A 72,089-nucleotide genomic window follows, 5' to 3' on the forward strand; every position below is an offset into this window, starting at 1 on the left:
ATATTCACAGCATATTCATCACAATGACAAAAGTTTCTCAGTTAGGATTAACTAATGAGAGTTACTAAACCACTTACCCTTAATGCATACCCTTGCATATGAATAGTTTATATAATAAATAATTACAATGATCATTAAGTAAACTCTTTTAATTTTCAAGACTGTTACAGTACTAGAGATATATTTCGTCTTTTCATGCAAGCTACGGAAATGTGACATGCTTGTAAACTCTCTTGCTCTTTTTCTTTGATGGTTTACAACAGCAATTTCCTTAGTTTGTCTTCTTCTCAACTTTTTTGAGTTTAAGTGTCTTCTTATGAGACGACATGGTGCCTGTTAAATTTTTTGATATTTTTTCCTCTTTCAATAATAAAGGACGCATTCATTTTTTCCTTTTATTTCTAGGGGTTCACGTATTGTGAATTGAATGTAGTGGGGAGTTGGGGACTAGGAAGGATCGACATCATATGAAAAAAGTTAGGGGTAGCCCAATCAAATTAATAAGTGGTTGATGTTGTGGATAATTAAGTGAGTTTTCTTTGTTTTTATATCGAGAAATTTTGCATTAATTGAAACACATAATACAAATTAGGCTAAACAACAAAAACATAAGAACACTAATTTAAGCTTTACTTGCTCTTACCAACCAAGCTAAGTTAAAACAAATAACACTATTAAGGTTCTGCTTGAAATTGAGGCTTGCATTGTTTGATACTTGAATCATAACTCTGCTGGAAGTGGTTGACAATTGATGGACCTAAACTTCGAAAACCGAGGAGTTATTATAGTTTCTTGGATAGAGGCAATCTGCAATAAAGGGGTGTATCTTACCTGCTAGAGGTGGTGGGAGGAGTGAATTTCGATCACAGTTTGGATATTAACCAACCAAGGGCGAGATTTGAATCTCGCCACATGAGCAATTCCAACGACCTTCTATCACTTGGAATTCATGGCATATGAATCTTCGAAGTGTCACATTCCTTGGTGACTCATTACTCTCTCGAGAGTATTTCAGAGTTCTCCTGTTGATATGAGAACCACATTTGAGTAGACGTGCTAAAAACCACCACGATCACCTGGGGTGTCGTCTTCAGATTTGATTTTTCAAATACAGAGGGCTTCTAGACTAAGGCCAATCTAAAAAGAGAGCTAAGTACTACTAGTTCTCCAACACACCTCCGATTTGAGAAATCGAAGAACAAACGTCCAAACCATGATTGTTAATAACATGAAGTTCATGACGAATATGCCACTACTAGGGTAAAACTGATAAAACTGATAGAACGAAAAACACATTGAACCTTTGACAAAGAGTTGATCATGTTTAGAAACTTGGGTAAGTATAATGGTTTTTCACATTATGATTTAGGTAGTGTGTTTTGGAAGAATAAGATCTACATTTTGATAGCTCAATGAAGGGTTTGATATAGATTATTGTACTCATTTAGTTACCCACATTCACAATAGAACTCTAAAACATCCAAGAAAAGGATTTGTTTAAAGTTCCTATCCTTTTTCTGGTAAGTTATCAATTTGAGAACAAAATGTAATTCATGGAAATACTGTGTTCACCATATTTGAGATATAGAATGACAAAAACAAAATAGGTTTGTTTAAGAGCAAATTTATGATTTCCCTATCCAGATCTCGACAACACTCCATACTACTTTAGCCAATTTTCTTTCAATAATTCACAGCAAATAAACAAACGAAAATAAAATTATTGTGGGTAAAAAACACTAAAATCATTCAGTGAATATTGCCTTGTCCTTACTGATACATTTTAATAGTTTAAACTGTGAAATAATCCCTATTAACATTTCACCTACTACAGCAATGACGATATTATAGCACAACTTATAAGGTATACCTTGGAGTACATAGAGCTATGCTTCCACGAGACAACCTTATATCTAATTCTCTTTTCATACAAATGCAACAGAAAACATTGAGCACGTACAACATATACGAATATATTACAATTTTTCTTTAGTTACCAAACAATTGTGATACAAATTAGTAGATGAATTCTATCATCCAGAATACTGGGACCGAAGCTTAAGCCGGGGTTATGTTTCTCCAGTTGCATGCCGAAGCATCAGCCACATACAGTTCCCAGCCTAGAGACTCCAGTACTTCATCACTCCAGACCTCAAGATTTCACAAAAGACTACCCGACTGAAATACCGCTTACACTTGAAAATACTTTTGATTGTAGTGGAGTACCTAAAACTCGCATTTAGACACTGACTTGAACACCGTTCGAATGCATTTTGTCTACAAGTGCAGCTGCATTTCCTAAAACATACAAACTTGATGAAGGACCGTATGAGCTCCCAATTGATCACCATATCAACTGAATGACTCTGGCTGCATTACCAACATTAGAGCAAAATTCCTTTCATTCTGACGACAATCCAGTAAGCTTATCATATACTGTAGGGAAGCGTAAACCTGAACCAATGTGGCCTGAGGTAGGGCATAACCAGCTAAAGATATTTGGACCAAGGACCTGATTGGAGAAAGCAAAACCAACCAAACAAGTGACAAGTGATTAGTGAAAAGGACATTATACAAAAGAAAAGTAAATCCTAGAACAAAGCTCTAATTTGGGCAGAGACGTTTCTCACCTGCTACTATAAAACATTAAACTGTTATCAACCCGTGAGATTGAGACACATCAAAGGTCAGCCACAGATTTAGAGAGCAACCAAATAGAGCGGGAAAGATTGTAACTTTGTATTTCAGTTACCTATGGCAAAAAGCTCACAGCTTTCGAGTGGCTAGATCACTCTAATAATTACAAACTAAATGACTCAATGTTCAAGATAGATACTATTGAATTTCTTTCCCTTTATTTATAGACCTAAGAAATATTCTATCTCTGACGTTCCCTGCTCTGCCAGCTGATTCCTAACAAATTCCCCACATCACCAATCCCAACGTCACTATTTTTCCATTCCCACTAGCTGCCTCCAGGTGTATTAATACCAGACTTACCCTTATTGTGCCCAACATATGTGAACTTATACGTGGCCTAGGTTGGTGTATGACATAAACATAATTACTACGAAAATATAAACCAACATGCAACAAGATACCTAAAAGCAGATGCCATTAACGAGTTGAGGATCACAGATAGTTATTAAAGGATAAAAGCGGGGGTGGCTCAGACGAATGCAGCACTGAAACAGATAAGGGAACCAAAATTGAAACAGGAATGGAGAAATAGCATTTCCAGAACAGCTTAGAAATGGAAAATTTGCAACTATAGATATTTAAAAAAAGTTCCCTCAAAATTGAAACAGGAATGGAGAAATAGCATTTCCAGAACAGCTTCGAAATGGAAAATTTACAACTATAGATATTTAAAAGAAATATCCTTTTTTTCGGGAATTCTAATTATGCAACCACACCTTAAGAATCTCCTGTTAGTTGTTATACTAATCCGAACCTGAATTAACTAGAACTAATTACAGATTTCCTGTAAAGTTCCAGATTGACAGCAATAAGGATCCTAGATTGTTGTTGTAAGTCGTAAGATAGATTTCCCGTAAAGTTCTGAATAGGCAGAACTAAAGATTCTGGATTGTTGTTATCTAATGCTTATTATTATTCTTATTATCATTATTGTTATGTTTATTTTAAATAAAATTAAACACAAAAGACAAGGAAACCTTTTGTCTGCCATGTTGAGATTTATGCTTGATTGAAATAAAAGAGTGACAGACGGGTCACGGGAGAAAGAAAAGTGTGGTTGAAGCCCGAGAGGATGATGATGGTGTGAAGGGATAATTTTTTTTCAATTTTTTATTTTAAACGTGAATTAAAGAATAATTTTTATGACAAAAGCAACAAATGATACCGAATGCTGGTGCCTTCCCATATAAATTCCACATTAAGTTTATTAAAAAATTCCAAGTTAATTCCATGTTTGCGCAGAGCCTTTCCAAACTGCTCCTGGTAGCCCACTTTTATTACACAAGTGAACCTATTCTTTTAATCCTCTTCCCTCCCCGCCCTGTTTTTAACGACCACCTCTACCCCCACCACAGCGCCTTTACCTAGCTGCTGCCACCCAGCACCCATTGCCTCACATCTGTTTCCTCCTCTGTTAACCCAAACCCATCAACGGTGCAGCCATCATCATCATTGTCACTCCATCGCCAGCAAAAATCCCCCTGTCCGCATCGCCCTTCCATGATCTCCCACTGTTTCCCATTGCCCTCTCCTCGATTCAACAAAAATTATAGAGAAAAAAAGCAACGCTGCCCTCATTACTGGTTCCCTCTTCACCACCACCAAGATCAGTGTGGCCAGACTCACCACATAACTTCCACTGTTTTCAGTACAAGAACCAATACCACAAAATAAGAAAATAAAAGGCACAGTCCACACCACCATGATCAGTGTGGGCATAACCACCACACAACTTCCCCTGTTTCCCATACAAGAACCGATAGCACAAAATAAGAAAAAAAAAAAAAAAAGGAAAGGCACAGTCCACACCACCACCAAGTCGGTAAAAGGCCACCTATTGGCTATTGACCCGCCGCCATTTCTGTGGAATCTACGAACCTCATCCCTAAATCCTTGTTCTGTGTCAGAAATGGCAATGTTTACACTACAATATTCAGCAGAAATAAATGCTCCCTTAAGTACAGTCACACAGCTGTTATCCTAAGGTTTTGATGTTAGACCATCCTACTACACTAAAGCATGCAAAATTCATTTTGTACAAGATTTATCACTGTAAAATTATCTGGAAAAAAACCCAAGCCAGTGTCAAAAGGCTAAACGTAGGCTTCGCATAAGAACATATCACATTATGTAATCTGAAAATATATATTAAAGGAGCACCAAAAAGGAGTCCTATCCTACGAGAATGTAGTCATAAAGGCTAAAGAAATATATCATGATTAAATAGATACGAAAATTTTGGGCCCCGGGTTATTTTATTTTTAAATTATGTTAACAAAAAGAGAATATGTTTTTTAGTAGTTGAAATTGGAATATAGTTCCATATATGAGATTTAGCTTAGTGGTAATATCATGACATTAAGTAAGAAGTCAAGGGTTGTATACCTCTTATATCCTTGATCATTTTTAAGGAAAATGTGATGTCAGTAAAAAGAATGAACATAAGTCATATTATTCATAATACACATTCAAAACATTACAATATAACTCTTGGTTTCCATTAAATATCCATATCATCATCATTGATCTTGATAAAAGAAGCAATAAGAGGATCTCTTTCTTCCATACTTAAGGTTGTGGGTTCAAAATCTTACATTGACAATGTTACAAATAGATGTCAAGTCACAAATGACATGGCGCCATATCACTTCTCTTTCTCTCAAAATATAGAAGAAAGGGGTCTGCGCACCAATATCCGCCATAAAAGGCCAAGTTAGTGTTTGAGGGGGGAGGGGACATGTGGCTGCGTAGGCACCTACATATATTGCCCACGCTTTAAAAATAATGGTTGATTGTATTGCTTATATATTTTTCTCTTGTAATTTTATCATTCAAAAATTCAAAAGGCATAAGGATCTAATAGTAAGAATTAGAATTTGGTTACATATAAGAGGTCATAGGATCAAGACTCCTTACACACATCTTTTTATCATTTTTAAGGTGGAATGCAATGTCAGCGATGAAGTGACGCCACATCAACGTACAAGGTGCGGTGACACGTACACAGCCTACAGTACCCTCAAGTTTTAATAATATATATAGAAACAGATATAGTTATAGAATCTTCATACACCAAAATACTACAAAGAATCTTCCAATTTGTTGCCTGTCAATCAATCAATGTCAGAGTGAGTTGGCAAGTCTCCATCCAAACTGATAAGCTAGGCAAGGTACATAGATTGACAAGCTAAGCAAATATTGATGGCTTCTCTAGTGTTGACATAGTTTTAATGAAGCTTTTACCTAAAGGGTAATCTTTTGAGTATGTGTAGGACTACGTCAAACATAAATAGTCACTAGGCACACTAAAACGTCTAACTTTCCCATCAACATCTGCAGTTAATCTTAGTGAACTTTAATGCTACTAAAACTTTAGGTATCCTCACCTTGTCTAGCAGAATTTTGTGTTGGCTGGATCCAACCGCGGACATGGGGACAGATGACACCCCACTTTAAAAAAAATAATTTCACGGTTTTTTAAAAAAAAAACCGAAAAAACAAAAAAAAAATGGAAAGAAAGAAGGAAGGACGAGAGCTGCTGGTTCGTAGTGTAGCGGTGTAGCCACATATTCACCTTGATGATGTTAGATGTTTCAAGATCTACATCTATGTCCCCATCAAAGCTTTAAGGTCCTCACTTTACCTCTTACCAACCCTCTCCCCAACCCCAACCCAGTAAAAGAAACTCCTTTCCTCATCCTAACACTTTAGAGGCCAAACTTCACCAAGCCACTGACCAGCTTCACATTTACATTCACCCTAATATGATCTTCATTTGTCATGAAGCATTGACTAAGGGTCCGAGTTGATTCTTTGGAACTTGGGCTCGAAATTAAGTGATTGTTTCTTCTTGCTGACTTAGATTATTGAATGGAAAAAGTTGAGAAATAAATTCACACACAGAATATTTTACCAAATGCGGCCCTTTATAAGTGGTCACTCTGTTAGTTACAGCCCTTTCCTTTCAATCTCTTCAATTGCAGCATCAAATAAACCAGACACTTTTAAGTTGCAGCTCAAAAGGCGTGACGATAAGTTAGATTTTGGCAGCAACTTAAAAGAGTTTGGTTTATTTGAGGTTGCAATTGAAAAGAATTAATAAAAGGGCTGCAACTAACAAAGTGGCCACTTTAAAGGGCTGCATTTGGCAAAAAATTAATTAAAGAAAATTGCAACAGTTTGTCTTATTTTTGGAAGGGGGAATAAATCAATGTGCAAGGGGGTTGCTTGACTTTAAATGAAAGAAAAGGTGGCAACAGGGTACAACAACAAAGCCTTGATACCAACAGGCTACAGCAGAAAAATATATTCAGCGAGCTAGTGAGTTACTTTCAAGATGTTATGTTGGCTTCAATTTTTTACTAAGAGTTTGTCTCAAATTTTTCTCTTGTTTGTTGTGTAATAAGGGCAAAGTCCAGCGTTTAATGTCAGTGGGTTCCTCCTTGTTTCACAAGACTTTTTTATAGCTATATTTTGATCAAGTTTAGGAGAGCAACCCTAGTGTCTTAGACTTATATTTTTTCCGACGAGTAAGAGGCTGGTATAAAATCGCTTGTAATTAGCAAATATTGCCCAGTGACTTTCACAAATAATTGGTTACAGCTTATTGTTGTTTCCTTCTTGCGTTCTTTAACCAAGATAATCATATAAAACATCAATTAGGAATCAAGTGCTTTAAGTCCCCATATTTCAGATTTGTTCTCTAGGCTATTTGTCAAAAACACTCGTTAGAGCCAATGATGCCAAAACCTGTATTCTGAATGCAGCATTTTTCATCTTCCCCTTCGCCACCTCCCCATCTTCCCACCCCTTCTTTCTCTCTTTGCTTCTTTATCTTTCCAAGGATGCAGTCCTTTTGTAGGGTTTTCTATGTGCTGAGAAAGACAGGAGTAAAATCAAAGAGCCAGGATTGTATGTGGGTTCAGCTGCTAATAATGAGACTACACTAGGACTGCTTTCAGGATCAGTGATCTGTGGGTTGAATAGGAGGTTCTTTCCTATGAAATTGTAGAACATTCATGACACAAAATAATTATAATTAGATCCTTTCAAATAATATTTTACTTCTCAAATTGCCAAAAAAAATTCTAAAAATGCAGATAAATTCAAATCAGTAAGAATTTCAGTAGAAGTTACAATACCAAGTTTGTTGAGAACTTAGGATAAATATGATTGAAGAGACAACTAATTTCTGATGTTTATGATCCAGAAAAGCTAGAGCACACATAACAAATTATATCTGCATGAGGATCTACCAAAAGCAGATCCTATGTGAAAATTGATTATATCGCAAAAACCTTACCAAAGTTAAGTTGTCATAAGCTCCTAGATCATAAGGATGTCTGTATACTTCTCCTCCTTTCTCTGCAAGCCACATAGCTCTGACTCCTTCATAATACTGTAATGTATATCCACAATAATACATAAGACCATTCAGCAACAGAATAATAGACAAAGTGTTATTCTCTATGACGGAACCAAACCTCGATAGTAGTCTTATTTCGTAGAGTGAGGTAGATATGCCAACCAAGGAGAACACCGAGTGCTATAGTCAGAGGGAATAGAAGGAGACATGATATCACCTGTGAAGAAAAACTAAGTAACCAAAGAAAATCCCAAACCGGTTCCGGAACAGACAAGTAAACATCATAAAACCTAGAAAAGAGAATTAATTTATACTTCCTACCTCCCATTTATAATCCATCATTGGGATTTTGCACACATATTAAGGGGCCCATGTGATGAGGAGAGAGAGAGAGAGAGAGAGAGAGAGAGTTAGAGAGAGAATTAAAAGGGACCCATCCATATGATAGGAAAGGGATAGAGAGAACTCATTACGAAATAAGGTAGTAATGCAATGAATATGAAACTTCTTCAAATGGGAAATGATCCGATTACACTGGAATGAGAAATTATACAACCACTACTAAAAATTTTATTACGAGAAACAAAACCACAGTAAATATCTTACATATACAGTTCTTGATGATCCTTCATTCTGCTGTTCATCCTGTGCAGTGTCGCTAACCATACTACCCAGAAGCAATACCTGAAAAGTGCAAAGGGGTAAGAGTCAAATATATGATTTTTAACATTCTCTTCCTCCTTTCTCTGCCTTCCCCCAAAAGAATGAAAACATTCATCAGCCCTTCATGTAGAATCATAACATGTGCGTACCGCAGAGTAGATGCATGCTATTACAGCATAGAGGACAAATATGAAGAAGACCTTATAGTTTGCATGGCCTACACAATTATTTATCCAGATGCAGTGGTGGTCCTGGCATTCGTAAGGCAACATATTAATGTATAACCATTGATCGTATAATCAAGAAGGCACAAAAGTACTATGCATACCATTCGCAGCACACATCTTTTGCAAACTCGGCAATGATGTGCACGGGGAGGTTTATAATGGGAGCACTTCTGACAAAATCTTAAGTCACCGCTCTGCAAAATTGTATCCACAGATGAATAAGCATCAAACTAATGCACCCCTACCCCTTCAGAATAAAAATGTAAAAATGAAATAAAATTCCAGCACGTAGGTACCATAACATATTATATTAAGACAATGTCAAATGAAATCTTAAAAAAACAAGGGCAATATAACCTTAATACATGTATCAATTCAAATTTTCTCTTCAACCTGAATAGCTCAAATAAGCAGTTTATAGCAACATGGCCACGCTGATAGAAAAAGAATATCAGTAGCTAATGACCATAACAATGAGACTTAACATAGAAAAACCCTTGTTTGAGTATTCTTTGAGCAAAGGGAGCAGTGGGGGAGGGAGAGCAACTCAGATTACGCTCTTAATGAGAACTTTGTTGGCACGCCTATGTATATTTGTGCCTATGCAGGCACGTCTGAGTGGAAGCATCTACGTGAAAGGTTTTCCAAAATGCATTAAACCTAACCTACAATTCTCATTATGATTTCACACCATAAAAAAAAGGCTCTAGGGTTCAGTTTTGGTGATATTCAGCACCGCAGTATTTCATTGACTTGAAAAAAGTGCATAAAGTTGGGATAATTCAAGGCATTTAAGACTTGGACCAACTAAGTTGCGGAAGAGGGGCTGTTTTGCAACACATCACGAATTGCTCCACAGTGAGACCACTTGGAAAAGCAATAGCATTCAAAAGCTTTCAATGAACTTGTCACACACCATTTTGCAAAAGAAACAACTGCATATGCACGGCCATGCGTGAGGGCCATTGCTGGTTCTCTATTCTTGAAGCATGGCTGCCAGCACTATGACGCATTGCTCAAGGCCCTACACCTGCAGCACGTGTCTGTTTATTCTAGAGTAAGGCTCTAATTGTCAGGTAACTAATCAAAGCCATCCACTCATTGCCACATCGGTTAAAAAGATTGCGATAGGAATCAAATGCCGGAGGTTGTAAAAACTAACGTATTTATTTCATGTGACTAATTCGCTAATTTGACTGCGGGAAGCATTAAGGATTGTCTAATGAGATATGGATAAATTAAGGGTTTTCTAGCTTGCTCATATGACTGGGCACAGTTCTACTTCATGGTCTCTAAGCAACTATAAAAACCATCAATGTAGACTTAAAACATTTAATTTACATCAATCTAATTAGATAATTAGTCATGTGAAACAAAAATGCACCATATTTGCTAAACCTCCAACCAAAAAATTGATTCATTGCAATTAATTTAACCAAAGTGGCAATAGGTTGCAGTTATTTAACCAATTAAGCGCCGGAGTTTAATTTGATCAACCAAAGTATCAATGGGTTGTATTTATTTACCCATTTGACTAGTCAACCTCCATATATGTATATACATAGTTCAAAAGGACCTTCATGGCCTTTGTTGATGACTCGTGACTAAGGTTAAGAGATTCCCCTTACAACACTTTGTGTCCAAGTAGGTCTTATGCTGTCTTTTATTTTTTGAATCCATGTTCATATTCCTAAATCCATATTCATATTCCCCATATATATTAACCCAAAACAAAATTGATAAAAAGTTTCCAAAATTATCAACAATAACTTGTGTGGACATGAGATTTAGGCATTGTGCAGTTTCATCTTGTTGGATAGGCTCCAAAAATTCACAGACTAGAAGGGGGGAGAGGGAGAAAGCCTTTATGAAGCCAAATCCATCAGATAACTCGGTATTAACTATTAACTGCTTTAAAGTTTACTTATTTTATCCCATGAATTTTATTAAAGTAACTTGTTTTGCAAAACAATAAATTCTACAGCTCTTTACACTTCAGATTCTAGACCAAACCATTTTTGTTAAATAAAGGAAAACTTCATTCAAATCACTGAATAATTAAGAGCAGAGAAAATAGAAGTCTAGAAATAATGAAAACAGATACGTGCACATTGCATTGTATAACATACAAGGAATAACCTCAGGAGGTCTCAAAGAACTACTTCACATAGACGTTGCCACAAGACTGGTGAACCTAGGGCCTATTCTGAAAGTTTCTAAATCACTAAAGTCCTCTTGAACCACAGAACTTATAGGGTGGACAAGCAAGCAGCCACCAGGGAACATTCTCCCCTTATTAAAAGCTGTAATAATTGATCAAGCTGAAATCATTGATTACAGATGCAACAATTACAGTTGCAAACTGCACATACAATCTATAACTCATGCAGCCAAATCCCAGTGCAAATAAGGTGGCTCCTCGTCGAACCATCTTATAGCACATAAGATAATGTCAGAGGTAATACAGTTACTTAGTGAACAAAGTAGTCCTTTTTATTAGTGTTACATTACACCTCACCCACACAAGTAGTCTACACAGACCATGAACCTTCTTCAGCAGAAACCAAGAAAGACGAATTACAGCATGTCTAAACAGTTCGCAGAAAAAACTTGAAAGAGAAATGACCAAGTCTCCCAGCCAACCTCTCCCACCACAGAATCTCATATACAGCAATCCTCCAAGGCTCCAACAAATACGTAACCTGAACCGCTCACCAACCGGAAGATTCCTTATCAAATGGATTTCCATGAGAACATTTTTCTCTCTAACCAAGAGGTCAAAACTCGAGATACCAAGAAGACATCGTCCAACAAAGAACATAAGCTTACTAAAAGTCTATTTGTTTAGATTTACAACTTCATAATAGGCAAATAAATTAAACGAGACGAAAAGGACAAATACCTATAAAGATATCCAAAACATCCTGGTTTTTACCACACAACACCACCAAAATTCAAGATCACAAAACCCACCTCCACCACCGTAAAGATATCCTTGTGTAAAAGCACTCCCAAGACCTAACCCGTTCCTTTGGAGTTTACAAACTAAGTCCCAAAAGCACAAGATGGTACCTCTTCTTCCAGCCAACCACAAAAACAAATTGCTTATAGCAATGACTAAGGTATGAAACAAAAGAATATGGCTGCAGGAGAGGTTGCAAATCAAACGAAAAAGAATACACATTAACCCTTGTTATACTGAACTTCTCCAGGTTGATTCAAAGTTTGATAAAAAGCGAAAGGGAAAACAGCTTTTTAGACTGAACAAGGTCGTCAGATATGAACAAAAATCATCATCAGAAAATATTAGTAAAAAACAGCATCACCCCTTTCAATCTTCCCCAATTAACTTGAAACCCTCCAAAGCTTCATCCTTAAAAGATGAGATGAATCAAAGCAGACTTCCAAATTGAAAAGGAAACAAAGAACAGTCACTTTATCCCCAAAGGTCTTTTCCAAAGAGAACCAAAAAAGAAAACCATGTCGACAAACAATAACCTGCATCCAACTAATTACCTGGCCCGAGACTTCCAAGTTAATTATTGGAGAAAACACCAATTCACTCTGCCACACTCCGAAAATATAAATCTTCTGTTAAAGTAATAACAGCGATACCAAGTCCAACATATGAGAACAATAATAAATGAAAAAGATACTACAATTATCACTACTATCTGGTACTAGTAGTAATAATGAGTCATCATGATAAAAAAAATATCCGAGGTACAACTTAAAAAAACAAGGAAAGACACAAAAGGACAACAAGATAAAGGAGTCAACTGTTGCATAGGGGGGCTACTTATCAACCTTTGCCCAGGTTTAGACCAAGCTGACCTAGATCCCGGGTTAGGCCAAAGGCTCAAGCTGAGTTCATAATGTTGACAGCATAATATAGGGTCAATGATGGTGCAACAGTGAAGAATGTTTATGGAAAGATGAGCGGAAATTCCTTGAAACCCCTCCATCCCAAAATGGCAAAATCTACTCAATATACTTTATACTTTATAGACTTTTAGTAACATAATCAAATCAAGGTTGGCTATAAAGTATAAAGTTTGTACCAATTGATTGATCATGACATAAAGCTATAAATAGCCTATTTCTCAAGCGTGAAGAAAAGTTCCCTGTTATTATTGCCATATGTAACGAATTGAAAGGCCTAGCAGCAGGACAGCTCACGTATTCAGCAAGCCATACCATGTCAAACCAGTTCTAAATTTCAAATTACATGAATTCAAATATAGAGGGTTCAAACTGGATCCTACAGCTACTGACCTTAATTCATGAAGCCCAAATTTTCTTAAATTAGTAAAAATAATCTGGCCACTACATCTTTCCATTAGCAGTGGTCTATGGAGGGCAGGAGAGTAAGATAAAAAAAAGTGGGTTTTTCCTGGGCACCAAGGTTACAGAAAGCATATCATCCATCAAGGGTCTCGTCTAAGTATGTACAGTGGAAGACTAGGGAATGGACCCCTATCACGTGACCCCCGCAATTCTTGGCAAAGAAAAACCTCATAAGGCGATTTTAAAACACAGACTAGTGCACAAAATCATAGACGAACAGATGCCTTGCTTTAATACCTGTCAAAAACTATAAAAATCTCATCCAGAAAAGTTGATTTGCTACATCAGTGATGGATTTAAACTTAAGAGAACAAGAATACTCACTAGAACACTCAAGAAAGCCATGAAACAAAGGAAAACTCAAGAAAGCCATGAAACAAAGGAAAACTCAAGAACACATTCAAAGTTTTGGGGTTTTAGGCCAGAGTCAAGACTAACCCAACCTCCCCTAAGCTTATTACTCAAGAACACACTCAAAGCAATAAGAGAACACTTGAACTTGAGACATGCTCAAAGTTAAAATGTTTAAAGACAAGGGGTTTTTTGTCTCATTCACAAAGCTGATTATCTTCATATCATATGCTCACTATATATAGAGTATAGGAGCAGCAAAAGATGAAGAGATTACAAGCCAAACAACCCTAAAAACCGTCCAACTCCAACGGTTTTTAAAAAGCTCAACGCCTCCTTAAATCACACCTACATTAACTTCATGGCTGGTTGTGGGAAGCAAATAAAGAGCTTAAAAGACTCCTTCCAAATAACTGGCCAACAAGAGTAACTTCAGGAGTAACTCTTGGGCTTTTATTACAAACAACATTTAACTACAAAAGTAAATTAAAATAGTGTGCGTAAAACAGAACTTTGGGCTTGCTCTTACACGCCACTTTCACATCTTCCTTGTTGTTGTTATGTCTTCAATGGGGCTGTAATCATTAACTCATTTGATACTCAGTGACAAATTTGGGCTTGACATCAACACTAAAACATCACTTGCAACCTTGGATTGTAAGATGATCCAAATCCAATAATATGAAAGATCATCTAATTTTAATATCTTTGGTTGACAGGTATCAATTAAACTGTATAAGGATACAAAATTGAACTGCTTAGACTTATCTATGACCGCGAAACTAAAGGAGTCCTTCACCAAGTAATATAAAACCCGTTGTTATAAGCCTCAAAGATCTTAACTAGGAGATGCCAACTACCAATACATGGTCTAATTTCTGCGACAACAAGTCAAAAGTCAAAATAATAATTCCTTATCTTTAGGGTTGCCATGTGGTTGGGCCCAAATAAATGACGTGGTAAAAGGATAAATGGAAGAACTTCTAAATAGAACCTATATAGCTTAAGAGAACATCCAAAGTGTTGCCTTGCCACCACCAGCTAGACAGCTATATCTTATGGCGGCAAAAACATCTACATGATATAGAACTAAAGCAAGAGGCCAGGGCTATTCTAATTGTAGTTTATACGAAATGACAATGTGATGATACAATAGTGATAGGAAATTATAGCCTAACAACATAAATTCTTGGTTCCTAAGATTTAAGTCCGAAAATTAACAAAATACTCTTTCCATCCAATAACAGTATGAAGCCTTTCATTTTTGTTTGTCCCAAATTAGTTTAAAAGACTTCCATATTTAGCATGGTCCCACAATTATTGCATTAATTTTCTTACACCCCTCTAGCCAACATTCTATCTCTATAAATAAAAATACCAACTTCCTCTCTCTTTCAATAAAATATACCCCACCAACTCCTATTACATTTACTTATTTAATAAAATAACATTTGATAACTACAAAATCACTTAACACCTTAGATTAAGTGTCCCAACAAGTGTCTTTTGGGACAAAGGAAGTAACAAGGATAGCAGTTAACAGGGCTCAAACAAGTCATGGTTGCTCGAATTTGGTTTAACTCTCGAAACCAATGATGGTGTCAAAACAGCTTATAGATCGGGATCCGTAAGTTCTATCACATTTGAATAGTCGAATTGTCGGGCGTCGAACACGTCTGGGTCGTCCCACTTAGAAGTCAAATCAATTTCAAGCTATGTTGCCGGACTCTTCAATTCACCTCAAGTACACGTGTCGCAACCTCGACACTCGGACATGGGTGGGACACTTGGACACTTTGTTTTGGGCTAAAAAATAGAAATAATTCCAAAAAATAGCCGAGTCGGACACTTGGACACGTACCCGTGTCGGACATGGGTACCCGAGTCTGAGCAACATAGATTTCAAGATTCGATTGCCAATGGACAATTTTTAGTCGGATTTAAGTAGGACCTATTTGGTAAAGTCAAGTTTGCTCCGGTTGAATCGCTTATGACATTAGTCTGATTATTGTGAAACATCGGGCCCATTCGCTATTGAACGTCAATTCAACTTCGGTTAAACTCCGGATAGGGTCATTTTATATCATGTTGTTAACTTCTTTATCAACTAATTATCACTTATCAAATAGTTTCAAGATCAAGCTATTATACATTGACTATTATAGAGGTATGATCAATTTTGATTTTGTAATGAATTTGTAAGCGAATCATGTTATTAAAAGTATTCATATCGACATATATATACATACGTGTGTGTGCATAAATATATAGATGATAACGAAAAACTAATAAAATACTACTTCCACCATCCCATAATATAGTGTTTACTTCTTTTTCACGAGAATTAAGGAGAATGAAGGGAATAGAAGAATTTTAGAAAAAAAATAATGAAGTACGAACTATTTCTCTATTTTCTTTTTCCTTCAAAAAAGAATCAAAAGGCAATGAATTTCCCTCGGAATGGTGCAAATCAATAAATAGGAGCAAACATTTTGAAAGAAAGGTATGAATAATATAGAAAATTTCTATGGAAATTGAGGATAACTAAATCCAAAAAAATTGATAACAAATTAAGTAGGCACAATATTTTGGGACACTCAAAATGGAATGTAAGCACTATATTATTGGACGGATGAAGTATATTGTTTACCGTGATGTTTAATGTGTTCTCTTAGTCAACTCGTGTTTGGACTAGTCAATTGTGTAAAACTACTCTGCTATATGAGTACAACAACTCTTGACATATTATAATATTATAACCAATGACAATAATAACAAGTACACGACCAAATCACAGGTTAATATAAATAACTCTATTATTATAAGCAATATAATTGATATATAAGTTTGTAAATAGCTATGAAAACAATGATAACAAATAATAATAAACATAAAACAATAATAATAATAATAATAATAATAATAATAAAAACAAATAAAAACAGTATTAGTAACAATACTAACAATAACAACAAGAATACTAACAATAACAATAATAATACAACTACTAATAGTAATAGTAGCAACAATGCTAATAATAGCAACAATTATAACAAACATCACGATGATAATGATAAATTAATAACAAGAATCATGATCTTAATCAACTATATATATGTCGTGACTATATATGATAAAGTATAAACAAACTATTTTATCAATATAGTTAGACATTTTAATACTACATTGGTATCAAAATAATTGTAAAACCACTTTATACTCTAATGATGTCACATGAATGATATTTTATACCTCCGAGGCTTAAGGGCAAGCCCGGCCCTGGGGGCTGGCAAGAGGGGCAACCGCCCAGGGCCTAGACTTTGAAAGGGCGCAAAATAAAAAATGTTACTTTCAAGTCCAATGTATTTTATAAGTGAAAAGTGATTTATTGGGTAAGACCCAAATTTCCACTGTCATGTACAACTGTACAGGTAAGAGATATTTTACTGTCTTTTCTCTCTCCTAGTATTAATATGCAAGTGTTCAACTTCCTAGGCAACTTTACTTATTATACCCAAGCTTTCAAATTATTTCAGTCAACTTTATTTGTTTTGGGAAAAACGTTATTACTGGTAATAGGCTCTATCTTTTTTTTTTAAGGTCTAGCTCTTTATTTATTTTCTAGGTAAAAGTATATTCTTTTAGACTTCTAAGAAAAACATGTTCGCATAATCATATGAAAGTTATCGGTGTAAAAAAAAAAAGATGGTACTACTAATGTGAAAAAAAGAAGAAGATGGTACCAAAAGTATAAAGAAAAACATGTTCGCATAATTATATGGAAGTTACTGTACTGTTGTATGTGTATTGAGAAGTAAATTTTTTTGGGTAAAAAGAAACCTATAATTGTACTGTAGGCAGAGGGATTTATGTGATATATTTCTCCATTTTTTTTTACTTCTATTATTTTTCACGTAGCACGTTTATTACACATAAATTTGACCATTAAGATGTTTATCAGAGGATTCGTATAAATTCTAGACTTGAATCACTTAATGCATTTATATCCTCTTTATAAAATTCCTATATTTCCATAGTTTTTTTTGTAACTTCGTTGTTTCATCAAAAGTCACCAAAAAATAAAAATAGATCTTATATTGTATTTTATTCGTAATACTATGTACTACTCGAAAATCAAAACTTACTAATTATATTATTAAAACTAAAGGGCCCCTATGTCTCATCTCGCCCTGGGCCCATAAATTGCCAGGACCGGGCCTACTTAAGGGATTACAACAAATGTTCATATGTTGTATAGTAATAATAATAATAATAATAATAATAATAATAATAATAATAATAATAATAATAATAATAATAATAATGATAGTTTATATAAATGACTATTATTACAAGAATGATATTCGATATAATAAATTTGCGGGTAATGATGATGGAAAATTAATGATGACGATGATAACAGATTAACAACAACAATGATAACAATAATAATAATAAAAATAACAAAATAGTTTGTTATAATATATAGGAAAGTTTGTTAAATTACTATATCTTTTTGCATTAACAAGATCTTAATTGACTACATCTTATTGCCTATTAACAAGATCTTGATACAAAGCCTATAAGTATTGATCGAAAAACTCTATGGCTTAAACCTCATTGATACAATAACACATCAATATTAGTATATTATTTAATATAATTCACGTAAATGACTATAATCAGAACATTAATTGAGCACAGTTGTATAAGTTAATATTCCAAGAACAAGTATAGTTTCATAAGTAATGACCTTAGAGCAATAAAACTAGTATAACTATATACGGATTAGCGTTTCTGCTTAATAAAAGATTCAAGCTAATTTTGAAGTATATATTTATATGATCGGTTTATCTGTTTTACGATATAAATCTTTGTTATTCCCTAATTAATTTACCGATAAATGAGACAATAATATAATTGACATGAGCAGATCTCGATTACACGGATTAGCGTTTCTGCTTAATAAAAGATTCAAGATAATTTTGAAGTATATATTTATATGATCGGTTTATCTGTTTTACGATATAAATCTTTGTTATTCCCTAATTAATTTACCGATAAATGAGACAATAATATAATTGACATGAGCAGATATCGATTAAGCAACTAATATAAATTATGAATATTGTAATTACTACTATAAATACTTATGATTATTATTTAAAAATAGGGTTATAGGGTATGCGATTTGGGGTTTAATTGTTTTGAATAATAATTTGGTAGAATTATTTGTTTTCTGAAGGCAAAATCCAAAACCATCTAATGGACAAAATCTAAACCGTTAGATCATCATAATCAATGGCACACAAAAAAACAAGACAAAGCACACGAATCATTAATATTAACCGTTGGATACAAGCCATAAGACAAGCTAAACCTTTGGATCATCTCCTAACTCGTTGCTCCCTCCTTGTCAGTTGCCTCTGTCGAAATTCGGCCACCACATCGTAGGCCCAATGCCGGCAAGAGTCATCTTATCTTTTCATTCAACTCCTTAATTTCCAACTCGTTTTTTGCTAATATCTCAATTGTTACATGGAGCTTTTCAATTTCAGTATTTCCTGATTTAGCAATCATAGAGGCAATCATAGAGGCTTCTCCAGGTGTTTCTTGGTGTAAGAAGTAACATTTTCATTCAATTCCTTCACTTCCACCCCTTTTGACCTCTAACCTATTTTTTCAACCAGGATTTCTATTTCAACTTTTCTAGATTCAATGATCCATATACCTTAAGGGCCTCTTCATAATGTTTCATTAGTTGGTATTCAAGGGTGGTTATCTTTTCATTCAATTTCTTGACTTCCAACTCCCTTTGAGCTAATGTCTCATTGCTTCCCATCCTTACTATTTTCTTCTCGAAAATTTCTAGTGGGTTTCAAACTATGAAGCACGGGTACGCCTCTTGAGGGCCGAATCCCGTACCCGGTACGGATACGGTACGGGGACGATACGGGTATGGCTAGGACTCGTCCCCAAAACGAACTCAAAAAATCTGGGTATGTTGGATGCTCTAGGTACGTTGGATGATCTTGGGTACGGCCAGGCGAATTTTGGGTACGTCTTGGGTACGGTTTGGTCTTGTGAAAGACGTATGCATCCTTGTAAAACTCAGATCTAGGGTTTTCTACATTTTCCCCCAATTCAATTATCTGCCTTTCTCATTCTCATAGAAGTTGCACAACCTTTTTCTCTCCCTCATCTTCACCGGCAAGCACCACAAATGCTCGGCAGTCACGCATACTCTCATCTTCACCAGAAGCCTTGTTACTTGTACGTGTTGTAGCCATGCTCGACCTTTTCTGGTTTTACAGTTAACTTTTTTATTTTTGAATGTGGGGAAGGGAAGGGAAGGGAAGGGGAAGGATTAAAGTTAATAAACCGAGTAAAGGAGCACTTGAGAGTCAGAAGAGTGTCATAGACTCATAGTCGTGTTATACAGGTACAATACAGCTGTCCAACATATTTTTAAAAAATAAATAAAGTCGTTTCTGTTACTGTTTGTCTTTCTCTGACTTGCAGTTTTATTTTTTTTACTAAATAGAATTATTTACTTATCTATTATAACCCTATATATAGCTTTATATTCTAGAAAGGAAAACTTATCTTTTATATTTTAATATGTATGTCTTTTAATATTTTTTTACAAAAATTAAACCGAGATTTATGTAGGAAAAATTAAACGTAATATTTTCATTAAAATATATTATATTAATTTTTTGCCGAATCCAAGCCGTACCCATTTTCAAAAACTTTAATTTTGCCATTTTCCGTCCCCGTCCCCGTATCCATATTGGTGCTACTTAGGTTTTCAATTAGAGCGAATTTTGATTTTGGTATCAATCTGAGTTTGTTATTTCATCTTCCCTCTCTCACCCACTCATTCCACTCCACCTCTTTCGCCTCTCTCATTCTCCCAACCACCCGTCCACCGCAGCAACTCGCGCCGATGAACATCCCTTCCTGCTTCTACGTATTGCTTTTGTTTTGTGGTTATTGGAGGTGTTGTATTTCGTGTGTATTTTTGTTATTTCCTATGTATTTTTTTGTTGTAATTTCCTAGTTAGTTAATTCAAGTGATATTTGTTGGTTGAGTTAATTTAAGTAAGATATTTGGTTAATTCATTATTTTGGTTTGATTTTGATAGTAACAAGTCTAATAGATTTATGCTAGTTGGCCAATACCAGAATGAAAGAAACTCACTTGGCTCTCTTTCATAATATATCAATTATTATTTAGATTTTTGTAATTGTATCAATTGCAATATTTTAAAATACCATGTTATCAAAAACATATAATTCTAAATAGTATCAACTTATAAATAGTTATAAAGAAATAATATGGTATATATTTAGTAAAAGATAAGTTAATATATTTAAATGCTTTTATAAATATAAAACCATAATTGAATTTTAGTAATTTTGTTGGGTTTTGTCTTATCATGATGCACAAAGATGTGTTTTTGACCTGTTGTGGTTTGTCATGGGTTAATGTTCAATTATATTCCTCTGAGTTAGTGGTGTCAGAAACACACCTAAACGATGGTTCAACCTGATACCGAATCGACTTGAATCTGGTTCGACATGTAAGGATCAGTCCCGAGACATGATCGAAACTTGACCTCGGATATTAACCTAAAACCCGATAAGACCCAATAAATACTTGGTTCAACCTAATTTTTTAATGTCGCTAACAGAGGATCACAATATACATCGTCATTTTATGGTGCTCAACTCTGTAAACAAAAGAACTACACGGAAAATGCTTTGAAGAAGTACCTCTTTTGGTTCTCTTGTTCATTTTGTTCAAGTGAGTTCCTTGGCGATTTTAGGGTCCAATATGTGGTCCTCTACCGCTTCCCCTTAGCTTTTTTTTATACCTTTTGTCTTTTTGGAGGTTACACAGAGGAACTTCCATATCCGGATCGTCCGTTGTATGTTTGCATGCGGCGGAATGAAACCAAAAAAGCAGACTCTTAATTCACTTGATGCATGTGGGTGACATGAAAAAAACTTAACGTTTTTTGCCATAAATGAAGGGCTTACAATGTCGGGACACAAAAGTGTTTGGTGGAGTTGCCTTCATAAGAATTCCTCTCAAGGCCTGAATTACACAAAACCAAAGTACCAATTAGTACAAAATTTCCGGTAAACCTGTTCTTTTTAGGGTCTAAATCTGATACTTGCCTTAGGTTTTCATTATCCCCTTTTCTATGCTTTTTCGAAATCCATTTGTTGAACGGTTTCAGTGACGGAAATTGAACTTTTTCAAAAAAATTATGACTAAAATTGAAGAGAAAGATTAGAGAGTTTGGAAGATGAACAGTTTCTTAAAGAGAGAAAGTAAAGAGTGGCTAGAGCTTTTGGTAGATGAAAAGGTTTTGGAATGTGTGCAACCATTGTTGGAGTGTTTATGTACAATTTTTTCAAAAAGTAACTGTTAAATTAATTATATTCTGTAAACTTCAATGTTCATTTCGCCATCCAATTATGTTTAATAGGCAGTTGCATTCAATTCGGCTGCGTTTTGTGTAATCATGGCCTACGTTTTACAGCGTGCGCGTAGTCTGCTACATACGGACGTGTGACCAACCTATTAATTGCAATAAAAATGTTAGTGGTTGTCACCCAGACACCGAGCTAACAATGACATGTTTGTTGCAATTAGTGGGTTATACACCCGTCAATGTAGTGAATCACGTGCACACTACAAAAAGCAGGTCATGAATACACAAAACAAAGCTAATCAAATGATGCACCTATATACTGAAAATAATTGGACTGCGAAATGAACATTGAATTTGCAAAAAATAATCGATTTGAGAGTTACTTTTTGGAAAAATTGTACATGAGCACTCAATCACTGCATGCATACCGATAGGTGTTCATCTCTCAAAAACTCTAACATCTCTCTACTTTATCTTTCTCTAACAAATTGTTCATCTTCCAAACTCTTCAATCTTTCTCTTCAGATTAATAACTCAAAAAAATCAATTTCCCTCACAAAAACTATTAAACAAAGGAAAATTTGATACAAGGGGTCCCAACTATGGGCAATTCTCTTCAATAGGTCCTCACTATTGATTATTCTTTGTAGGAACAAAGTATGGGTTGTTGCAATTTTAATAGGGCCCAACTCACTTAGAATTTATTGCATACGACCTAAATGTGGGTTGTTATGATTTTAATTTGCCTATTTTGCCTTATGACCTATAAAAGACAATGGCCCATAGTAATTATCAATTTACTTACCTTTGAACAAATGGATTCTAGACAAATTGCGTCATAGAAAAAAGGGGAAGAATGAAAACCCAAGGCAAGTGTCATAATTCGAAACCCTAAAAAAAATTATTGGAAACTTTGTACTAATTGGTGCTTCGTTTTTGCGTAATTGAGGCCTCAAGAACTTGTTCTTCGGCAAGGCCACTGAACACTTTTGTGTCCCCAACATCGTTAGTCTTTCTTCATGTATGCCAAAAAGGTTGATTGTTTCTAAGTCACCCACATGCATTCAAGTGAGCTAAAAGTCCGCATTGTTTTTTTATTCGCCACATGCAAACAAAGAATGGACGATTCGAATATGGAAGTTTCTGTGGCCCAACCTTCAAAATGATCAAAGGTACAAAAAAAATCTTGGGGAAAGGCAGAGGACCACATTTTGGACCCCAAAATTCTGAAAGAACTAACTTAACACAATGACCCTGAGAACCAAAAGAGGAACCTGTTCAAAGCATATTCAGTTTTGTGCATTCATATCAACCTATTGTTCTTTTGTCAATCAGAGTAGAGCATCATAAAAATGGTGATGTATATTATGGTCTCTTGATGTTGAAATTAATAACATTAGAAAACGAATGTCGATCATTTATATTTGACTAATGTCTGTGTGTTTGTCTTCCATATTCATTCAAGTGCCTTTCATTTTTGGTCTAATCAGAAAAATGTGTTCTTAACCTATTGTGGATTGTCATGGCTTGATGTCCATTGATACTTCTTTGGTATTCTTCTGCAACTAAACTCCTTTTTTAACTAGGATGATGATGCGTACTGGATTGGCATCTCGTTCTTGTTTTTTTGGTTGTTTTGCTCAAAAATGACTGTAATGTTATGTTTATCTTGATCTTAATTTTTCTAAGTTGATTAGGAGGATTAGCTTTATTTTGTAATAATTATATTAAGTAGAAATTAGATTCGAAGTGAAGACATTCATCAGTGATACTGGCGCAACATAATGTTTTGGTGATTGTGAGCACTCTACAAGGAATTTTTCAATGATTCATTTTTTTCTTTGTTGTTGTTGGATGAGGTGGACTGTGGACGCCTATGTGCTTGAAGTGTGTGTTTTGAGCTGCTTTGCAGCTTACCCGCCCAAGGAGGAAAATTTCTCATTGGTTTCGTGTAAAATGGCGAATCAGCAAGTACTCTTCCTTAGTTCTAAGCAGCAGCCCTTTTTTGTTCCAATTAAAGCAAGGGAGCCTTAGTTGGAGCAATCTTCATGTCTAGGAAACCTTCCTACTGGTTGCAACTTGTTTTCAAGCATCCAATAGCAAGAAAACCCCTTGTCTTAAGAAAGTGGCTGGCTGGCAGTTTTCTATTTACTAAGCTTTTATTTCTTTTGCTATTTTAGAAATTTAGGAGGTAAACCATGTACTGTAAACACCCCTGTGTTAGCTTGTAAAAGCAGATTTTGTTGAATGAAAATTGATCTTTTAGCTTGTTTGAAATAAGAAGTACTTGTCCATATATTTTTTCTTGTGTTTAACGAGTGAACTTAAACTAAAAACTCTTAAGTGAGTTTTAAAGAAATGAAGCCTTTGAACCCTTAGGTGAGCATAAGTGAGTGATGATTATAGAACCTAAGAACTAACCGAATCCAATTACGGTCAGATGATAATTAAAGAAGACTCCTCAACAAATAAGAGACCTACCGTGCTTAAAACAAAACAAAAGAAAACCTATCCCAAGTAGGATAGTAAAAATGCGTAAGCCGTATAGAGTCCTAACAACATTAGATTTCTAGCACTTTAACAACTTTAGAGTTCTAACACTATTAGTGTTTTAACAAGGTTTGACTTCTATTTACACTAACTACACATCACAAATTGGACTTTTCAAAAAGGACCTAATGACATTAGAACTATTAACATAAGTAGACTCCTAATAGTAGCAAGACTCCATGAAAAGCCTCAAATCAGTAGCTTAGCGTCCAAGAAATCGACAAAATTGTTGCTTGTTTTCCAAAGGACTCGTCCATCAGCCAAGATAAGCAACCTCCATGAACACTTACAGATCACATAGTTTAGCTTATAATGAGAACTCAGGTCAAAACTTAAACCATCTGAAACCTAAAGTTCTAATCTTGAATTTCTCAACCCAGAAGGACTCTCACAATGGAACTTGTGAAATTTATCACTCACTTCAGGCAGCCACCATCTGACGAGGTATAAGATGCCTTTCCTTTACCTATAATGCTTCAAGCATAGAAGCCACCATAGTGCGTTTTATCTTCAATGACGATAGATAACACTTTCAAGCCACAGCATATCCAAAAACCCAATTGGATGCCTCTAAGTTATCACTACTAGTCTACTATGGTCAGTGTAACTACTCTTAACTCCTGTCATGGAAACCATTACATTTTCCATGTCATTCCCCAAAAGCACTGGTACTATGCCCACATAGTCATCTCATAATGTTCAAATACCAAACAATCTAAAGAATACATTTAATTTGGTAATATGGTGAAACAATGAGATATGGAACACGACATGCACCATATAACGGGCACGACATGATTAATTCTTGATTAATTCAGTCTCCACAACATCAACTATAGCGCTTCCGCACAACAGCTAAGAATAGACAGAGAGCAATACAGAAGGGTAATAGACCCAATCTCCCCACGCCGTATGTCATTGCAACTTACAAGAACAGTAAGCATCTGTCAACTACTAGATTGAGGATCATAAATTAAACAACTTTTGCCAAAAACACAATTAACAAGGATCGTGAATCATTCACCTTTAAATCTGACCATGCAATTCCCTTGAGCCGCCAATTTTACCCAAAACAAAACGCAAACCCAAAATTACACAAATCTGAAACAAACCCAGAGATACAAAAACAACAAAAACCAAAACCCAATAATTAAAAACTAAAAAGCCAGAAAAAAGTCAGATAAATCATATTACCTTGCGCTTAACCTCCTGAATCGGGTTATGGGCCTCTTCAATATCGGGTATAAAAGGGTTAGGAACCCGACCCGGGTCCCGCAAGATAGCAATGACGTAATTGAAAACACAAATGGCAGCAATTGCGGTGAAAACGACGGCGTTCATCAGACCAGGAGAAGAGAAAAGGCCTAACCAACGATCAAGGAACACAAAGATGGTTGTAAAATAGATGTAGCAAATTGCAGAAACAACCAAAATTACTGGGAGTGTCACCCGACACTTTTTCTTGCTCATTATATTTGTCAAGTATCAGGTTTTTTTTTGTTTTTTTTTTTAGGGATTTTGGGGGTTTCAAGCACCGGAGTTTGAGGGTGTGGTGGAAAGCGGGAATTTTGGGGAGTTGTTACTTGTTAGTTCGGTGTCTCTGTGAAAACAACTGATACGTTTGTTGGTGCTACTGTGCTACGGATTGTTCGTTTGTTCGGTCATACGAGTTTCAGATTAACACTCCGTTTGAGAACGACTTTCTTTTGAGGAAAATTTAATTTGCATAGTAGAACTTCCCATCTATTCTTTTCACATAAATAAATTTTTGGTTTTTCACCAGGTATCCTGTGATTTGGAAAAATCAATAGAATACCATTAATGACTGACGACTATCAACTTCGTTCGTATTAAAGCTAAATCAACGAAATTAATCCTTAACTAACCAAATTAATCCTGATTAAACCTAATTAATACTTTTAAACCCTAATTAACATATCTCACTCCCTCACCCCTAACCCCACCACCTAACCCCACCACCTAACCCCACCTCACCCTAATGTCCTAGCACCCAAACCCCACTGCCTAACCCCACCTCACCCTAATGTCCTAGCACTCAAACCCCACCACCCTTGGCCCCTTCCACCACCCGTGCCCCTCCCCAACGTGGACCCTCCCACCACCCCTGCCCTTCCCACCACAGACCCTCCCCCCACCCTACCCCTCGTGCAGCGCCTCCCCCTTCCCCTGCGCAAATCAAGGGATTTAAGAATGGAGCCCATAGTCTTGGAAACAGTCTGCATCTTAGCCTGAGTATCAAGGCGATCAACAACAGCGTCAAGTCGAGAAGAAAGGCGAAGATAATTCATCAGTTCGTTACGCTTTCGGGAGGGGTGGGGTGGGCTGGGGGAGGCGTTATTTGCCTTATTTTATCGAATTATTTTCCTAAATCATATCAAATGGAGCATTAATTCCTCCTATGCACTGAACTTGAAATTAATCCCATTGATACCATTCATGTATGACTAGGGCTGACAATCGAGTCGGGTTAAATTCAGATCGACTTATTTACGTAAACGGGTCAGCAACCCCAAACTTGAACCCGGCCCGTTTACCTAAACAGGTCATGAATTCCAACCCGAATCCGACCTGTTTAAAAACTTGTTGACATTAACCCAGCCCGTTTAACCTGATTTTTGAAAATTCGTTCCGAGTTTCAAGAATAGGTGGGCAAGTTCTCTATGATGAGAATTATGTAAGAAAAAAATGTATAATTAATTGGGGCATTCAGCTCCAATAACTTTTATCAATAATTTATTGACTTCTTTTCTATAGCTTTTATGTCTTTACTTCTATTTCTTAGTACTTGAAGCTGCAACAATGACATCCATTTTCAATTATATGAATTGGGGTAATTTATGAGTTTTTTCTTCCCACTTTCTCTTTCTCACACTCTATCTCTTCGGGAGTCTAGCTTTTTACAATTAATTTAAACGGGTTAAGCGGGATAGTTTTGGATTGAAAACCTAATCCGGTTAGTTTTTAAGTCGGGTTCATGTCTTTTAACTCGAACCCGCTTATTTCGGATTAGGTTCGGATTCGATTCTCGGATTAGGTCAACTTTTTCCTACCCTACGTAGGACAGCACGCGAGAAAAAAAAATATTGTACTTAAGAAAAAGTGATACACCGAATAGCGATCTACATAGATAAGTCGCTATCTAAAATAGCGATTAAGGGAAAAGTAAACTGCTACATGAATTAGTAGTTAAATAACGCTGACTGCTACTCATAAAAGCGGTTTAATAGGAGCCCCCTTGCCCATCCCAAGCCACAAAAGTCGACTTTTGTAAACCGCTACTGGGGGTTGCGATTCATTAAAGGAGACCGCTACCAAGACTAATGGTTTACTTTAAGTCCTCAAATACGAGTTAGGACTCCCAATTTCGCATTTCACTCTTTCAATCTCTCAATTTCTTTTTCTCCCTGTCTCTCTCTCTCTTGCGATTCACTCGTCGACCCTCCAGCCACTATTGATCGTCGTCGAGCAACTGCCGACAGTTGCAAGCCCCCCGCCGCCCATTGTCGCCCGCCCTTAAAGCAGCCGCCCACACTCACCCTCTCTTAATTTGTTGGGTTTTTTCACCATATACCCTAACAAATTTTTTTCGCATCATATACCCTTTAAACTTTCCAAATTCACCATATACCCTCCACTTTTCAAAAAATACACCCACTTAACCTTTCGTCTGATGGTGTTGGACTCCCATAATCATTAACCCCTAATCCTCCCCTAACTCTAATTAACTAACCTAAATCAAACCCTAATCCTAACCTTAATCTAATACACTAACTTGGGCCCTAACCCTAACCACCCCTTACCCCCCACTGCCCCCATCCCCCCTTCACCACCACCACCTCCTCACCACCACCTCCTCCCCTTCTCCTACTGACCCTCCTCCCCTTCCCCCTCTGACCTCGCTCCCCATGGATTCTTGCCTATGTTTCAATAAACCACCAAAAAACCCACTACCCGACCACCACCGACGAGCTCCGGCGACAACCACCGCCTCCATTTACTGACTGTCGTCTGCAAGTCAATACCACTTCCGACCAACCACCCTACTCCCCTCATCTTCCTCGCTGCTCTCTCGAGCCCCCTCTCTCCCAATCTCTCTCCTGTTCTTCCGATTTTGCGCTTCCATCAACAACCAAGGGGTTTTCGCGCTAGCATTGTAAATCACGATTTGTCAGGGGTTGCGCATTTTTGCAAGGGGGGTGTAACACCCCCGAATCGATACATGTCTACGATTACGTCGCATCGACTTTGGGAGTGTTATCGCCGGGATGAAACACAAGGCTTATTAAAAAGGAATATTAACTCCAAACATTGTCTCGAAAACTGAAATGCAGCGGAATAAAAATGTTGCTACAACTTGGGTATCATCAACGACCCCTTTTATTCAAACCACAACTAATTAAGTAAATCCCGATATTTTTTATCATACTTAATTAAAATGCTATAAAGTCCAAAGACTAAGGACTACCCCCGAATGCTCAGTACATGCAGCAGCACCAGTGCACCTAGTCTGATCCCCATTGTAGCATCAATGGTTCATTGTAGGTCAATAAACACACAATAACACACAATCAGCTATGTTGAGTACATAGTAAACCATTAAATGCATACAAACATAAACAAAACAATAATGAACATTTCTAGACATGATACTACCATAGCATTACATCATTTACTCTTTATTTAGTTGGCAGCGAACGGGCACCGTCATCTTACTAGAATCATACGGGCTACTTAATCCTTAATAGACAACTTGGTCTATTAGATGAAATGCAAATACGGTTTCGTTCCATCTCACATCCATCACCTTAGTATGCATACCCCCAAGATCATACAGAACCTTCCGCCTGCTTGAGTTATCAAAATTTATAAGGACACTACTGTCGTCACAGTAGGCCTACGTAGGAGTGTAGAACAAGTTCCACACTTCCCCCATTGTTCATCGCTTGTAGGGAGCCCAACTACAAATTTATTGTCATAGTTCATTCTTAATACTGTTCATTCATACCATAATAACATAGAATCGTTTAACATATTTTCTTAGATAAAATACTCAAATTTTTTCTCTTGTAACGCTCTTGTTACACCATGGATCAAATAATATGAATCCAATACTCATGTTCATAATACGATAGAATTACGCATTACAATGCCACATATCGATTTTCAATCATAAACATGTTACCAAACAATCTCAGCAATCAAAATCGTTCCATATCATGATTCTAGGTTCCGATGGAATAAATCACGACCTAATCATGATACCAGTACTTGCAACTAAACTGGTACGCGTACGTACCTTGTAATGGAGAATTTTCGCCGTCTTAGCCAAACGTTCCGCTTATGAAATCGGGACCTAAACGATTAAGGAAGTACTTCAGTGCTATGTCCTTGATAATATTATCAACTAATACGTGACTAACTATATCGACTTAGTAATTCGAAGTATAAACGATAACTAATCTCATTGTTTATTAACTTCCTTTTCTTTCCTACTCTATTGAGCTTAGCATCTTTTAAGAGTCTATGCTAGTGAGCCAAACTGATTTTAGTTAGTTTAATAATCCAATACCTTTACCAAGTCCATTCAAGTCTTATGTCCAATACTCCTAAAATCAGATTCGAATAGCAAGGTCATTATATCTTTCCATCTAAAAATCAATAAACTACTTTCTTTACTTCACACCTTACTTAATTACAACACCTTAAATTAGATTTACAACTTAAATCAGATTAATAACTTAAACTAATCATACAACTTAATTAATTACTAATTTACTCAAATTACAAATTAATTAACTTACAACTTAAATTAATATAAAAACATAATATACAATATTAAACAAATATACTATCATATAATACATATTAGGTTTTATACCACTGAATCTCGCCGGTCACCGAACTCCGACGCCTGACTTCCGTCAACGACCCACCACCCTCGTCGCACCGCACTCGAGCCACAACCCACGCCGCTCGTCGCACAACCCTCTCGCACAACTCGGCGCACGACCCTCTCGCACACCGCGCAACACCGCACCGCACCACACTTGGTGCTCGCGCTCGCACAAACCCTGACACTGCTCGTACAAAACCTTCGAGCCACGGACCACGCTCGACTTCGCACACCACCGTCGACCTCACACTCGACTTCGTACGCCTGAACTAACTTCGCACAGACACTCACAACCACGCGCTCGGTTCGTCACTCGCAACGCTCGAACCCCCTTGCTCGCACATCTTCCAACAACCACGCTCACACAACCAACCTCGCACAACCCCCGTAATCCGTCGCACACACCATAATGATACACGCACAACCTTCAGAATTCGCTGCACACCTCAAACCACGACCCTTACACACTTGCTCGCACGCCTCCAACGAGGTTCCGAGAAGGAACACGGCGAGGGAGACGAAGAAAGAGAAGAGAGGATTAGAGAGAAATGGCTGAGAGGGGGAGAGAGATTGGGAGAGAGATTGAGAGAGAGAGAGAAATTAGGAGTGACGGCTGATAGAGAGAATTAGGGTTTTTGATTTTTTTTTCTTTTTTTTTTTCTTATTCTCTCCTATTTATAATGTGGCAAATCTAGGTCTAGTAGGACTCGGTTTAATTTATTTATTTCGAAATTAAAATAAACCGAACGATAAAAGAATTACGTTAAAGTTGTAAGTTTACTCAAACTGTATTATTATTATTCTATTATTATTTTGTAAGTAATACTAAAATACCTTTCAATTATATTCTTTATATTTTCTTACTTATAAAGAAATAACTCCAAAAATACAGAATATTACATGGAGGGGGGTGCATGATTTTGCAGAAGGAGGGGGGTTGCACAATTTTGCGAGGCTGGTTGGGAGGGGGACTACAGGGGTGGGAGAAGGGTGGAGGGGGTTGTGGTGCTGCGGGGTGGCGGAAGGGGGGATGGGGGCTGCGGGGTGGCGTAAGGGGAAATGTGGGCTGCGGGGTGGGAGTAAGGGGGCTTCGGGGGTGGTAAAGAGGGGGACTGCAGAGGTAGGGGTGGGGGTTAGGGTTAGGGGTAGATTTAGGTTACTTAGTATTAGGGGTAGATTTAAGTTAGTTAATTAGGGTTAGAGGGGGGAATAGGGGGTTAATGAGTAACGAAGTTAACATCGTTAGTCATTAAGGGTAAGTAGATGTATTTTTTCAAAAGTGAGGGGTATATGGTACAAAAAAATTTGTCAAGGGTATATGGTGATAAAACCGTAATTGGTTTGGTTAGTGTATTTTTCACTGAATTTTTTAATTTAATTTCTTAGCATTTCATGTTTTTTATGTATCTAGCTTTTTTATTGTTGTTAGGTGGCAATTATTTTGTTTGATTAGTTTAATCTAGCATTTTGCATGATTTAGCATTTTGTGATGGTTGATTTTGCATGAATTGGAAGTTTACTTGTGATATATTGATAATGCTTGTTGAGCTTATAATTGACTTGAGATTAGTTGATTAATTGTTTGATTAATTGTTGTGGTTACGTAAGTTGCAAATGCGATTAGCATAGGTGAAAAATGGTATTGAATTGGCGTGTAGAATAAAAATAACTTGAAAGTTGGTTTTTTGTATATTGAATATGGAACAATAATCTATATATTATTTATACCTTATGGTGAATTATCTCAAAATGACATTGATATTGTGTATAGAGGTGGATGGAAAAAATTTGTTCATCAATTCTGGTATGAGGTTTCAAGAGATTCTTGAATAGGGTATATGATGTAGTTGGTTGTGATCGTATGTACGTGGAATTGAAATTGTATATGAGATATCTGAGCTAGGGAAATATGTGCCAATTGAATTAGAGGATGACGAATAAAGTGTTATGTGGCGTTTAATGATAAACGTCAACTATGGCGATGGAGGAGTACATTGAACAAGTTCCTGAGGAGATAAATCTCCAAAGAAATGTGGGTTATGTTCAAACGATGGACTGCATGGATATCATAGAAGTACCGACATCGGCTCCTACTATGCAATTTGAAGCATTTACTAACATGTTATCAGATCCAAATTATGTTAAGGAGCACTTGGATGAGTTTAGTTCTCCTAGTTCGTCCCCCCACATACAATCCACATTTTATTTGGATACTCTAGATCGAAATGATGTGGATTTTTTGGGAAATGAGGAGGAGCATGTGGATTCCGATAGGAAGGAGGACGATGATGCAAGGGAAGCATATGACAACGCGATAAAGTCTGGTGTTCATTCACAAGATTGGCTCATAATTAACGAAGTTGATAAAATGTTAATAGATGCATGGATGACTTGGAAATGCAATGGCTCATTGACTGTGGCTTCTAAATTTGAGATAGGGCAAGATTTTGCCTCATTGCAGTAATTAAAGAATTTTGTGAAAGCATGGCCAATCTCCGGAAACCAAATGTTTCGGGTGTTAAAGTCGGAGCCCATAAAGTATGTCATTAAATGTGTTAGAAAGGAAGTGTGTCATTATCCACGGAGGTTGTGTGCAATGATGACTCAGTCATATTCATTCAAAATAGTACGATATGGTGGTCCACATACAAGCAATTGTTTGGGAGACATAAAAGCTGGAGACCATCCTCTCATTTCCTAGGATTATCGTTCATTCAAAGTTTAGTCCATTTTGACTTTTTGTAAAGGACCAATATCAATTTTCAATAACATACAGGGGAGCTTGGTCAGCCAAACAAAAGGCATATAACCACCATTTTAGGTGATTGGGAGAAGTCTTATGAAGACTTACTCTAGGCGTATTTTTATTTCGCCTATGCGTGATGATCAAATATTTGATTAACTCATTGTAAAGGTTTTATTGAGAACATTTTGAAGTCTCCAACAAATCTTCAAAAGGAATACTTAAACTTAATTGGATATAGGAAATTGTAGGGACAAATTTGGTACTTATCCAATGTAGATTTTCCCGTCCTAACTACATAGATAGTCTATGAACCAAAGATTGAGTTCGTGGGTGAGGGTACGAACACGGTCAAGAACAATGTCGCCCATTATTGGCCTCTACTTAATATCTGTTATGTAGTGTAAAACTGGTAAACTAATACAACAACTCCCAAAGATAGGTTCTTAAAACTGGAGACTTGTGCAGCAATGATTGGCTCGAATCCCGATGCTAACTCCTGACCAGCAACTGCAAAAAGGGACCCACCCTGGAGGTTTGGGTGGTATTCCCTCCGATGCTTAAGTCAGATGTCAGGGATGTAAAGGAACTTTTAGAGAGAGAAAGTAGAGAGAGAGAGAGGAATTTATGACAGAGTAACAGTACTATGCTCTGAAAAACGTACCTTTCACCCTGAAATCAAGGACTATTTATACTGTTTGAAATGACTGTTGTACCTTGATGTCACCCTAATTTGGGAGCATCTGATTGGCTAATCAATGAAATGGGACACGTGGCAGCTGTTGGTTGGTTAATACAGCTCAATTTTATGCAGAGATGCAGGCCACCTTCACTGGGCCTGAAGTACGATTTTTGGGCCATTAGAGGGACTTTTAGTACTCTTCCTTCAGAGAAATGTACTTTTAGCCCTGCAAACTGTTGGCCCTTTGTACTTTGCCTGCATAAACGCATGCCACATGTAGGGCTCTGATAAGGCCACGTGTCAGCCTGATAGCCGTTGATTTTTAGGCTACAACATTTGCCCCTTAAAAGAGGGAGTTATTATTTTTTAGGCGCCAAGACGGTTAATCTTGCTCTTTTAACCGACCTGGAACTGCCCTTCTCTTTTTCAAAAAAGAGGCGCCACTTTGCCGGTCTCCACAGGTCAACTCCTATGAGCAACGGTTACTTTTTACCGGCTGAGGGGGTCATTTTCACCCCTCTATAAATAAGTGACTTAGTCGCTCCTGGAATCATTTTAACATTGCTAAGAAATTTTCTAGAGAGAGAGACTGCGCGATTTTTACTGAGCTTTTAGAGAGAGAAACTACTCCCGTCCAAGCTCTTGCAATTGCCACTCTGCTCGTCCGAGGCCTCAAGTCGTCTTTGACATTCGTCCGAGCTTTCTTCTACAGGTATTTCTTCACTCATCCTTTTTTATATTTCCAAGCATATTTTAAGAAAATGGATTCGTCCTCTTCCTCGAACAATTCCGGCCGTTCAAGGGTTGGTGCTAACCCTAGAACAGAGGGCCTAACTTCCTCGGCATCTTCTAGAGTTGGTCCTATCTCGGCCGGACATGAATTCATTTTCTTTAGCCATGGACGGCAAAGTCAGACGACCCAGTGTCTACCTGTGCAGGGTAATCTGGCGCGCGTCAAGCAGACAGCTCGTATCAGAAGAGGGGTTAACATGCCGACCTCTAGCTCAGAAAAAGAGGGATCAACCGGCCGGGTTCCTGCTGACGAAGAACAAGAGATCCAGAGTGCTCGTCCTGCCAATCAAAACCCATCTCCTGAACTCGTCCAGGAAGAGTCTGAAAGACGAGACTCTCCTGAGCCTAACCCGTAAAACCTCAGAGCGGCCTCAGATGAGACAAATGAGGCCGAGAGCTCTTCTGCTGCCGGCAGTGGCTCAGATGAGCCATCCACCACATCTTCTGAGATAAGGAGGCGTCTGGGCCCCTTGTCTGACCCCAGATACATTCTGGCCGAGTCTGGCTGGCTAGGACGAGTAGGTCGCCATCTAGACCACCTCTCTTCAGCCATACCCATGCCGGGGTATCGGTTTGTTCTTCCTGGCCGGGAGGACACTATACTTAGTGGTCCTGCTGGCCATTTTGCTGTTTACCGTCTAGCTTTAGATGCCGGACTACGCTTTCCTCTCCATTCCTTTATTACTAGAATTCTTTATTATTATAACATAGGACTCAACCAACTTGCCCCAAATTCGTGGCAAAACATTTTAACCTTCTCCCAAATACACTATGTCTCCAAAGTTCCCAAAACTGTTAATGGGGCTTGGGTGAGCGTTTGCAATAGGCAAGGCTTCATGACGTCTTGGGACAAGACGTCCAAGATGCATGCTTGGAAGGCCGAGTTCCTGTTCGTCCAAGCTCCAAATGAAGCTGTGGCCAGACGGTACCGTTATACCAGCCGGGGTGCCACCAATACTGGACGAACTGCGTCCTTTATGGAGCTGGAGGACAGCTCGGCTGAGCACCTGGTGGAATACTTTAAAACCTCAGAGTATTCCATCAATGACGTCTCCTTTAGAGGTCCGTCCAACTGGATCCCTTTCAAGGAGATGTTCTACAGTGACGACTTCTTGGCCGCGGCCGGGCTGAGGCCGGCCGCCGATAGAGGTATATCTTTCAAAAGTTCCAAGGGAAAAACTTCTTCGTCCCGAGTTCAAGAAATTAATCTTTTTCTCTTCTTATGCAGATTCAGCCAAGGCAAAGTTACGAAAATCTTGGAAAGGCGACATGAGCGCGTCCAAGTTTACTGACTCCCTTTGGAAGGAGTTCAGCAAGTCCGGCGCTGAAAAAAGAGCGGACACCCTGGTACATAAATATTATTTCTCTTTTTTTTTTTTTTTTTTTTTTTGACGTCTTGCCTTCACGGAGGGTAAACCGTCCTTACTGGTTCCGGACGCTTTGCCTCTCCAAAGAGCAACCCGTCATGACAGTTTGTTGGACGCTTTGCCTCTAGGAAGAGCAAGCCGTCTTAAGTACATCCTTGACGTTTTGCCTCTTCAAAGAGCAAACCGTCTTGACTGCTTTTGGACGCTCTGCCTCATCGAAGAGCAAGTCGTCTGAAATTCGTCTTTGACATTTTGCCTTTTCGAAGAGCGAACCGTCTTAACTGATTTTGGACGTCTTGCCTCATCGAAGGGTAAACCGTCTGAAATCCGTCGTTGACGTTTTGCCTCTTCGAAGAGCAAACCGTCTTGACTGATATTGGACGCTTTGCCTCCTCGAGGAGCAATCCGTCCTGAATCCGCCTTGGACGATTTAACTCTTGGAGGGGCGGATCGTTCAAATAATATCTGAACGCCTTGCACCCTTAATCTAAGCATTACAATATATTTTCAAGACGAGTTCTAACTTGCATCTTTGTTTTTCAGGAAAAACGCCCCAACGTCCAAAGCGTTGGCGGAGAAGGCGGCCTCAAAGAAGAGGTCGGCCACCACGGGCGAGGCACCTCCTCCCAAAAAGTCCAAAGGCTTCACAGCCAAAAAGAAGAAACCTTCCCGACCTCCACCAAAAGTGGTGATCAACATACCGGCCGAGGATACCTCTCCGGCCACTGAGGAAAGGGGCCTGATCCCTTATGCCGCCGCGGCTGATCAGACCCTTGAGCAACCAGAGGCCCTTGCTTAGCTGGAGGTTTTTGAGCAGAAGCCGGACCCTTCTGTGGATGGATCAGCTTTTTCAGGGTTGGTCGCTAAGCTGGTAAATTAGATGCCGAAGGCCTATAAGACGGCTTCCCTTTCTTCTGGTGAGTCCTACTACTCGAATTCTGCTAGGACCTTGCGCGTTGGCGGACGGCCAATGAGTCCCTCCAACCGTCAGACGGTCGTAATACCCATCAAAAATACTGACAAGTCAACTCTTTCAGATAAGGGAAAGGGCAAAGCTGAGGAGGCTCCAGCCGGCTCTCCCGTCCTCTCGGATGACGAAGCATCGGCCGCCTTCACGAGGATGAGCCCGGCCAAAAGGGAGAAGCTCAAGCTGGAGCTCTTCAAATGCTTCCCTGAGCCTTACATAAAGGGTTTAAGGGGAGCCTCTTCAGGACATGTTGGCTACATGTCTCAGCTGGCTGCAGAGGTAAGCTCCTCTTTGGACGCTCCAAATTCTATACTTAAGATATATATTAATTTTTTTAACATTCGTCCTGACTTTTCTGTCCTCTTTCCACTTTCAGCTCTTTGCTCGCAGCATGATAACGGAAGATTGGGCGAAGGAGCTTAGAAAAGAAAACAAAAAGCTCGTCCAAGATGTGACCGCGGCCGCGGACCTTGCTCAGTTCAAAATGGCCGAGCAGGAAGTGCTGCATCGATCAGCAGTCCAAGCTAGTCTGGGAGATGCGGTCAGCCGATATTGAGTCCTAGAATAAAAGTTACCTACTTCGGCTGACCGAGATGCTGGACGAGAGAGCGTCTCTGGAACGCTACCTTTTGGACGAGAGGAACTCAGTCATGACCATGGCTGCAGAGTTTTACAAGGAAAACCTCGTCCTGAAGGTTAAAAATCAAACTCTTCGAGCTGAGGTTGCGGCCACGATGGAAGCGGCCAAGGGGGCTTTGAACACCGTCATTGATACCACAAAAGAATGGGCGGTGCAGGCCTTTGGTATGATGGCCGAAGAAGAGGATATCCCCAGATATGCTCGTCGGCTGGAGTTCCAAGAGAGTTTGCACAAAGCCACCATATCAGGAGCAGAACTTCCTGTCTTCGAAGAATCCTCTGAGGATGAAGAAGGAGAAGAAGATATGGAGGCTCAGGACGAAGAGAACAACGATCCTCCTGCCGCTTAATCTTTTGTTGTATCTTGGCCGTGAGCCACTTGTACTTTTTCTTTTTTGTCCTTTTTTAGATTAGATTGTAATCATCCTTTTCATATATGAGAAGCTAACTTTTTCAATCTCTATTGTGCTATGCTTTACTGTTTTGGACGTCTTACATTATAATCCCATATTTGTACCAAGTACAAAAGCAACTCGTCATAATATCCTTCTGACGATTTAATCAACTCTTTTGGCCGATTACATTAAGTACAAAAGCAACTCGTCATAGTATCCTTCTGACGATTTAATCAACTCTTTTGGCCGATTACATTAAGACCTTCATTAATGTCTAAGTATAAGAGTAATTCGCCAATCATTGTTTTTTATCTGACCCAGTATCTCTTTTCTGGACGTTCATCACCAGATAAACTTGTTTAAAATTTTAAAAACCTGCTAAGTTAATAACTTGTTCGGCCGGAAGCTGGACAATCATTCGTCATTGGACAAAGACTTAGTCACTTATTAATTATGCCCCTATATTCCCCCCTTCTTGGACGAGGAATACTTATATCTTTCCTCTGTGCAAGAAGGAGTAAAGGCTATAATTTTTAAATAACTTGGACGTTTTACTAAAAGTAAGTGCAACTCGTCCATCTTTGTTAAATTATGAAATAACTTGTTCCTTTACTAAGGTTGTTATTTCTAAGTTCTTTGGCTTGTGGACGGAAAGTAGAATACCTTTACTAAGGTGTCCTAATTCCAGCCGACCTTGTGTAGGAGATGTTTAACTCTTTAAGTAAACACCGGCCAATACTATGTATTTATCCATTTTTGGATGATAACATGTTCAGCCATCTTCCTAATGAAAGGTGCATTGTCTTTTTGCTCTGTTAAATTAGTTAGCTTTGGACGATAGTATATAACCGAAGCAAACAATCAAACAAAGTCATAGAGAAGTAGAGCTGTATTATATGAAGTTTGCTTGACGATTAGTCAAGGTACATGTATACATTCCACTTTTTCATTGTAATGCATTAAGAAAAGATTACAATTTGATAGGGTGCCCTAAACAAAGTATTTTTTCAAAGTGTCAGAATTCCACGTCCTAGGAATGAGACGACCGTCCAAACCTTCTAGACGAAAAGTGCCATTCTGAACTACTTCGATTATTTTGTAGGGTCCTTCCCAGTTAGGGTAAGCTTGCCTAACTCTTTGGCTCGGCCGACCGCTTCCATTTTTCTTAAGACGAGGTCTCCCAGCTTTAACGGACGCCTTGCAACTCTCTTGTTGAAGTCCCTTGCCATTCTCAACTTGTACAGTTCATTCTCAGCAAAGCTTGCCCCTGACTTCGGAACTAAGTCCAAAGCCGTCCTAAGAGCTGCCCAGTTAGCATCTTCTGAGTACATCATTACTCTTAAGGTGGGTTCTTCAACTCTCAATAGGAAGGACGGCCTCAGAGCCATAGACCATCATGAAAGGAGTCTCTCCTGTGGAATTCTTGGCCGTTGTCCTATTGACCATAAGACCAGCTGCAATTCTTCTACCCAAAGCCCCTTTGCATTGTCCAACTTCTTTTTAATCCCGGCCGAAAGAATCTTGTTAAAAGCCTCAACTTGCCCATTAGCCTGTGGATGAGCTACTGCGGCAAAGTGAGCCTTGATTCCTTGGTCGGCAACCATTGACGAGCTTCGGGTTTCAAATTGTGGCCCTTATCAAAGACGATCGACTGGGGCATCCAAACCTTGTAATCAAGTTCTTCCAGATGAACCCTTTGACGTCATTAGTGGTGTGACCTCTTAATGCTTCAGCTTCAACCCATTTTGTAAAGTAGTCCACAGCTACTATTACAAATTTCTTCTGGCCGGCAGCAATAGGAAAAGGCCCAAGAATGTCCATCCCCCATTTAGCAAAGGGAAGAGGAAAGAGAATTGGAGTCAGATAATTGGACGGCTTTTGATAGATATTACCATGCTTTGGCAACTATCACATTTCTTGGCGTAACAGGGGTCTTCTTTTAAGGACGGCCAAAAGTAGCCCGTCCTGAGAGCCTTTTCTGCCAAAGCTCTTCCTCCAATGTGGAAGCACAAGCTCCCTCATGCAACTCCTTTAAAACGTCCAAACCTTCCTTTCGGCTGATGCATTTGAGAAGAGGCCGATTGTAGGATTTCTTGTATAGAGTCTCATTCCACAATCAAACCACTTGTCTCCTTGCTTTCACATACTTAGCTTCAATTGGGTCAAGAGGCAACGGCCAGTTTCTTAAATCAATGATTGGGCTCATCCACTCATCTTCTCGGTTGAGAAACAGGACTTCCCGGCCTCAATGCTCTTGGCCGCTTTTACCTCCCAGAAGACTGTTCTAGGAACATCTCCCTCAGCCGAGCTGGCCAGCTTAGAAAGGGCATCAGCCTGATGATTCTCTGATCTGGGCACTTGATCTAGGACGAACCTTTTCAAAGACTTGATCTCTTCCTTGACTAAATTCATATACTTGCTCATGGACGCTTCCTTGCATTCAAAATCACCATTGACCTGACTGACGACCAGCAGAGAGTCAGTTTTAGCTTCAATTTCCAAGGCTCCAGCCGCTTTGCACATTTTATCCGGCTAAAGAGCTTCATACTCTGCCTCATTGTTGGACGCCTGGAACTTGAACTTCATTGCATACTCAAACTTATCCCCTTCTGGGACTGAAAGATAATCCCTGCCCCACATCCATTCGCAGTTGAGGATCCATCCACCATTAAGGTCCAATGACGCTTTCCTCTACTGGATCTTGGACGGGGTCTATAGCTGGCCGAGTGAGTTCTACAATGAAATCGGCCAAGGCTTGCCCTTTGATTGCCTTTCGAGGCTCAAATGTTAAATCAAACATATTGAGCTCAACAGCCCACTTTAACATCCGGCCAGAAGCATCCATTTTATGCAATACTTGCCTCAGGGCTGATCAGTATAAACGAGAATGTTTGCTAAGAATAAGGCCTTAACTTCCGGCTGGCCATCAACAGAGCCAGCCGAACTTTTCAATGGACGAATACCTGCTTTCCGCATCCTTCAATACATGGCTCACAAAGTAATACAGGGTATTTGCACTGCGTCTCTCTCAGCCAAGAGAACGCACTTACCGCGAAAGGAGATACGGCCAGGTAAATGTACAATTTTTCTCCTTCGGCCGGACTGATCAACTGGCAGCTGCCGAAGATGATCTTTTACTTGCTGAAGCGCACCTCAGCCCTTCCGACCACTCAAACTTGGCATTCTTCTTGATAGTTGCAAAGAAATGGTGCATTTGTCCCTGATTTCGAAAGAAACCGTCCAAGAGCAGCCAAACAGCCCGTCAACCGCTGAACTTCTTTGACTTTGGACGGAAGACATATTCATAATAGCTTGAATTTTATCGGGATTTGCCTCAATCCCTCTCTGATCAACCAAGAATCCCAGAAATTTCCCAGCAACTACCCAACACGCATTTCTGCGGATTGAGCTTCAACTTAAACTTCTCAAAGTAGGAAAGTTTCCCTCAAACGTCCAGATGATCTTTTCTTCTTTACTCTTGACGATCATGTCGTCATATAGGCTTCCATATTTCGCCCAAGCTGCGGCTGAAACACCGTGTTAATGAGCCTCTGAAATGTGGCTGGCGCATTTCTTAGGCCGAAGGCATTCTGAGCCATCCATACAATCCTTTCTCAGTAATGAAGGAAGTTTTATCTTGATCATCCGGCCACATAGGAATCTGGTGGAAGCCGGAATAGGCGTCATGAAACTCAGCAAGCATGGCCGGCCGTGAATCACCAGACGATCATTTTTGGCAACGGAAAGCTGTCCTTAGGACAAGCCTTGTTCAGATCCGTATAATCAACGCACATTCTCCAAGTGCCATTCGGCTTTGGAACCATCACAACATTTGCTACCCAATCTGGGTAATATGTTTCCCGGATGAACTTAGACTTGAGCAGCTTTTGGACTTCTTCATCAACGGCCTTATTTCTGGCCGGCCCTAAGTGCCTCTTCTTCTGCCGAATAGGCTTTTGCCCTGGCTCAATGTTGAGCTTATGGACGGCCACCTCGGGATCTATCCCAGGCATCTCCTCTACCGCATACGCAAACACATCTTCAAATTCTCGCAGCAACGCAACTAAGGCGTCCTAATTTCTGACTCAAAACTGACCTATTTTCAATGTCCTTTCGGACGCTCTGGATTTAAGCAAATTTCTACCGGCTTTCACCGGTTCTGGACGTTCTAGTCCATACTCATTATAGCCATGACTCTCAGAGAATGCTTTTCTTCCTTGATTGCCAAACATTTTCTCTTCTTGCTAGGCAAAGCATGGACGACTTGCCTCAGGGAGGTAGCTCTTGAACCTTCTCAACTTCTTGCTAAGCTCAACAATTTGGCCTTTACTTTCTCGGCCGGATCATCCTCTTGTCCTTTGGACGCTCTGCTTCTCTTCCATGATGATGGTTTAAGAGTGGTGAGATAGCATTCTCTAGCAGCTTGCTGATCTCCATAGAGAGATCCAATCTTTCCTCCATCACACTCAAACTTCACTAACATCAGGTGAGTCACAATGACAGCCTTGATGTGATTTAAGGTAGGTCGTCCAGAATGACATTATAAGCTCAAGTCTCGTACTACCAAAAATTTCACAAAAAGCGTCCTGGCACATCTTTTTCCCCACCCTGACGGGCAGTGTGACGTCCCCATGGGATGGATGACCCCCCCCAAAACCAATTATAGGATAATTTACTGGCATCAAATCATCATTTTTATCAAACTTCAAGCGAGACAAACAATCAGCACTGATTATATCAGTGGAGCTTCCAGTATCAATCAGAATTCGCCTAACCCTTAGGTTGGCAATCTTCATTTCCACAACTAGTGGATCATCATGCGGCGTCCTTATCTTCCCGGTCCAGCTCGCTGACCACTATTTTTGGAAAAGGATCAGACTCGGCCTGGTTAGTGAGCATAACCTGACTGAGCTCCCTTAAATAGTTTTTGTGGCCGCGATTTGTTGGACCTCCAGCCGCAAATCCTCCTGAGATGACCATTACTACATCATCATTCCGTGCTATCTCCGTCCATCTTCTTCCTTGACGGTCTCTTTTCTGGAACTTCCTTCCTGACGAAGGCAGGTAATTGTTCATCTTACCTTTTCGAGCCAACTCTTCTAGTGCTCTCTTCAAGTGTTGCATTCATTGGTTTCATGCCCAATCTTGTGGAAGTGACAATACTTGCTTTTATCCCTGTTACGGTAAGGCGTCTTCATTTCGGCCGGCGCCTTTAGCTCATGCTGATCTTTATTTCCATCAAAATGGAATATTGATCTTTGTTGAACTCTATTGGTTCAACTGAGGCCGCCGGCTCGACCCTACTTCTTTGGACGAGGTGGTCAAGAAGTCATTGCCCAAGTCTCAGCCTTTTTGGGCGGATTCTTTCTTTGGCTGAACAGCTTCCTCACTTTCTTCACTTCTGGCTGTTTGCCTCAGCACAACCTCTGTGGCATGAATGAATGCCTCAGCTTCCTTCAAAGCTTCCGTCAAAGTAGTGATTTTCTTCTTACCAAATCAAACTTAAAACTTCCTGGTCTTAACCTCTGATAAGGCGTCAAACGCCACACCTGCATTTAGATCTTGGATCTGCAATGCTTCTAGATTGAACTCTTCACATAACCTCTCAATGCCTCCTTAGGACCTTGGATGACTTTACCCAAGTGCATGCTTGTTCTTTGTTCTTGACGATTAGCCACAAATGACTGGTGAATAGAATGCTAAGTTCAGTAAAATTATTCACTGAGTTAGGGCGGCAAGTTGTTAAACCATTTTTGCGCTACCCCTTCAAAGTAGCTGGAAAATTCTTACACCAAGTAGCATCGTCCACTCCTTGGACATACATCTGATGCTTGTAAGCTGATAGGTGATCGTCCGGATCAGTAGTTCCGTCGAAAGGTTCAATGGTCGGGAGCTTAACCTTTGGGAAAGGAGGGGACTCCATAATCCTGACCGAGAAAGGAGTTGGCCAATTGATCTGGAGTGCCGCAACCTGACCCTCAATGGGTATGTGCTCCTGACGGTACTCTTTTAGTACCGGATTAGATGAGGTGTTAGCTAAGGCTTGACGCCTGTACACCATTGGCTGCAAAACTGTCTTTTCCTGCCTTGGCTGAAAAGCTGATGGTCCACGGCTTCGTGCCACTGTTCTGGACGGGAGTCTTAAGACGGATCCTTCATATACGGCGTGGAGCCAGAGGCTGAACGCTGCTGAGCTGCCGCCTCTTAGCCTCCAAACTCCCTAGCATCAGTCTCCATCATGTGACCAGTAGGAGGGATATTATCTGCTGGACGGACTACCAGCCTCCAATCCATCTTCCTCCTAGAATCACTAATAGCTGGCTGCTTTCCTTTGGAAGGCGGCCTAGTCAAATCTGGCCGAGGTGGCCGACTAGGTCCTGGACGACCCTCTTGGGATCGCCCTTTGAGCGGTGCAGCCGTCTCTCCTCCTGGATTCAGCTGAAAGAACAACATATTGTTCTTGATCTGCTCCTCCATGACAGCGGCCATTCTTGTCTGGAAGTCGTTCAACACATTCTCTAAGCGACCAGCTGTCACTGGACGGTCTAGATTCTCCTGGATGACTGGAGTTACAGTCCTACCCTCCAGATGGACGGCAGTATGGCCATGATCTCGTCCACGAGCGCCTCTCCTCATCCACAGTATCTTCTACCTGAATTCTAAAACTTCTGTTCCTTGCGACATTCGATGAATGACAGTCCGTCATTGCTGCGTCTCCCCACAGACGGCGCCAAATGTTATGTAGTGTAAAACTGGTATAACTAATACAACAACTCCCAAAGATAGGTTCTTAAAACTGGAGACTTGTGCACAATGATTGGCTCGAATCCCGATGCTAATCCTGACCAGCAACCTGCAAAAAGGGACCCACCCTGGAGGTTTGGGTGGTATTTCCCCCTCCGATGCTTAAGTCAGATGTCAGGGATGTAAAGGAACTTTTAGAGAGAGAAAGTAGAGAGAAGAGAGAAGAATTTATGACAGAGTAACATACTATGCTCTGAAAAACGTACCTTTCACCCTAAAATCAAGGACTATTTATACTGTTTGAAATGACTGTTGTATGCCTTGATGTCACCCTAATTTGGGAGCATCTGATTGGCTAATCAATGAAATGGGACACGTGGCAGCTGTTGGTTGGTTAATACAGCTCAATTTTATGCAGAGATGCAGGCCACCTTCACTGGGCCTGAAGTACGATTTTTGGGCCATTAGAGGGACTTTTAGTACTCTTCCTTCAGAGAAATGTACTTTTAGCCCTGCAAACTGTTGGCCCTTTGTACTTTGCCTGCATAAACGCATGCCAATGTAGGGCTCTGATAAGGCCACGTGTCAGCCTGATAGCCGTTGATTTTTAGGCTACAACAATATCGATTCATGTCAATTTTTATGCAATATAGTAACCATAAAATATTTTCATGCACCATATAAAAAATATTTAGTTTAAGTTAGTTCTTAAAACGCATAAAAGACTATTTTTTAGCGATATGTTATTAGGCAATCAATTACATGGAACCTAACAGGTGTTTAAATTATCTATTAAAATTAGAATAGTTCTTAAGGTCTTTGATTAGCAAAAATAACACGTGAATTAATAAAAGCATTAATCATATAGCAGGCATGTGTATGAATAATAAAAATAAATGGGATTAGAATGTACAATAAAATGATTTTATATTAAAGATCTACATCCTGAAATAGTTAGTAACTTCAACATCAAAATAAAGAATTTATACAAGGACCCTTTGAGTAAGAGAGATTGACAACCTTCGCGACGAGCAATCTGAATGAAAATTTGTGTGTCTAAATGAATGAATGTATGTGTGTATGTATGCGTGTGTGTATGCGTGTGTGTATGCGTGCGTCTGTGCATGCGTGCGTGCGTGCTTGTGTGTGTGTGAGCGTCTCTGTGTGTGTATGTGTGTGTGTGTGCGTCTCTCTATGTGTGTGTGTGTCTGTGTTTGTGTCCGCGTGTTTGTGTGTGTGTGTGTGTGTGTATGTGTGTGCGTGTCTGTGTGTGTGTATGTATGTGTGTGTGTTTGTATGTATGTGTGTGTGTGTGTGTGTATGTGTGTGTGTGTATGTTTGTATGTATGTGTGTGTGTGTGTATGTGTGTATGTGTGTATGTATGAAATATGTGTTTGTGTATGTAAGTATGAAAGTTTTTGAGTTAATTCGAAAATATTCATGAAGTGTACGTCGAAGTCGATGTGTTAAAAGTCGAGTGTTGTGTGGAAAAAATCGTATGTTTAATTCGGAAAAGCATGCCTATTTATAAGAAAATAGCAACTCCGTGTCACGCGCAGCATGCGCCAGACGCATGCCCTGTGTGGCACACAATCACACGCTAATCATCTTCGTATATGTAGTATGCATTTTTAAAAAGGATAGAAAAGAAAACGGTGCGTCACGCAGAGTAGTGAGCTAGGCGCACAACTCTGTGTGACACATAACGCCACATGTCAGGTTCATATTGGTACACGTGACACAGTTTGGACAATGGTGCGGTGGTGCGCTAGGTGCACGGTGGTGCGCCGAGCACACGACATTGCTTTTTGACACGTTTTGCCATCTTTTTCAGAAAACACGTTTTAATGTTTTTCTTCTTTTGACTGTGAAAATTCGATTTTAATTATGAAAATATCTTTGAAAATATTTATTTATCAAAATAAAATAATTAATTATGATGAATAAGTAATAATTGGACTTTTTCAAAGAATTAGGCTTAAAACTTTGTTAGTTGGGCACAAAGAATCAAGAATGATTAATTAGGCTTTAAAAATAGGACTTTAACACTTTTAGAAATAGTTTGGGGTGGCTTTTTGGACTGCCCTATCCCTATGGGCCGGATCAATTAAAACGGCGGTATATATCATCATAGGATCCTTAAATGGGGAGACACGATTATGTGTATACATAAACCCCCAATTTGACTGAGGTTCAGGAAACTGAAAGTCAAAGTATATGGTGTTGGGACGGAGAACGGTTCTAAACGCTCTGCAATTCGAAACTGGCATATACACAGCGGTCACTACAAAACAAAGTTAGTATGTAGGTCGGATCACTACCGGGCAGTCTGATTGCCTGCAAAAGAAGATGTTAGCCGATAGGTGCAAATAACTTAGATAAAGCACATCATGATGCAATAATGCAAACTTAGACTCTCTAAGGATGCATAAGACATTATGCAAGGATTAAGGTTATGCAAAGTTAAGGAAGATGACATGTCATGAAAGGTCATAGTTATGTAAGAGTAGGATGTATGCAATAATGCAATGCAAGGTCGGGGTTTCGCAATGTTAGATGATCTGGATATGTAGGGAGACATAATGATTAGAAATGAGTAGAATGCTTTCCGAAAATCGTTTTTAGTAAATAACCGGGGTTCGTAAAAGAGGTCCACATATTACAACTTTACGGGAGTTTGATTTGATTTGGAGGAACCACCACATATATAAGATTCCCCCACTTTGGGTAAGCTTATCATGAATTAGGCACTATGAGCCTTGATTGAAATGTATTTGATCTGTCTTGAGCATTCAATGTTTTCACTGGGGATTGTTCTTCGGGAACTTGATTAGAAAAAAGTCTAATATTGCCACAAACCATGGAATTGTCATAGAGTCCTTCAAGGACAAGTAGAGCTTGGATTGGATAATAAAAATTTAAATTTATGACTTAAATAAGTGTAGGTGGGAAAAAGCTTTGACGAGGCTAGGTTCAAACTCGAGTCTATGTCGGAATCTAGAAAGAATATGCTGTGAAATTATAGAAAATCAAATCATTCGACCATGACTAATTCATTTTTATATTAGCGGTCGAACCTCGAGATGAGGATTCCTACTTATCCTTTAAGAATCAGATCATTCGTAGTTCTTGATCTGATTTGATCTCTTTTTATATATTTTTTTTCTCTAGACCGTCCTTTCGAATTTTCAATATAGCGGCTTGGACATACCTTGAAGAAGGAGTTAAGGTTGATGAAAGGTTAAAAGGTTTAAGGCTTGAGGCTTTGATGAAGGTTGAATTGGTGTAACAACCCGATAATTCTCTCTTTTTAGAAAATACTTTTATAATATGCAAGTAAAGAATTACCCAAGTATTATCTCCCGTGTGATAACGTATCGGCTTATTCATAATTTTGCAGCGGAAAACAATTAACTAATCTTTAAACTTTATTATAAATAAATAAATAAGTAAGTATGTAAAACAACCAAACATTCTAAATGAATCTACTCAAACAACATAATAAAATATGTTCTTATTAATGCAGAAATTAAATATACTAGATATTCTCTCCATTCCAGATTCCCAATGATGCACATCTGCGAACCTGTAATGTCAATGTTATATTGAATCTGATCACACAAATGGATCATCACTGGATCAATAAGGCAATGCCATGATCACACACACAAACAAAGCACGTAACCAGCAAAGCTGAGTACTACATACTAAAACATAAGCATTCCTAACATGATACTAAATAATAACGTGCAGGGATAAATAATAGTATAATCATATAACATTCTGCATAACTAAATTCTAAACATCTTTTTATTACTTTAATGGAATAGTTATTGGAACGAGTTGACTTATCTACTAATGCCTTCATTAAGAAGACGAAATTCGAGCGCGATTTTGTATTTCATAATGACCTGCGATATCGAGGAACCTTTGAACTAAAAGAGGGATGGTGATCAATCCATTCTGAGAAGAGCCATGGGCTACCACCATGTACTCCAACCCTTAATGTCCAACTCTAGACGTGCACCAGTCTAAAGTCTATAACTATTCTTGCTACACTTTACGTTAATTTCCAATTATCACTTGTTTTGACTCATATACAAGCAACACATAAATAATAATCAAACAATCACAACTGAACTTCTTTTATCTTAGAATTTAGTAAGTGATCACAACTTACAATCCAAGACTTACTTTTCTTTTTAATCTGAACTTTCTTATTTGTTGAACCTAGCCAACAATAATCTTACCTTTAAAAAGGCATAACTTATCAACTTACCAAATAAGGCCCACAATCCTCATAAGATAATAAAATAATACTTGTCAGGGAATACATGAATAACATGATTCGAACTCTATAACATATATTAATTCCTCATGCGAATTAATAAATAAAACTTCCTTTTCATGCTTTGTATCAAATATTCCATACAAACATATATACAATCTAGTACTCATAATAAATCTCAAATCACATGCTTGCACACAGGCATAAAACATGTAACAATCAAATACTAGAAATCATATATATATGAACATAATAAGTTCCTATACATGATACAAAAATTTCTTTCTCCTTAAATCATGACACTAATCACATAGCACACAGGTATGTACGTACCTCGTGTAAACTAGTCTGCATGCCACTTTTAACTCCTTAAAAGTCTCCTACGAAATATTCTCCGCCTAGAAATCAATATAGCCAAAATCAATACTCCTAAATAAAAATTACAACAACTCTAAAATATTTAAAATCCCCTTTAAGTATGTTCAAAAGCTGATTTTGATACCAAAACTTCAATTACATTTAATTCCTAGCATAGTACTACCATACTAGTAATTAAAATTCTTAAAACTCCATTAATAAAAACCTTTATGAAATTCCAGCAACTTTAAAAATCAATAAACCTTCTTTAAGCATTAATAAACATGTTTAAAATCATAATCTAGATCAATCTCATAGTATCTAATATGCTACTATGGTTCTCTAGTAATTAAAACCCTAAAAATTCATACTTTAATGATTAAAACTACAATCTAATCAAAATAAATCAAACAAATCTAAATTTTTATTCTTATAATATAAAATATATATAAATCAAGATTACTTATTAAAACAGTAAATTAAAACCAATAATCATAATTAACATTAAAAGAAAGCATTAAAACATAGTCTTAAATGGAGTCTTAAGGAAGAAGAAAAGAAAACAACCAACAAAGAGGAGAACAAGGAAGGCGCCGAAAAGGAGAGGACACAGCAGCAGCCCGGCGGTGGTTGCTTGGTGGTTTCGAACACTTTGTGACGTTTCTTGTTGAAGAAGAAACGTTACTTGAACAAGAATAAAAGGGTTTGAGAGGAAGAACGAAAAGACGTGCGAAAAGGAGAGAGAAAAATCGAGAGAGAGAGAGAGGTGAATGACGTGTGAAGGAGAGAGAAAAATAATCTTGTGTGGGGTAAAAATAATTGGGTATTAGGATATTTATTATAAAGGGCTTCCTTTTTTGGGCTTAGGAAAAAGAGATAAGGTTTAATGAAAATTGATGATGAACAAGATAAATAATTTGGAACTTTAATCATCAATATGACTCTTTTTCCCTTATCCTTTTAGGATTTTAGGTTCCTCAAGTCCATTAGACTTCTTTTCCAATATAAATTAGTATTTTAACTTTTTATCAAAGCATGCTTACTTTAAATATTTTCGACTTTATTAAATCATTAAAATAATTTCATTTGACTTTTAAAATAGTCAACCTTATTAAATAGTCAAATCATTTTAAAACTAGATTATGTTTAAATATAAATATATAAATACCAAAATATATTTATAAAATCCTTTAAAATGATGGGGGATTACAGTTGGTTGGTGTTGTAACCTAAAAATAAAGGGCTCACAAAAAGACACTTGGACCAATCATAAGCGTCAACGTGTCCCAAAAGCACACTTTTAAACTGAAGGAATATTCAGGGCCCAACACCACAAAAAAGGTTGTGTTAAACTCCCAATCATTGCCTGTCACGTGTCATAATCTGATTATATACCATTCGGGTGCCTTTATTTTAGGGTGAACTCAAATGACAGCTTTAAGATCCCAAACACTATAAATAGTCTCCTTGAAATCAGGTAAAAAGGTAGTTCCTTGAATAGTGTGCCATTATTTTTCTAAAATATTCTCTCACATTCTATCTATCTACTATTTTTTTTACCATACCTGATATCTGACTTAAGCTTTGGAGGGGGAGCCACCACCCAAACCTTCCGGGTTGCTTTATGTTTCTGCAGGTCGAGAGAACGAAGCTTAGGTTAAGAATACTCACCTTAGGAATCATTCCATAAGTCTCCAAGAAGACCATATTGAAGAAAAGAAGTTACTTACCCTATAAGAGACAAAAATTTTGGCGTTCCCTGTTGGGAGACACAACGATGACTGACTGTCACTCGTCCAACTTAGCAAGAAATCAAAGTTTTCATATTCGAGTAGAGGATACGGTAGATGATGAGCGACCACCTCGAGGGAGGGATAGACCTCCGTACATCATTAATGTTCCTGGCAAAGCCAAGTACCGGTCATCCAGGAAAATCTTGAACGTCCGGTGACTGCTGCTTATCTGGAGAATGTTTTGAATAACTTGCAGACTAAGATGGCAGCATTCGTCCACTAATTGATCAAGAACAATATGTTGTGTTTTCAAGTTAATCCAGATCAAGCTTTTAACAATCAAGCTCCTCTTCGAAGACGTTCTCAGGAGAATCGTCCAGGTCCTAGTCGATCTGCTCGTTAAAAAACCTCTAGGAGGACAACTAGAGAAAAATAGGTAGAAGGTAGTGAGCAAAGAAGGAAGATGGACTGGAACCTGGTGGTTAGCACCTAAGATGATGCTCGTCCAAACGGATCCCGAATAGAAACAGATGCCTAGGAGTAGTTGGAGCCAAATAAGGCTTGTGCATTACAACGGTCGACCAGAAGGTCTACACCGTAATTGAGAGTTCCCGCCTTGAAGATACATTCTCGGACTGAAAGAAGGAGTCTAGGCCCTTCCCTTTTTCGTCAAAGGCAAGAGAAGACATTGTTGCAGCCGATGATTTATCCGCGTGCAGCCCCAGCAAAAACCTCAATCTAATCCTATATTAAGGAGTACGATAAGGAGTTCATACCCATTGAGGGACAGCTGGGAGCCCTCCGGATCAACTGGTCAACCCCTTTCTTGGCGAGGATAATCGATAAGTGCGTTTCTAACACACTTTATGATCTCTTTTTAGCTTGGTTTGACCCTCTTTCCTCCCTTATATTATCCCCTCTTTCTTTCTTATTTCCTTCTCTATTTCTTTCACTTGATCATTTTTAATCATAGTGACATTTTGCTAGAATTTCGGTCAATTTTGACTGGATTTCTAGTACATTTGCTTTCACTCTATTTTCCTGTGCTTTGATTGTACACATGACCTTTTTCGAGGTCGAGGGTTGGGAGATACGACATAAGGAACGAGTTAGAGAGGTCGAGCATGGACAGATGTGCGCTCACACCACTCTATAGGTGCCCGCATAAGTTGGTGCGCCCGCACCATCTGGAATTTCGGAAGCCCCTAATGACAAGAGTTTTGGTGCGCCTGCAATAGTCAAGTAGTGTGCCTGCACCAGTTAGGTGCCCCCGCACATATCATAATGGTGCGCCTGCATCTATCACAATGGTGCCCCCGCACCGAACAACGTTGGAGGCGTGTTGGAGTACATAAGAAATGTTGTGCCCACACCTGATTTCGGTGCGCTCGCACCATTTAAATCTGTGAATAAAAGAAGCAATGCGTGTTTTAATGAGAATAATTATTGAGTTTTTTTTTTATGGAGGCTTTCATTCTAGAGTTTAGAGAGGTTATTAGAGTTCATACTAGATATATAAACACCTTAGTTTTGTTAAAGATTGGAGATTCTAGATCAAAGTTTGTGATTTCTACACATTGAATGTACTTTTTATTCAATTAGTTTCAAAGTTCTCAGTTTTTGTTCTCTCTTTTCATTGTTATTCTTTGTTCTTCCTATCATTAGATCTTATATATTGTTGTTTCTTAATTGCTTATCTTTATTAGAAGTATTATCCTTTAATCATGTTCAGTCTTAGATTTGTTATAGATTTCATGTTTTATTGCTTAGAATCCATGATTAATGAGTAGTCTCCTATCTAGGGTTAGGTTGAAAGTATGGATTAGGGTTTAAATGTATTGTTAATGTGATTATGGTGATCTAAAGATGATTATGCATTGATCTTGGTGTTTTGAGGCCTTAGGATAGATATTGATCACATTTATGCTTTGGTATTTTGGTTTCAGATGTTCTAAATCGTATTTTGAACTCTTTTTATCATTCCCATGAATCAACTTACGCTAGTGGAAAAAACCTTATATATCACTTAGTAACATATTCGATTTTTGTAAAATCGCATCCGATAATCAACATTAAAAATGAGAGGGGAACCTGGGAGGACAATCTAATGCGGTCCACATAAGACTGCATCAATTTAAAAAAACTGATGCGATTTTTTCTAAATCTGATGCAGTTTGGTGGACCGCATCAGATTTTCTTGCCTTTCTCGCTGCTCCCTTAGAATGGCCCAAAAGGTACGACCCAAAAAGGAATGCCCAAAAGGAATGGCCTTCTCCTCTCTCTCAATTCCTTTACCAGACCTCTCATCTCACTCTATCTCCTCAACATAACTAAACCCTAAATCAATTTATCCTCAATTTACACTATCCACTCCTCTCCTCTAAAAAATTACCCCCTCTTTCCACTTCTTTAACCATTGTTTTTACAGCAATTTCTCAATGAAAATCAGAATAATTCGCAAAAATATGACATACCCAGTTGGAGAATTTTTTCGAGGAGTCGAAAATTGTTTCTGGGTACAAGAAATTTTGATTGAGGATAGTGTAAATTGAAATAGCGAAATTCATCCTCTCATCTTCTCTTCACCGCCATCATCTCTCTCTTCATCTCCTCCTGTCTTCACCAGCAACGCCATCAGCGAAGACCAATTGATGGGATTTCGTTTCATTTTCTGCCATCAGTAAGTTGTTTCAATTCGTTATAGTTCAGTTGCAATTTCAGATTTTTTTTTTTTGGGGTTTAGAATGATAGTTAGATGCGATTTCAATCCTTTTTTTTTTTCGTTTTTTAGGGTTTAGAATCATGCTATAAATTTTTTTCGCTGTTTGATTGAAATTTCTTTGTGAGAATCGTGCCCTATATTTGTAATGAAATTGCTCAATCTGTTTTTATTTTTAGTGTTTTATGTTGACATGTTTTTTTTGTTTAATGTTTTGGATTTATGTCATGTATACGTTTTTGTGTATTAATTGAGTTTTAAAACATTAGTACAAATAAGTAGCTTTCGAGTTTTAATTGAGCAATTAATTGCAGAATTAGTTCTTGTATAATCCAAACTTTTCAACGGCAAGAGTTGTATCTCCTCAGATTAGAAGTGCCGCCGCCGCCCTTGATGAAAGGTCCCGTTATTCACTCTCCCTTTTTTTTGTTTTCTTTTAATTTATTTTTCTAATTTTCGTCTATTTATTGAATTAGAGTAAGAAGGCAAAGAACAAATAGCTTTTATGAGAGAATGAAGGCACTGACACTTTACTTAGTTAAACTCACTAAATCACTTAGTCAGACACACTTTGGAACTTAGTTAGAAATTTAGTATTTATAGTGGTAATGACTTAGAACGTGGGATTAAAACATGTAGTTGTGGTAAAACCATTATTCCATGATGTTCCTTACTCGGAGGAACAAGTTCCTTAAACATCCCATGATCTCCATGAACACTGTTAAACGTGGGAGTGTTTTTAGTTACTGCTCCTTAATTTTAGCAACCACTTTAAGTATTACTCGAAAATCTAATTTAATTCAAAACTTATTAATTAATACAATTGAAAAAAAAATCCTTTTAACAAAAATATTATCTTTAAATTATTTCCGTAAAAACCGAAAAGTATTTTTATTATCTTTGGAAAATAAAATCTTTTCCTCAAAAGATTTTCCATAAAATCAGATTTTTCCTTAAATAAAACGGTTACCTAGATTTTAGGCATAATTTACTCAACTGTCATAAGTGTACCGTTGTAATTCTTCATCCTAAGTCTAGTTTCTTTTAATTGTTAGTTCTTTTAACTTATAAGTTTAGCGCCAATTCGTCTGTTCCTATCCAAGGAACAACCGATCATTCTCATTCTAAACTGTCATAGTTCCTTACCATCTTCACTCGTTCCTTTACAATGGAACTAGAAACAAAAGGCCTCGCTTTAATCTTCTTACTCCAATGTAGCTCCAGTACCAAATAGAGAAACATCTTCACTTAGTCTTCAAAATCCAAACTTGATTTCTTCCTTGACTTAGTATTCTCTTTGTTCCTTTCATTGAAACCTTGAAATTCACTCACTTAAACAACTTGTTAGTCCAGTACTTAGTTTGCATCTTTGTTCCGTTATCATCATCAAAACTAGGGTTCAAAAATTTCCCCCTTTTTGATAATGACAACAAAGGTACAAAATAAGGAAACAACAAATAACATAAGAGAATGAAAAAGACAATAAAATAACAAATGAAAATGCAGGAGTAAGAATCTTAATTTTGATTTTTCATTTATCTCTTGGATTAAGAATCTTAATTCTGATTTTTCATTTACCTCTTTTTGTAAATTTTATTTTTATTTAGTATAATTTGTTCCTTAATCGTTTTCCCCCTTTGTCATCATCAAAAAGATCAAACCCTTCCTGATTTCATGAATAGTAATGAATACCTGGAGACCATTAGCAAGCACCATAAAAATGGTTAAGTTAGGATATGCAACGGGTAGACAAGCTCAAACATCAATCACAGAATACTAGCCATTCCAAGTAAGAAATTATGCACATAAATCACAAACGAAGACAAATATAGCAAAAGTCATGTATTTATAGCACTTGTTCCTTAAAGTACAAAAAAGAGACAAAGAAAGAAAACAAAACCTAAGAAGTCTTGTTTCGGGAGGAGAAACAAGACCTAGACATTAGGAAGGGAAGGGGAATGGTGTTCCTCAACAACTTCTTCTTCAACCACATCTTCCAACTTCTTCATCACCTCTCCATGGTGCTCATCAAGTTGCTGCTTCAAACTCTTAGTGGCTTGGGCCATTGTCTCCATGTGCTTTTGTTATTCAATCACGGTATCACTTAGGACTTTCATTAAACGCAACATCTTATCAGTTTTGGCATCTAAAGTCCAGTGAAGGTGATTATAAAACTTAATCATGTGTTGTGCAGGAAGACAAACTTCATTAACCCAGCCATAATAATCTGAAGTAACTTGTTCTCTCCCTTAGAATCAGAGGCAGTAGATGGTTTTGGTGGAGGAACTGGGGTGGTTTCTTTGTGAAGGACCAGCTGTTCCTGGAATAAAAACAGATGGAGAGGTGGTAGTGTAAATGGGAGGAAGAAAAGGTGGTGGTGGTGAAAGGTCAATAGAGGTGGAGGAGAAAAGGTTGGGGGCAGTCATCTCAACCTTTAACTGTCCAAAGCTAGAAGGAACAGAGAAGGATGAGGGAGAGATGTAAGAGAGATTAGTGAGGGGAATAGAGATTTTTGGTGAGGATGAGGACTTAGTTCCTTAGGGGAGTTGTGTTCCTGTTCCTCTGCATCAGATAGGACTAATGGAGAGTCCTTATTTGAAGGAACAGGGACAGTTTGAGCAACTTTCAACCTAGTGCTCTGTCTAACTCTTTTAGGAACAGGAGGGGTAGGCTTGTTAGCAATGGTTTTGCGCCTCTTTGGTTTCTGTTCCTTTGATTATGTGGGAGCAGGAACTTGTTCCTCCAGAATTACTTCAGCCGGTTCCTCTTCTACTGCCCTAGGCAGTTTCCTCTTCTGAGAGGAACTGGGAGCAATTCTCCCTTCAGTCAATACTCCCTATTGCACAAAGAGATCCAAACCATGCAAAATTTTTTCATTGAGAATATTACCTTGTTTTATTCCCAATGTTGGTCAACTGGTTGTTTTCACTTTAAAGTGAGTAAGAAGAGAAGTAATTAAAGCTCCATAGCCAGCAACACAATTATTTTCAATGCAATGAGTGAGATGTTGGATAAAGAGAGAAGGAAAGTTTATTTGAATGTGGTGGTCAAGGCAAAACATGTAACACATATCCAAGAGACCCTCTTCATTACTCTTCTCAATTCGAGGAATGAGTGCTCTCCAAACAAGATTAAACAAAATTTTGTGAATAGGAGAGAGAAGGTTGTGGTTGATTTTTGTTTTGGCCAGCAGTTCCCCCAAAAGATTCAACAACCTTGTCTTGAGGGAAATTAGGAAATGAGACAGTTCCTTTCCTCTTAAAATACACATCAGTTCCTTTGCAAGGAACCTCCCAAAGTTTTGCCAAGGTTTCTTTAGAAAATTTTATTTTCTTCCCCCTTACTTCAGTAGTACAAATTCCATCAGTGTTGTTGAAATTTGCACAAAATTCATCCATAGCTAAAGGAACTAAGGCATTGTTAAATGCGGTTTCAAATAGGTATTCTATACCCTGTTCCTTTAGTATGTCGGTTAATTCATTGAATATTACTTCTTTGGCCCACTCCAAACTCCACAAAAACATAAGACATACCTTGATTCACTTCTTTCTACTCGTTTCTTGGAGGAAGAAGCAACAGTTCCTTTGGAAGGAACAAGTGTAACTTCTTCTTCCCTCTTAGCTTGTTACGGAGATTCTTCTTCATCTTCCTCCCCAATTAGTTTTCTTCTTCTCACACTTCTTCTTGGTGATTCCAATTTTTGTTCTTCTTCCACCATGGTTGTTTCTTGAGGTTTTTCGATTTCTAGGGTTTTTGATGGAGAAAAGGGGTTTTCCATTTGAGAGGTTTTGGGAGATTTCGTGTTTGGAAAAGGTGAATTGCGTGAGGTTTTTGCCATTTTGTGAAATGAATTTGGGATTTTATGGCATGTGAAGGGGTGTGAAGGAGATGAATAATGGTGAAGTTGAAGCGACTAAGAAACATGATTTTGGGATGAAAGAAAGAAGAAGATGCATGTAACAGTAAATGAGGAGTTAGACGCGGGAAAACAAATAAAAAATAAAAGATAGAAATAAAAGAAAACAAATAAAAGAGAATCATCACTTGATTAAACCTGATCCCTATATTTTTGGGATTTTCGGATCTTTTTGATTTTTATGGACTTTTTAATTTTTGGTAAGAAAATAAACTCTAAGGAACTTGTGCTATAGAAACAACTTATGCTAAATATCAACGTTCTTCATATTATGCATGTTTCTTTAACTTAGGAACAATAAGGGGAGTATTATGTGACATTGGTGAGTTTTATTCCTTTGAATCCATGTTTATCTTTTTAACATCTTAATTTGCAATGGTCTTAGGCAATCAATCACAATCACTTAATATCACATAGAGTAAGACAAGTCCATTCAAACACGAGGGATTTGGAATAGGAACAATTACTTAAGTTTTATTAATCCTAACTCAAGCGTTAATTTTTCATATTTATCTCTTTGTAGAGGCTTAGTTAGTATATCAGCGATTTGATTTTCAGTTTGACAAAACTCAAGTTTAATCAAACCTTCTTCCACATTTTCTTTTAGGAAGTGATGTTTGATATGTATATGCTTAACTCTTGAATGATGCACTGGATCTTTTGAAATACTAATGGCACAAGTATTATCAAAATAAATAGGAACACAATTAAAGTTTATTGCATAGTCAAAATGTTGTTTTATCCAAAGCATTTGAGAGCAACATGCAGCAGCATCTACATATTCTGCTTCAGCAGTGGATAAAGCAACTATGTTTTGTTTCTTGGTGCTCCAAGAAACTAAACTATGACTAAGAAATTGAACCATATCTGAGGTGCTTTTCCTATTTACAAGATCTTCAGCATAATCAGCATCAACATACCATCTTAACTCAAATGTATCACTTCTTGGATAGTAGAGTCCAAGATCATATGTTCCTTAAAGATATCTAAGAATTCTCTTCACGACAGTTCGATGAGATTCCTTGGGATTAGCTTGAAATCTAGCACACAAACCAACACTAAAAGCTATATCTCGACGACAAGCAGTTAGATACAAACGTGAACCAATCATGCCTCTATATTTCGTTTGATCAACACTTGTTCCTATGGAATCTTCATCTAATCTAGTTGAAGTTCCCAGAGGAGTGTGATTTAGCTTTGAGTTTTCAAGGCCATATTTTTTTAGCAGTTCCTTTATGTATTTTTGCTGGTGAATAATTATTCCTTTTTCAGTTTGCTTAATTAATATGTAACCCAAGAAAGAAATTTAACTCACCCATTTCAAATTCCACTAGGGGAAAAAACAGAAAGGGCTGCGCTTTTTTAAAAAAGCGCAGCCCTACATAGCAGAAGGGCTGCGCTTTTTTAAAAAGCGCAGCCCTTCACATAGTAGGGTTGCGCTTTTAGGAAAAGCGCAGCCCTTCTTACCTACAAAATTCTTTGCATAATGTTTCATTTCTTGCTCCGAAAATGGTGTCATCAACATATATTTGAACAAGTAATATGTCAGTTCCTTTCGATTTTAGAAACAAAGATTTATCCACCTTTCCTCTTTTAAAGTTGTTTTCTAAAAGGAACTTTGATAATCTCTCATACCATGATATATACGCTTGCTTTAACCCATAAATAGCCTTGTCAAGCTTGTAGACATGGTTTGGGAGATCGTTGCTTTCAAATCCAGGGGGTTGTTCAACATATACATCTTCATTTGAATAACCATTTAGAAATGCACACTTAACATCCATTTGATACAATTTAAATCCAATATAAGCAGCAAATGCAATTAGAATTCTAATGGCTTCTAGTATAGCAATAGGTTCAAAAGTTTCTTCATAGTCAATTCCTTCTTGTTGATTATAACCTTTTACTACAAGTCTAGCTTTGTTCCTAACAATTGTTCCATACTCATCTAGTTTATTTCTAAACACCCATTTTAAGACAATTACTTTTTGTTGTTTAGAAGAAGGAACTAGATGCCATACCTTGTTTCTTTCGAACTCATTTAATTCAGCTTGCATGGCAGTGATCCAATCAGACTCAATTAGTGCTTCTTCAGGATTTCATGGTTCCATCATTGATAGGAGCACATGAAATGCACAAAAATTCCTTAACTGAGATCTAGTTTGCGTATCTTTGGATATGTCAATTATTATGAGTTCCACTGGATGTGATTTTTGATGTCTCCAAGGTTTTGGTTGAAATTCCCTTATAGGAACAAGTTGTTCCTCATGAGTTCCTTTCGTAAATGGGGAGCTTTGATTAGTTGTTCCTCTTTCAGCAATGGTAGACTCAGTTCCTTCAACTTGAGAAACAGGAACAACTCCTTCATCTTGAGGAACAGGAACATCATTGTTATGATTGTTTTCATTTTCTTCGTTTCTTTCCTCTTTTATTTCTTTGATTTCATTTGAATCTGTATCTTTCTCATTTGGTTGTACCAAGCCAATCTCATAGTCATAAACCTGTATGCTTGGATTGTATTTGTCAGATTCATCAAAAATTATGTGGACACTTTCTTCAACACACATAGTTCTTTTATTGTAAACTCTATAAGCCTTACTATGTGATGAGTATCCTAAGAATATTGCTTCATCATCACTCCTTGCATCAAAATTTCCAAGATTATCTTTTCCATTGTTATGAACAAAACATTTGCAACCAAATGTTCTGAAATAAGTGATATTGGGTTTCTTTCCAAAATAAAGCTCACAAGGAGTTTTGTTTATGGTAGGTCTCATCATGGCACGATTAATTATGTGACAAGCAGTATTAACAGCTTCAACCCAAAAGTTCCTTGGAAATTCACTAGCAATTAGCATGGTTCTGGCCATTTCTTCCGAAGTTCTATTTTTCCTTTCTACAACCCCATTTTGTTGTGGTGTCCTAGGGCAGAAAAATTATGATATCCAGGCCATGATCTCTGCTTAAATCATCAAATTTATAATTTTCAAATTCTTTACCATGATCGGATCTAATATGCATTATTTTGTGACCACTCAAATGTCGAACTCTTTTAGCAAAGATAAGGAACTCATCATAAGTGTAACATCCCGTCCAATTCAAAGAAGAGTGGAGATTTAAAGTAAAGAAATACAAAGAATGGCAGCAGAAACACCAATAAGACGGAGATGCTACTCTAAGGAGTAGATTATGAAACTATAATTAGGTAAAGCCTTCAAAGACATTAATCAACTCAAAAGTCATATATATAAAAAAGGAAAATGAGGTCCCATACCCTAATTCCAACAAGTCTCAAAATATCATAAGATTACCTTAAGAAACCTCAAAAGAGTAAATTCAAACCCAAAACAACTGAAATCCGTAGTTCAAAACATATGACAAAACTAAAGAGATAGCTACTTAAGACCAACTAAGTAGCTAGTTCTAATTTTGGTCTCGAAATGCTCGTCCACTATGACTAGCACCACATTTTTGCTCACATGGTTAGAACGCATAGCCCCGGTCCAAACTGTGACAATCCTAAACAGCATCACCATCTGCACAATAAATGAACAACTTCCACAATCAGTGGGGAGTAACTAGCAGTTCTCCCAGTTCAAATAGAAACAAATAATGAACTTGAAAGTAATTAGAAGCAACATCAAAGAACACCATGCCCGCTAAGGGATACAAATAACCATAAACAACCAATCAGGAAAATGCACTAATACACCAAATCCTCGTCAACCATGCAACAACTGCGGTCAACAAGCTCAAACACAACAGACCATGCCGCCTGTGAGTAGACTTATTGGACCATGCCGCCCAAGGCCTACGTTGCATATTCGAGGAACCATACCGCCCTTTTCGAATAGCCTGCATATTCGAGGAACCATACTGTCCTTTTCGAATAGCTAAATTTTACGGATCATACCACTCGTAAATTGAACCAATGGACCATACCGCCCAAGGTTAGTATTCAAGTCCTAGGACCATACCGCCCTTAGGATCATCACACAAATTCCTAGAACCATACCGCTCTTAGGATCACATATCTCTAGAACCATACCGTTCTTAGAGTCATCTACACAAATTCCTAGAACATACCGTTCATAGGGTCAAACAACTCCACCAACACAAGGTATACACTACAAGGTATACTCAAGTCCATCTAATCCATCTTTCCAAGGTACATACAACAAGGTATACATCTAACCACATTCCTATATGAGTAACCAAGACAAGGCACAAGCCCTACATACCCTCCTAACCAAATAACTGCAAGCTACCAAAACAAATTGGGCACATACCCTTAAAATAGTAGCTTAAACCAACCAAACTCACTCTAACATACTTAGTATACATACCTAAGACCAACCAAGCAAAGACATCCATGCTGTAAGCCAAAAGGAAATTTTAAATCAAAACTTCACCACCCAGGGACAGACCCTAGTCGTGAGGTGCGACGAGCGTCGCGGGTCGCGAAACCAAGCCGTCGCGGGTCGCGAAACCAAGCCGTCGCGGGTCGCGAGTCGCGAGCAGCGACTGTTCGTGGCCTGCGAGCTTCGCTCGTATGCCAACCGAAAGCCCCACGATTTTACACTTAGCCTCCTGCGTCCATTCTAACTCAATTTCATGCCAACACCCAACACTAAACACCCTCAAATGTGTCTAAACCTCATCAACAATAACAACAACCCAAATCCAAGGAAAAAATCAAAGTGAACCAATTAAATAAATTCAACCACAACAACTAAAAAGAAGACAACTAATTGACATGTCCTAACAATATGATCGTAGTAGCAATCCAAAATATGAAAACAACACCAACAACCATAAAATACACATGAAACTTTAATCATACAATCCTCTAAGTTCCACCTAGCATGATACTACGTTCTCTAACGCAATTCTAACAACCTAAGTTCAAAATCTATACTCTACCGAACTAGAATAACGCTAGTTACCTTTTCTTGAGGAGAAACGTAGTAGAAAGCTTCAAATATACTCTAAACGCCTTGTGGAATATCACCACCTTCGTCTCCTAGGAACACAAACGCAACGATCTCAACACGTGCTTGAAAACCGGTGCAAAAATAGCTTGAAACCAAGAAATGTGGACTGATTTTTGTGTGAGAAAATGTGAAGGAAGAAGAAAACTTTTCCTCTCCCCTTTTTCCTTGTATTAGGCGTGTAAAATGATGGTGACAAGGGGGCAAGTTTTTCTGATTTTATTTTCAGAAAATGAAGGTGAAGAGTTTGTGTTTTAAGAGGTGTATTAAGGAGGCAAATGAAGAAATAACTCTTGATTAACTTTAACGTTACAAGAGCTTAAAAAGGGTTGTCCACAACCGTTCGTATACCACAAATAAAATCAGAAATTTGGACTCCCTAAAGCAAATAATACAATGTACAGAAGCGCTAGTACAATGTACATTTCAGGCACCAAGTAAAACGTTGAAAATAAAATTTATAAGTAAATGTTTTTATAATTAAAAATTATAATTATTAACGTAATACAAATACGCACGCTTTACACTATCACATTTTATATTTGGCACAGACACGAGCACTACATTGCCCGTTTCGTAAAAATAACGCAGATACAAATATTATATGACTAACAATAATGCCACACAAATAAAACACATTATAAACACATTGAACAATATCGATTAAAATAATGTAGATGTAAAAATATATATATTTATACTTTCCGAAAATATATTAGTAAAATATAATTTAGCACTCAATTAATAATAATTAACGCGCGAAAATTTCAGAGAAATTTCGGGGTGTTACAATAAGTCTCAACTTTACTAGAGAGAAAAATAACCCATGTATACCTAGAGTAATATTCAACAATAATGAACACATACCTCTTTCCACTTCTACTTTGAATTCTCATAGGACCACACAAGTCCATATGAATTAATTCTAATGGTTTAGTGGTGCTTACTACAGTTTTAGATTTGAAAGAGGATCTAACATGCTTTTCTCGGGCACAAGCATCACAAAGGCTATGTTCAGTTCACCTTATTTTTGCTTATTTCAGATCTAATCAGATCAGATCAGATCAGATCAGAAAAAATAAGTTCAGATCAGATCAGTTCAGATCATGCTTATATTTAAAAATCATTATATCTTTCATAACATATTAGTAAAAATTATAATAATTGAATATTAATAAAGTACTCATTGAGACGAATCAAACAAGACCCCACATGACTATATTTTTTCTTATATATTGAGAAAAATCTAAAAGATAAGATCTTGTAATCAGATCAGTTCAGATCAGATCAGATCAGATCAGAAAAAATAAGTTCAGATCAGATCAGATAAGTTCAAATCAGAAAATTTCAGGTGAACTAAACATAGCCAAACTTGATCAATATGAAATTTTATAAATGGTAACCCCAAGACAAGATCTTTTGATCGAAGTTTGTCAAGTAATGAAAAGCTTGCATGTCCTAGACGCTTATGCCAAAGGAGTGAATCATCTTCAATTACACTAAGACACGTCAGATTGATTTTATAAACAAGATCAAGATCCACAATATATGTGTTCCCTTTCCTTGTTCCTTCCAAATTACCTTCTTAGTTTTAATATTAATGATCAAGCATTTTGTCATTATTAAATTCGACAACATTTCCCTTGTCACAGAATTGGGAAATGCTCAATAGATTATGTTTTAGACCTTCAACTAAAAATACATTTTCAATGGAATGTGATGGTGACTTACCAACCTTACCCATGGCAACTATGTTACTTTTCTTATTGTCACCAAATGTCACACTTCCACCTTCGTAGGTTGAGAGTGAGCGAAACTTAGATTCGTCTCCTGTCATATGCTTGGAACAACCACTATCAAGATACCATTTTCCCCCTCACTCCAACCTGCAAAAATCAACTAATTGTTAGTTGGAGGAACCCCTTGTTCCGTGGGTTCCTGTTCTTGATTAGGACTTGATTTGACAACCCTTTTTTTGTTACTTATCTTCACATTTTTGCCAATCATTTCAGTTTTTAGTAGATAGTGATTAATTTAATGACCTACCTTTCCATAGTACATACAAACTTTATCACTAGGTAGGTCAACATATTTCTTGTCTTGTTCCTTTTCTTGTAGTTTTAAAACCAAGACCTTCTTTCTTTTGGTCTGTGGTTTCTCAATCCACTTAGGAACACCATGTATTTTCCTTGTTCCTTGCAACAACCAGTTCCTCTTAAGATTACAGATTTGTTCCTTTAAAATAATTTTCTCTTTATTCAAATTTTCGATCTCAGATCTGTATCCTTTCAAAGGGGTTGATCTAATATCTATCAAAGGAACTCATAACAGGGACGAATTCCTTTAAGTGTGAAATTTCTAAATTAATTAGATAATTTTCATTTTTCAACTCTCATAATATTCTTTATTTTTAAGTTTTTATCAAACAAATCAGAGAACCTAGCTTCAACATCTGTTCTCATTTTCTTAAGCCATTCTATATGCTCTTTGCAAACTTTGAGAGCTTGTTTAGTTTGTTCACGTTTTTCACGTTCATCTCTACATTCGAAAATTGCATCATAAAGAAGAGCGTATATTTCAGGCCTAGTTTTACAATCTAAGTCTGATTCAAGTCCATGTTGACTTACCTCAACATTTTCTTCATCTTCTTTTTCATCAATTTTTGCCATGAGGAAAAGATTTGTAGTTTCTTCTGTTTGTTGTTCTTCTTCCTCTTCCGTCTCTGAATCTCCCCAAGCAACTATCATTGCCTTATGAACATTCGCCTTAGAGAAAGGTGCCTTGGTTTCCTTGTTCCTTTTAGCGAAGCGTTCCTTGTTCCTTTATTTGGTTTTATCATTTTCCTAAAGAGGACATTCTTTGATGAAGTGATCTGTACTACCACATTTATGACAAGCAGCTTTGTTAGAAAACTTTTTAGTTTTACCTTTGAAGTTCCCGTTCTTCATGTTCCTATACATCTTTCGAAATTTTCAAACCATGAGAGTTGCTTCCTCTTCTTCTCAGTCAGAGTCATCTTCATCACATGCTTTGAGAGAAATGGATGTTGATTTGGAGCTTTCACATACTTAGTGTCAAGGTGAAGCTCATGAGTCATAAGTGACCCAGCCAGCTGTTCAAAGTTGAACTTAGTGAAGTCTTTTGTTTCTTGTAAAGCAGTGACCTTAGCCATCCATCTGTCCTTAGGGAGACTCCTAAGAACTTTTCGAACCTGTTCCTCTAGATGAAATAAACTTTCCAAGAGAATCTAACTCAGTAATAATGTTAGTAAAATGAGTAAAAATCTCTTGTATGTTTTCCTTAGTCTTCATGGAGAACTGTTCATTTGATTCATTAGTAAATCAATGTTAGATCTTTTAACTTCATTAGTTCCTTCGTGAGTTACTTCTAGTAAATCCCATATTTGCTTTGCAGATTTGCATCCTATGATCCTATTATGTTCATGGGGTCCAAGTCCACAATGCAACAGTTTAACAGCCATGGCATTTACTTCCGTTATTTTTTCAAAATCAGCTTTGTCATATTCAGAGAAGGGTTTCAGAATTACGTCATTTTTGTCATTAGTAGTTGTGACCTCGAAATCACCAACTTCAATGATCTCCATACCTGGTAGTTTTCAGCCTTGATGAATATCTCCATTCGGTTCTTCCAGTAGGAATAGACTTCCCATTGAACATGGGAGGCCTTTGCGTGGAGTAACTTCCTCAATTTCTCGAGGTATTCATTGTTCCTTGGATCTTTTTCTCAATAGGGTTTCCTATTTTTTGTGAGTTCTAGCTCTGATACCAATTGTTATTTCACTAGTAAAAATACAAGAGGGGGATGAATTGTATGTGTAGAAATAAACGTAATTTTTTTTGCGGAATTTTAAACTTAAACAAATAAACAAGCAAAAGGAACACACGAGATTTTTATGAGGAAAAACTTCTTGGGCCCAACAAGAAGAAAAAACCTCGACCACTAGGGATTTTAACTCAATCTTTCACTAATTAGGCCAAACAACTTTGTTACAACTATTCTACTCACGAGCCACACCTTGAGTTCCTAAACTCAAGTTCCTGAACCACTGTTCCCTTAACAGCTGTTCCTCTCAACTTCACTTGAAGTTTTCTCACTTTTACTTGCTTTACTCAAAGCTTCTCTCTTACAAAACTTCAGTCAAAGTCCCCTTACCCCAAAAACCAAAATACAATTGATCGAACAAACGTAGTGGAATTAGAGTAAGAAGGCAAAGAACAAATAGCTTTTAGGAGAGAATGAAGGCACTGACACTTTACTTAGTTAAACTCACTAAATTGCTTAGTTAGACACACTTTGGAACTTAATTAGACATTTAGTATTTATGGTGGTAATAACTTAGAATGTGGGATTAAAACATATAGTAGTGGTAAAACCATTTTTCCATGATGTTCTTTACTCAAAGGAACAAGTTCCTTAAACATCCCATGATCTCCATGATCACTGTTAAACGTGGGAGTGTTTTTAGTTACTGCTACTTAATTTTAGCAACCACTTTAAGCATTACTCGAAAATCTGATTTAATTAAAAACTTATTAACTAATAAAACTGAAATAAAATCCTTTTAATAAAAATATTATCTTTAAATTATTTCTGTGAAAACTAAAAAGTATTTTTATTATCTTTGGAAAAATAAAATCTTTTCCTCAAAAGATTTTCCATAAAATCAGATTTTTCCTGAAATAGAACGGTTACCTAGATTCTAGGCATAATTACTCAACTGCCATAAGTGTACCGTTGTAATTCTTCATCCTAAGTCTAGTTCCTTTTAATTGTTAGTTCCTTTAACTTATAAGTTTAGCGCCAATTCGACTATTCCTATCCAAGGAACAAACGATCATTCTTATTCTTACATGCCATAGTTCCTTACCATCTTCACTCGTTCCTTTACAATGGAACTAGAAATAAAAGGCCTCGCTTTAGTCTTCTTGCTCCAATGCAGCTCTAGTCTCAAATAGAGAAACATCTTCACTTAGTCATCAAAATCCAAACATGATTTCTTCCTTGACTTAGTATTCTCTTTCACTAGTGGAAAAATAAGGAAGAGCTGCGCTAAAAAAGACCCTTACGGCCGCGCTTTTTGACAGCAACCCTTTCAATAGCAGCCCTTCACTTTTTAAGTAGGGCTGCGCTTTTAGAACGTAGCCCTTCACAACGAAGGGCTGCACTTTTTACAAAAAACGCAGCCCTTTTAAGCATGAAGGGCTGCGTTTTTTTTTACCCATAAAAAAATAAAAATAAATTTTTTTTACATTTTTTTTTACTCCTAAATATATCAACATATGACAATATCTACCATGTAACAATCTTCATATGAGACATACACGTTATAATTCAAGACAACCCAAATGGATATCAAATCAAAAGGATTTGAAGATAAATTAATTAAATTTACTTTATACAAGTTCATCATTTACAAGATGACAAAATTATTATACATTTTTCGTTCATCAACTAAAAAAACAACATAGAATTGTCAAAGAGAGTAGAAAGTACACAAAAAGGTGGGAAACTCATCCGTATATCCTAAATTTCTTTCATCAACTAAAAAAACAACATAAAAACCAAGTATAGACTATCAACACTTATGCTAAAGAACTAAATGGGCTCATTTCATCTAACTGAAGTTTACCGCCTATAGAAAAGGAGAAATCTCATTGATCTCTGGATCATTACAAGTAGTTAGTCAAGGATTACATGGAATCATCACTGAGCAGCCCAACAAGCACATTTTCATTCTCTCACTGATTTTCTCTCTCCTAACTTGTCATAAACGAAACAACACTACATGAATCGATGTAAACATATTATTTCATTAGATTTAAAATAAACCAAACTTTAACAAACTTATGTTCGATACAGACATACAATATGCTCTAAGTGACATTTTTGTAATCGTGAGTAAACTCGCAGATATTTTGGGTATTTGTAGAAAAATAAGATATTTTGGAGACTTATTAAGTTATTATCGGCATTGCATTGCAAAATTACAAATAGCATAAACTTCTTCAACTTTCAGTAACCTAGCTTTTGCAATCGCTCTCAAGTCAGATAGCTTCATAGAATTCAAGTCCCGGGATTCAGTATTCTTCGTTTCTGCATCTTTCTTCTCAAGGAAGAGGTGATCTTCCAAACTAATATCTTCTCAAGCAACAGTAGTAATCAGGAGTGGAGAGAGAGAAGAGAGGCGTGAGGATGAGAGGAGAGAGAAAGAGAGGCCAATCTCAAATAACAAAACCCTAAAGCCTTGTAATCTCTTTTAAAATTAAAGTCATTTTTTTTAAAAAAAAAGCCCATAAAAGGGCTGCACTTTTTCTATAAGCGCAACCCTACTTAGTCAGAATGGTTGCGCTTTTTTTTACAAGCGCATCCCTTATGTTAGTAGGGTTGCGCTTGTAGAAAAAGCGCAGCCCTTCTGAATGTAAGAAGGGCTGCGCTTTTTTTACGAGCGCATCCCTTTCTCAAAAGGGTTGCGCTTTTCATCAAAAATGCAGCCCTTCTATTATGTAGGGCTGCACTTTTTTAGAAAACGCAGCCCTACAATAAAGAAGGGCTGCGTTTTGAAGAAAGCGCAACCCTTCCGGCACATCCCCTTCCTTTTTTCTCCCCTAGTGTTTGTTCCTTTCATTGATACCTTGAAATTCACTCACTTAAACAACTTGTTAGTCCAATACTTAGTTTGCATCTTTGTTCCTTTGTCATCATCAAAGCTAGGGCTCAACAAGATGAAATGAAAATACGGTTTCGTTCCGTCTCACATCCATCACCTTAGTATGCATACTCCCAAGATCGTACGGAACCTTCCGCCTACTTGAGTTATCAAAATTTATAAGGACACTACCGAGTTAAGTGTCCAGGAGGGTACTGAACTTTGATGAAAGTATCAGTTAAGGTACTGAACTTTCAAATGTACCAGTTAAGGTACTCAAATTGGACGGGCGTTAGTTTATGGTGAATTTCTGTCAAATGCGCCGTTTGGTACATTTTCCTAGGCGCGTGTGCAACACGAAACGCCACCTAATGATTACTTTTAATGAGGCGGTTTATTTCGCGGGTATTTATCTCAACTCTCTGTATTCTTTGTCTTTATTTACTTTCCTTCTTTCACTGTTTATATTTACTTTCCTTCTTTTCATTGTCCTCATTTAAATCACTGCAACTCCTTGTCCTCTTCATTTACGCCATTTATAATCATAGTATGTGGCCAACACCAGAACCACCAAAATTCCCAAGAATTACAGAGACTTCAGAAGAAGGTATATTCTTCTTCATTTACTCCTTTTTTTTTTTACAGAACTTCATTTACTCCTTATTTTTTGTTACAGAACTTCATTTATTTCTTTTGTTTTCCTTTTTATTACTTTTTGGTTACCTTTTTGGTTGTTGTGTGTAACTAGAGTAAAAAGGATATTTTTGGTTGTTTTCTTGTTTAAAAAGGCGATTTTTGGAACTAGTTTAAGTTGTTTTTGTTGGATTTGTTTGTTGCATGTTGATGACGCTTAGGGTTTGATGGTTAGTAAAATAATTTTTTTTTGTAATTGGGATTTAAGTTTTGCAGATTGTGTGGGTGTTAATTGTTTATGAAGTTTAGTTGTTAAACTTAAAGTATAATTTATACAGATTAGGGTTAAGTGAAATTTAATTAATTTTTTATGTTTCTGTTAATGACTAGGTATGAAAGCTTTTAGCCATGCACACCCTTTGTGTTCGCATCAAGATATCCTAGTGACCCACATTTTCTCTAGGGTAAGGTGGGAGGATCAGTACAAGCTTGAGCTAACTTGTAAGAAATGGAGGCTTTGGTGGAGACTCAAAACTTATGGCAGTAGTCATTATTTCTAGCTTAATGATCGTAGGCACATTGAGAAGTGGATAATAGATGATATTATCTAAAACAATGGGAGGGACCTCCATGCTTGGATCAACAAGGACATGACTCAATACTTTGATGGGTTCCCATTGTTGGTCAAAGAGGATTGAAGATGAAGGAAGTTGGTGCTTTTTTTTTGGGTTGGGTTGTTTTTTTTGCCTCTGTCATAGCTGTAGGAGGGGTAGAATGTGACAGCCACTGGCTTTATTTAGGGTGATTGTCACTGCTATGACAGATTTGTTTTGTGGTTTATATGAATGCAAGCTCCAAAAAACTTTAGTATGTTGTTATGTAATTTGTTGGAGCTTGCCAATTTTTGTAGTAATGAATGCCATGTACTCTTTACTATATAACTATATATGAATGGTTTTTATGGATCCTACAATATCATTGGTGTTCTTCCATTCCTTGCACTTACTTTAGTATATAAATTTTTGTATGACGGATATTATGGAAATAAAACCTTGCATAAGTGTGCACCATGGTGGAGAGTGGTTTGTACATGGTGACATTAGATACGAAGGTGGTCAAGTAAGTGTGTTTGAAAACTTACCTGATAATGTTGATGCTTCATATGTAAAACAAATCATAGACAACTTGGGTTACAATAACATCATTAAGCTGCATTTTGTTGATCCTAGGAAAGACTTTAGTACTGGTATTAGATTCTTGGGCTATGCTAAGCAATTATTTGATCCATTTTTAGCACTACTTTTACAATACAAGCTTGTACTGTGTACACAGAACATGCAATAGTTAGGCCATTTGGGGTGGGTAATGGATGGAGTGGAGTTGGGTCAATTCATTGTAGTGAAGGGTCCTTAGGTGGTGAAGGGTCCTTAGTGCAATTGTTGTGTGATGGAGATGAGGCATTGGTCCCTCCTCAAAATACTGACCATACTAGACCCCAACCCCATGTAGATATAGACTATGATACAGAAGGCACAGATGAGGATGATGATGAATTAGTTAGTGCCCGGACCAAAGTCAGTGATGAAAAGAAAAAACTACAGTCTTATGATGAAGAAATAGAGATGTTAAAAAGAGTATCTGCAACTAAGGGATTAGGGTGTGATACTGATCTTGACAGTCATAGTGAAGATGAAGATGAGGAGTATGGGTACTTAGAAGCTGCACCTTCAAAAAAAAAACACCCAGTTGCAGCAAAGGGGTAGATGGAGGGGATGTTGGAGTTGAGTGTAAGTTTTTTGTAGGACAACAGTTTGATAATGCAAAGACTTTCAGAAAATCATTAATTGACTACTCAATTGAGATTGGGAGAGAACTACCATTCACTAGGAAT

General features: G+C 37.6%; 2 protein-coding genes across 3 annotated transcripts; one reads left to right on the forward strand and one right to left on the reverse strand.

The window, feature by feature from the left end:
- Nucleotides 1–1,701: 1,701 nt before the first annotated feature.
- LOC104893656 (probable protein S-acyltransferase 16) lies at nucleotides 1,702–26,411 on the reverse strand. 2 transcript variants are annotated; one of them, XM_010679786.4, is made up of 8 exons: nucleotides 25,845–26,411; nucleotides 25,675–25,698; nucleotides 9,057–9,149; nucleotides 8,878–8,979; nucleotides 8,672–8,749; nucleotides 8,184–8,282; nucleotides 8,003–8,098; nucleotides 1,702–2,512 (listed from the first exon to the last, which is right to left on the reverse strand). In XM_010679786.4, the coding sequence occupies exons 1-8, from the start codon at nucleotides 26,118–26,120 to the stop codon at nucleotides 2,402–2,404; spliced, it is 879 nt and encodes a 292-aa protein (XP_010678088.1). In that variant the 5' UTR covers nucleotides 26,121–26,411; the 3' UTR covers nucleotides 1,702–2,401. The 2 variants fall into 2 exon arrangements, with proteins under 2 accessions (XP_010678088.1, XP_010678089.1); XM_010679787.4 differs by lacking the exon at nucleotides 25,675–25,698 and having other exon boundaries at nucleotides 25,845–26,408.
- An 8,567-nt stretch (nucleotides 26,412–34,978) lies between these two features.
- On the forward strand, nucleotides 34,979–36,947 carry LOC104893713 (uncharacterized). The gene is made up of 2 exons (XM_010679848.1): nucleotides 34,979–35,133; nucleotides 36,692–36,947. The coding sequence occupies exons 1-2, from the start codon at nucleotides 34,979–34,981 to the stop codon at nucleotides 36,945–36,947; spliced, it is 411 nt and encodes a 136-aa protein (XP_010678150.1).
- Nucleotides 36,948–72,089: the final 35,142 nt, after the last annotated feature.

This window comes from Beta vulgaris, chromosome 5, assembly GCF_026745355.1.
Source record: "Beta vulgaris subsp. vulgaris cultivar EL10 chromosome 5, EL10.2, whole genome shotgun sequence".
In the NCBI taxonomy this organism is placed as follows: Eukaryota; Viridiplantae; Streptophyta; class Magnoliopsida; order Caryophyllales; family Amaranthaceae; genus Beta; species Beta vulgaris.

Bases quoted from the DNA above. Each gene is read 5' to 3' on its own strand.
- LOC104893656 (XM_010679786.4), bottom strand. From the start codon at position 26,120: ATGAGCAAGAAAAAGTGTCGGGTGACACTCCCAGTAATTTTGGTTGTT. The intron at 25,699-25,844 runs GTAATATGATTT...TGGCGGCTCAAG, and splicing joins TTCAGGAGGTTAAGCGCAAG to GGAATTGCATGGTCAGATTT. The intron at 2,513-8,002 runs GTAAGGTTTTTG...TTCTCCAATCAG, and splicing joins CTTATGACAACTTAACTTTG to GTCCTTGGTCCAAATATCTT.
- LOC104893713 (XM_010679848.1), top strand. From the start codon at position 34,979: ATGCCGACCTCTAGCTCAGAAAAAGAGGGATCAACCGGCCGGGTTCCT. The intron at 35,134-36,691 runs GTAAAACCTCAG...TTTGTTTTTCAG, and splicing joins GACTCTCCTGAGCCTAACCC to GAAAAACGCCCCAACGTCCA.